At 48.5% G+C, this 71,397-nt stretch overlaps 2 protein-coding genes across 2 annotated transcripts in view; one reads left to right on the top strand and one right to left on the bottom strand.

Annotated features, from left to right (window-relative positions):
* SPMIP8 (sperm microtubule inner protein 8) overlaps window positions 1-4,675 on the bottom strand; it is a gene marked incomplete at both ends in the record, with an annotated part of 6,052 nt that extends 1,377 nt beyond the window's left edge. The window contains 3 exons of the mRNA XM_080937361.1: window positions 177-351; window positions 592-653; window positions 4,453-4,675. Coding sequence (XP_080793487.1) covers window positions 177-351; window positions 592-653; window positions 4,453-4,675 — 460 coding nt within the window. The remainder of the gene's footprint in view (window positions 1-176; window positions 352-591; window positions 654-4,452) is intronic.
* A 7,804-nt stretch (window positions 4,676-12,479) lies between these two features.
* On the top strand, window positions 12,480-70,222 carry CNGB1 (cyclic nucleotide gated channel subunit beta 1; the record flags this gene model as incomplete). Its single annotated transcript, XM_080936655.1, has 32 exons — window positions 12,480-12,734; window positions 16,223-16,280; window positions 16,555-16,621; window positions 17,511-17,631; window positions 17,737-17,779; window positions 18,380-18,425; window positions 19,418-19,493; window positions 20,133-20,172; window positions 20,723-20,864; window positions 22,684-22,759; window positions 24,179-24,215; window positions 30,442-30,604; window positions 32,409-32,699; window positions 37,678-37,765; window positions 38,119-38,266; window positions 45,359-45,521; window positions 46,892-46,999; window positions 49,160-49,317; window positions 50,700-50,855; window positions 51,931-52,139; window positions 53,307-53,357; window positions 53,766-53,852; window positions 54,779-54,843; window positions 55,722-55,844; window positions 59,042-59,183; window positions 59,838-59,997; window positions 60,912-61,009; window positions 61,098-61,181; window positions 63,545-63,663; window positions 64,166-64,312; window positions 69,047-69,266; window positions 69,953-70,222. 32 exons carry the CDS (start codon window positions 12,480-12,482, stop codon window positions 70,220-70,222), a joined length of 4,011 nt encoding a protein of 1,336 aa, XP_080792781.1.
* Window positions 70,223-71,397: the final 1,175 nt, after the last annotated feature.

The following is a 71,397-nucleotide window of genomic DNA, read 5'->3' as shown; positions in this document are numbered from 1 at the left end:
CGCTTCCCCACCCCCACCCCAGCCTCACCCTTACCACTCTCATCACCCCTTCTGGGTCCCAGTGCCTGTGTTCCAGGTCCTTGGGCCTATGGCCCTCATTCCCGCTTTAGATGCGCCACCAAATGGCGGGAAGGTCTCCCCGCTCTTAAGAGCATCCTTTGCGTTGGTAGACTGACCCCTTTTGTTGACACAAGGCAGCTTGAACTCTCCAGACCTGGACACGAATCGAGACCAGTCTTCAATGGCGCGCGTGAAGCAGGGCCAGTCGACTCGGTTGATGCCTGGCGCGATGGGAATCATCTTTCCACCGCGGTACTTGTGACAAAGCTTCTGGCCGGTTGCTGTGAAGTCCTATGGAATGTTGGACCATAATGGCAGATGCAAGGTCCCAGAAGGCTTCCTAGGCCTGACCTGATATTAGTTAAGCCCACTGGTCTCAGGATGCAGGAAACAAGGACTTGGGTTGGGTGGGGGTGAGAGTTCCAGGTAGGCAGCTGGGGATATACTCAGGCCTTGGACTAGAGGTGCTTAGGCCTGGACACAGACTGGTGTTACTAAACCCATCCAGGGCTGGGGACAAAGGACACTCACCAGACATTGCAGGGGTTTGTTGGGGACCCCTAGGAGTGTGAAGTGGGCATTGTTGAAATCATCTGTTGAAAGAAGATTAAAGTGTCCCTTCAGGAGCCCTTAGGACAGATCCACTCTAGAGACTTGGGCCAAACTATGCACCTTAAGAGAAAAAATGTTTTTCCAGACGTGGTGGTACATGCCTTTACGCCCAGCACTCAGGAGGCAAAGACAGAGCTCTGTAATTTCAAGGTCAGCCTGGTCTACCTGTCAAGTTCTAGGCCAACCAGGGCTACGTGGTGAGATTCTGTCTCAAAGGAAAAAATGTTAGTTTTTAAATATTTAAGATAAAACTATATCTCTTACAATAAAGAAACCCTATATAGCATAGTGCCCATGGGGAGTGGCACTATTAGGAGGTGTGGCAGTGAAGTAGGTGTGACTTTATTGCCTCCACCTGGACATGGAAGATATGTGTCACTGTGGGGGTGGGCTTTGTGGTCCTATGCTCATACTTCGCCCAAAGTAGAAGAGAGTCTCCTCCTGGCTACCTGTGGAAGCCAGTCTTCTCATTGCCTTCCGATCAAGATGTAGAACTCTCTCAGATCCTCTAGCACCATGTCTGCCTGCACACTGCCAGGCTTCATGCCCTGATAATAATGGACAGAACCTCTGAAACTGTAAGCCACCCCTGATTAAATGTTTTCCTTTCTAAGAGTTGCCTTGGTTGTGGTGTCTCTTAACAGCAATGAAACCCTAAGACAGACTGTTATGAAAACTTAGAAGTACTATAAGGAAATGTGAACAAATTGCTCTTTAAACCTTGGATAGGACTTTAAATTCCCATGAAAAGCCAAAAACAGAGAGAAAAGACCTTTGAGTAAAAGGTATGTGTGCTGGCCCCATGGTCCACATGATGGAAGGAGAGAACTAACTCCTAAGAGTTGTCCTCTGATCTTCACGAATGAACTGTGGGCTGTCAGCACATGGGTACGTGCATATGTCATACATGCATTTGTGTGTGAATAAATAAAAAGAACATGAAGCACAAAAGAAATCAAAGGGGAAAATACTTCTACTGATTTTACAGCTGAGGCAATTTTCTTAATGTTGGAGGGGCTCCTAGAAAACATGACCAAAAAAGAAAAAAAAAAAAAAAAAAAAAAAGGAAAGAAACATAAATAAAGTAGTTCAAATACTAGAAATGCATTTGGCTTCAATGAGTCTTAAACATATGAAAGATGCCTAGTTTCAGTCACAAGAAAGACGCACATTTAAGCTACATTAAGATATCTCTTATTCGGCCATACCAGGAACAATGTGCCAGTCAGTACAGCTTTAAGAGACAGCCCCCACTCATCATACATCACCAGAGACTGTATAAACCAACTGCAGCAGCCCAGTAAATATTACTTATCATAATTATGAATATATTCTTTGATCCCACAGTCTAGCAGCGTACAAATGATATTAGAAAAAGGTCTGACCTATTTTCGCGTTTGTAACAGCAAAATAATGTGTCAGTCATTAGCCAGATATGCCCAACTACATCTGTACTAGAGAACTGCAGAGAATAACTTGAGAATAGGGTGTGGTCTGCACAGCTGGAATTCCATGCTTGAAGCCAAAGCAAGAGGATTATGAGTTTGAGACCAGCATGGGCTGTATAGTGGGACTTGGTCTCAAAAATCTAAAGGTTGGGATGCATAGCTCAATAGTAGAGAACTTGTGTCACATGTGTACATCTGTGTTCAATCCCCAGAACAACAACAAAAAGTATTCATTGGAGTCCATATTAAGTTTAGAATCTCTAAATCTCAAGACTGTTGGAGACCAAGAAGAGTTTACCCTCAAGTCACCTTTGTAACAAAACTGCCAAAGTTAACAGCATAAACAAGAAAGAATTTTGTGCCCTCTTTACAGCCTTAGGTCACCTGTGAAATACTGACCTTGGATAATCAGGCCTTTAGATCCAGATTTTGTTCAACAAGGTGAAGTATACCATGGAAACCATAGCTGAGACTCACTACCTAGAATAGTCTATAACACTGCTGCTTGGACCCCTTTAAAAAGTCAACAGTACATCCTTCTTCAGGGTCTGGTCGAGTAGACAGATGGAACTAGAAGACATCAGGTTGAGTGAGGTAACCAAGGCCCAGAAAGACAACTGTCACATGTTCTCCCTCATCTCAGGTTTTCAACATGAAGTTTTTGCATGTGAGTATATAACTTGGAGTAACTGCAGAAACCAGGGAAATCAAAAGAGACCACAGGGTTGTGGGGGGCAAGAGAGAAGGAGATGGCGGGACACAAAAGATGCAAAGGAGGAAATGTGAAAAATAGAGAAACATTAGGGAGGGGGAGAAAGATGAATGCAGAAGGGGGAGGGGTTATAACAATAAGGATGCCTAAAATGTCACAAGGAACTATACTATTATTTAACTACATAAAAATACCTATAATACAGGTAAGTCTCTCCATATATATATATGTATATATGTGTTATATACCATCTTAAACAAACAAACAAACAAACGAATAAATAAAACCCAACACTAGGCACAAGAAGCCCTCTTCTGAGTTCTTGGTCAAGTTGTCCAAGAGCCTCCCAAAACATTATAGGCTCTAGTGTTGCCCTTTGTTGCCTCCCAGGGGTGGCTATAAATAAAGATACTATGTACCCTGGACACAGGACCCAGACAGACCCAAGCTGGATCTGACCTGAAAGCCTCTTCCATGAGGAAGAGCTTTCATGATACCTTCTGGTAAAGCTTCCAAAGGAGAAAAACAACCAACATCTCTACCCAGTGATGAAGCCTGTGAACCACAACGATGACCAACAACATGGCATGCTAACCCCTAAGGGTGTATTAGTGGCATGGGTACCTTGGCAGCAACCAGAAGCTCTCTAAGTGAACTTAAGAGCTAGTCAACAAGAGGAAATCATGCCTGGATGGAAACCTAACAAACTATAGCACAACTCTTGCACCAAAGGCTCAGGGGTCATTGTGGAAGGAGGGTTGGGGGCAGAAAGAGTGTAAAAGCCAGAGGAACAGAAAGTTTGCTCTGAGACTGTGTATCCGAGAAATTTCAGAGAAGCTTAACCTATGAAGTCTCACCAACATGGCTGCCTATACATGATCTGAACAAGAATGACACCAATAGACATCCAACATGGAATCAGCCAGGACAAAATAGCAAGTCACTGCCTCAGAGAAATGATGCAGGGGGAATAGCTCAGTTATTAAGGTCCTTGCTGTGTAAACATGAGGATCCGAGGTCTGGTCTCAGCACCCACATAAAAAGCTGGAGTGTGCGTGTGTGCATGTGTGCACTTGGCATCCTAGTGTGGGGAGAAGGCAGGTGGATCCTAGTGTTTGCTGGCCAGTCAGTCAGACTTACTTGGTGAACTCCAGGCTAGTAAGAAACACTGCCTCCAAAACCATGGTGAACAGCAACTAAAGAGCAACACCCAAGGTTATTCTCTGAAGTCTATGTGCACACATACCACTTGAGCCCTCCTCCACAACGTAAGAAGACCATGTAGTACGGGGCTACACATCTAAGACAGGAGGAGCACAGTTTAAGGACAGCCTGGGCTACGTGTTGAGAAACAGTGAGGGGGACTCCTCCAGAAGTGGCAGCTAAAGAAACCCTATTTTGTTAAACCTGGAGGAAATAAAAGAACACTGTCACCCATGACAGCAGTAGCAGGGCCTGTATGATCTGTTGATCGTCACACGGTGCCAGGCACCCTGCCCTTCATATTCCTCACATAGTCCAGGGAGGCAGGCTCTGTGCCTGTTTCCATTTTTCTGCTCAGGAACTAGCTTTCTGGAAGGAAACAGAGACCCTATGCTCTGGCTGGCAACCTGGCCTGACCTTTGGAGTAGTAGGTGGAAGACTGGCAGTGTTCATCCGAGAGGCAGCCCTTGACAGTGTCCATGTCCATGCGCCGAAGGGAAGGCAGGGCCGGGTGGTAGAGCTGATGCTTCACACCCGCGAGTGGGTGACGCACTCGCTCCAGAGGAAGTAAGACGGCTGGGGAAGCATACAGGTGGGCAGAGCATTCGTCCCAGGGCACCAGGTCTACAATGCGGGCCATCGCTGGAGAAGAGAGGGGCGGAGTCAGATGCCCGTCCGTACAGGCACACGTTCTTGTCCTATGTTGATTTAACTATTTATCGAACATTTACTGAGTATCTTCTGTGTGCCTAGTGATTTTTCCGAAGCTTCACACGGGACAGCAGGAACATCCAAACAAGCAGCAAATATATTTGTGCTTGGTGTTATGCACATGCACATGTGTATACAGAGAGAGAGAGAGAGAGAGAGAGAGAGAGAGAGAGAGAGAGAGAGGGAGGGAGGGAGGGAGGGAGGGAGGGAGGGAGGGAAGGGGAGGGAGGGAGGGAGGGAGGGAGGGAGGGAGGGAGGGAGGGAGGGAGGGAGACAAGAGACCCTGTCCCCAGTGGATTTGAGAGGGCTGGAGCTGCGGTACTCCAGGAATGGTCTAAATGAGGTGAAACTTAAATATTGAACAGGAAAAGGCCACAGTAAAGCTATTCAGAATGTTGTTTGGAATGCTGTGTGGCTTATGATGCTAGGTGGCCAACTCTGGATTTGCCTAGGCTATATTTAGCATTTGCCCCAAATGCTATAGACAGGTGAAACTTTTAAAGAAAGGAGAGGAACATGACAGATCTGAATTTTTTTTTTAAAAAAGATGATTATCTTGTGTCTCTGGTTTAAAAAACAGATATTCCCTGGTGCCCTACTTTTACTCATTTAAATCTTAGAATTTGTTGACTCTACTTCCTGACCCCCAACTTAAAGGTAAGAAATCGAGATGGGGTAGGTAGGCAGGAGGAGAGAGGAACTTGACCCTGGAATGTAGCTGGCCTTTGCTATTTTACGAGTTCTTCTTTCTTCTGCTCTTTTCCACCGTTTCCCCACCCTTTCAACCCAGTAGCACTAGATAGGAGAGAAAAAAGGATAGAGTGAAAAAGGAAGGGAAAGAGATCCCCGCATATAATTTTTCTTCTGTTTGTTCTTTGAGCATGACTACTAACAAACCACAACCCTCCCGGGGAGCTAGCATTTATATACCCTCTGAGAAATTCCCAGAGTTCCAAATGTCACACGATCACAGAAACTGTCTGCAGCAGGCAAAATCATGCCCCTGCTAGAGCACGAGGCAAGTCATAGTCAACTGCTGTGGACAGTCTAAAGCAGCCTCATATTTCTACACCTGGTATTAAAATAAAAGTACATTCTTAAAATATTTCTGCATTTTTTTAAAAAAAGAGAAACCAAGATTCCAAAATTCTCACTATAATGAAGGATCAGGAAAGGGCAGGGTGATAAGTGGCAAAGCTGTCTCAGTTGACACTCCACGAGGAAGGACAGTGTGATAGAACAGAGAGAAAGGAAGAGAGAACACCCTGCTGCCATTGACCCACAGCCACTACCTCATCTGCAGGGCACAGGCCAAGTGCACAGGCAGGTAAGAACCGTCTTCTCCTTTGCTGCTCAGTGGACAGAAGAAGGGATGTGGGTGTGCCTTCAGGGCAACTGCAGGATAAGGAGCATCACAGAGACAATGCCCACTGCAACCTGATTGTGAGGACAAAGCTCCTGGTAACCCTGGGCAACACAGGCTGCCAAGATCCCTAGGCACTGGGCATCCATTTCCTGAAGCCTGGGGTCTCCAAGGCCACCACACAAGCCAAGTATCCTGGAAAATGTCTAAACTGGGGCCCTTTGGAGGTAACCTGGCCATACTGGGGTAGGGATAGTGCTGGGCCCACCTCAACCTGTTTCACTGTGTTGGCTAGTTCAACTTGACACAGCTATTGTCATCTGAGAGAAGGGAACCCCAACTGAGAAAGGCCCCCATAAGATCAGCTATAAGCAAGCCTGCAGGGCATTTTCTTATTTAGTGATTGATGGGGAGGGCCCAGCGCATTGTGGATGGTGCCATCCCTGAGCTGGTGGTGGTCCTGGGTTCTATAAAAAAGCAGGCTGAGCAGCCATGGGAAGCGAGCCAGTAAACAGCTCTTCTCCATGGCCTCTGCATCAGCTCCTGCCTCCAGGATCCTGCCCTGCTTGAGTTCCTGTTCTGCTTCCTTCAGTGATGAGCAGTGATATGGAAGTGTGAGCCAAATAAACCCTTCCCTTCCCAACTTGCTTTGGTCATGATGTTTCATCACAGCACATGTAACCCTAACTAGGACAGTGGCCCTGGACTAGTTACTACTGCCTCTATCTGGATCCAAGAGTACTGTTTGTGTTAGGCAAGGACCCTAAGCTCTGCAACAGGGCTGTTTGGGAGCCTGGAGGGGCCCCTGTCTCCATGAATCTCATGGAAGAAGATGCCATGCAGTCTTTGGGGGTGGAGTTTAGCCTGGGGCTCTGGGGTCAGGACAGGGATCAGGCAGAATGGTGGCCTCAGCAGGCTAGGGATTAGTAGTTGATACTCCACCCCGCCCCCTTTCTGCCCTACCTCACTACCTGGGGAGCTGCAGCCTCCCTCCCCACCAGGAAAGCCAGGCTATGTGCATCTTGGCCCAGAATCCTGAAGCCCTGGGAATTGAGTGAGACATCCCAAGATTTGGAATCCTGGGGGCTGTGCCTTTTACATATATTGGCATATGATTTGCCTATACCTGCAGAAATGCTAAACCTGTCGTTCAGAATTTTCTGCTGTAAGATTTGGTGCTGTACCACTATTAACCCAGAAAGCACCCCAAGTTCTTAAGGAAACTTGCCCAGTGCGGACCCTACCCCCAACCTAAGGTCCAACTCTTTTGTTTGTTTTTCAAGACAGAGTTTCTCTGTGTAGCCTTGGCTGTCCTGGTACTCACTTTGTAGACCAGGCTAGCCTTGAACTCAGAGACCCAGCTGCCTCTGCCTAGTGTGTGCTGATATAAAGGCGTGTGTCATTGCTGCCTGACAAGGTCCAACTCCTTTTAAAGTTAGAAAACAGCTGGGTTTAGTGGTGTACACCTTTAAATGCTGTGAGTCCAAGGCCAGCCTGGTCTACATAGTGAGTTTCAGACCAGCAGGGATAGAGGGAATGACCTTGTTACCAAAAATCTTAAAAAAAAACTACAGAAAGTATAATATACGATTTAGTAATTTATAAATTGATTTATATATACCCACTCCCATAAATGCTATTCAGGTCCAGACACAGGTACTAGCTTCGCTAAAGAATGTCCGGGGAAGAGGCAATGTAGCATCTGGGGCTGCCTTTTATACTTCCCACACAACCTCTGCCACTATGAATACACTGCCTTGTGCCACTTTCTGGGATCCTTACAGAAGTTGCCTCTTGAAGCCTTTAACACAGGTGCCAGCAAAATCCACACTGCTCCTGTCTGATCCTTGTTCCTGCTGCCCCGTGTCCGTCCTGTTGACAGCAGGCAGAGGGTGTGCAGGGTACCAGCCCAAACTTGCTAGTCAGCGGGAGCTGAGTCTGAAGTCATCGATACCACTGCAAGGAAAGCTTCCTCACCCACAGCAGCCAGTGGCAGCACAGATTATGAACATCAACATGACCTCCAGTGGCAGCAAGGGCCACAGACATCAGCACAGCCTGTGGTGAAGGCACAGACCACAGATATCAACAGGGCCTCCGGCTGCAGCATGAAGCATACACTTGAATGCAGATATTCAGAGCAATGTGGTTTACAGTCAAAAGGTGAAGACAAGCTTGGTGCTGTGCCTGCCTCTTCTATTGCTTGGATCTTCTATGGCATTGGTGAACATTTCTGTTGCTTTTAAATTACTTGGCTTCAGAAGATGAATGGATACAAAAATTGTGGTACATTTACACAATGGAATACTACTCAGCCACCAGAAACAACGACTTAACCAAATTCTTAAGAAAATGGCTGCATCTAGAGAATATCATCCTGAGTGAGATAACCCAGTCACAAAAGAACAGACATAATATGCAGTCACTGATAGTGGGATGCTAACCCCAGAGGCTTGCACTCCCCCAGAAACAACTCACAGACTGTATGAAGTCCAAGAAATAAAGAAAACAAATATATATATATATATATATATATATATATATATATATATATATATATATTTACAAAACAAGAAGACTTTGACTATTTCCATGTTGCGTTTTGTTTTGCATGTACTTTACGCTCATTGTAACTATTAGGTTTTCAATGCATACTGTCAAGCCCTTGAAAAAATCAAGTACTGACTAAAAAATATATTCACAGAGTTTTATGTAAAAATTATTTTAATATCTGAAAAACATGTATAATTTTAAATTTAAAAAAATGTATAATTTTAAGCAAAGAATGTTTAAAATTTGTTTTGTAAAATAAAGTCATTTAAAAAAAATAAAAAAATAAATTACTTGGCTTAAGGTGTTGTATTACAGTAACACAGATGCAATAGACAATGGGCTTTGGTGGAAACCCTAAACTAGTTTCATTCAACCAGTTTCAATCCAGCCACTATGTGTTGCTGGGAACAAAAGAGTGTCCCAGCCTCGATGCTGGGACTCTGGAAGAACCCCTGAGCCATCTCTCCAGCCCAAGATACTGTTTCTTAATAAACTTGCTTGGCATAAGACATACTTGTCCCCAGGCCATATGGTTCTGTCTCCTTGGAAATGCTGATAAACACAGATTTTGGCTAAAGGCCTTGTCCTGGGCCAATTGTTTTTGTGATAATACTTAAGCTGCTAAAGAATCTGCTCCAGAGATCCCACCGAGTCCCAGCATCGGGCAGAAAAGAAGGACACACTCCTCTCCCTCAGACTGAGCTGATGGGCTCCTGTCACCTTGAAGAGGCTCCCAGAACCACACAGGTATCTCCGCTACTGGTTGTCCTGCAGCCTTTCTCGGCCTTGGTCCCAGTGTGTGGTCCCAGACCCTGGCACTAGGGCAGGTTTCCTAGTAACTCACAGGGCCCTAAACATGTGTCGAAGACCCTGCTGGGCCCTTGGGAGTTGCTGTTGGCTTCCCTGGGCACCAGTCATCTTTCTGCCCTGCCCCCACTTCTGCACACGCTAATCTTTTGTACCCCGCCCATGTAGTGCCAATTAATCCTGGCTGGGTCTGAGAGGCCAGCTGCCGGTGGGGAATTGAGGAGGCAATTCCTGGCTCGCTGCTGCCATCTGAACAGGTAACTCAAAATGGAGTGGGGACTCAGTGGGACTCTTTGGGGGATTCCTGTGCCCTTCTTTTAGCAGGGCATGTAGGTGATGAACTAGAGCAGGCCAGAGAGTCATGGGGCTCGCTTCCCACACTTTATCCTGTGGCTTAGACTTTGGTGTCTGAGAAATGTAAACTCAACACCCCCAGGGGGTTTGGGGGAACCTAGGAATCTGTACTTTTTCTAGCTCCCCCCCCCAGAAGGTTCTCAGAATACTGGTGATCTAACACCACAAATCCTGAGTAGCTACCTCCAGGTTCTCTTCCTTTGGAGTGGGAGGGCAGCAAGATAAAGATGCTGGTCAAGGAAAACCTGGGCTTGGAGGCTGCTTCCCTAGAAAATCTCCAGACAGTTCAGAAATTCAAGCTAGGACTGTTGCTTGCCCGCTACAGCAGAAGTCAAGAGAAGGCAGTCAGGGCCCAAGGGCAGATCTCAGAGTATACTCATCTTGGCCAGAGTCCCCTTAGGCAAGTCTGTTGGTCTGGGGATGGATATCACAGGAAGTAGGGGACAGGCAAGATTGTCAGGTGCATGGGTGTTATCAGGGGAATGTGGAAGACAAGTGTGAAGGGGGATATTCTTCAGGTCTGGTTCTCAGGACTGCTGGGAGCCGGCTGGGGTCTGTGTGTTCTCCTATCCCAAACGCGTGACTCCAGGAAGTCACTGTGTCCACATCCTGCAGCCAGCAGAGAACTAGAAGAACCCATTGCTGTGTCTGGTCCCAGTTACTTTTCTGTAGGTTGATCTGCCTCCCAGGCTTAAGCTGTCCCCATAGAGGCTGTTCTGGGAGAAGCTGAGCTAGAGCTGGGACAGAGGTCAAGGGTTAGGGTCAGTCAAGTGGCCTGGCAACGGGCTCTGAGAAGCTGGCTATGGACTTACTTTTTTCCTCTTTCAAAGATTTATTTGTTTGTTTGTTTATTTATTTGTTTATTTATTTATTTATTTATATGAGTACACTGCAGCTGTCTTCAGACACACCAGAAGAGGGCATCAGACCCCATAACAGATGATTTTGAGCCACCATGTGGTTGCTGGGATTTGAACTCGGGACCTCTAGAAGAGCAGTCAATGCTCTTAACCACTGACCCGTCTCTCCAGCCCAAGGGGTTCCTTTTTTCCTAAGGGTCCTTGAAGAAATAAACAGGGAGGCGTAACGTTGGTAGGCCTTTTCCCTGGGTGGCCTTTCACGGGCCTCTGCTCCTGTCAGCTTTGATAACACCACTGAGCCAGGCCATCCTGCAAGAATTGAGTCTCACAGAGCTTGGCTACCTATGTACTACATAGTATCAATAAGGTAGAAGCTGCTCATCATCAGCCATGACCAAAGTCTACCGGGTATTCTCAAAGCTAAAAGATGATACATTGTTATTTATTTTTTAATTTATTTGTGAGAGAAGTCTCACTGTGTAGCTCTGCCTGGTCTGGACCTCACTATGTAAACTAAGGTGTCTTTAAATGTACAGACGTCCACCTGTCTCTGCCTCCTGTCAGCTGGCAGTAAAGCACCTGGCTGATGTTATCTTAGACAATTTGGACACAAGTCACCGGTCCTGTCTCTGTAGTCACAGCCAGCCCTGATGAAGCCCTCAGTATGAGCCAGTCACTAGCCCCCACGTAATATCTGAACAGGTAACTCAAAATATAGTGAGGGCCAGTCTAAGAATGTTGCCTTTATCAGCTTTTGTTTGATTGGTTTTGTTTTCTTTGAGATAGTGTTTCACTATATAGCCGGCTGGCCCAGGACTTATAGAGATCTGCCTGTCTCTGCCTCCCAAATGCCGGGATCTATTAACGACTTTTATCCTCACACTCTGCCCACTCTCAATGTCTCTTGTTTTTTTTTAGTTCAGGCTGGCCTAGGTTCTTCTGTCTCCACCACTCAAGTGCTGGAGTCTAAGTGTGCACCACCATGCCTGGCCTCAGGGCTCCTACTTCACAGACAGGCAAACAGACACAGGGAGTCTGACTGATTCACTCGTGACAGTGTTAGAGCATGGGTGTCTCCTGTTCCAACAAATGCGCTTCTTCTTTCCAGAATTTCCACATACTGAGTTCTGGGCTGCATTACAATTTATTTAATGCAGATATACATATACATATATATACATATATATTCATATATATTCAGTTCCATCAGCTTGGAAATGGATAAGCAAAGTATGCAAAATTCATGCCTTCAATTCTACTCCATAATAGAAATAGATGAAATCCTGACACTTACAAAGGAACCTCAGATGTACATGCTCAAGAAAAGAAGCCATGCTCAAAGGTCACAGATGATATAGGACGTGTCCTACTCTAGAATTCAGACAGCAGGGGCAAGAAGCAGATGTGCACATCTGGGAGTGTGTGTGGAAAAGGGGCTGCATGCAATCACAAAAACTTTTAAAACTATTTATTTGTAATGTGTATGTGTGTGTATTCCAAGCATGTGTGGGTGCTCATAGGGGCCAGCAGAAAGTATTAGATCTCCTGTAACTGGAGTAACGGGCACTCATGAGCTGCTTGACATGGGTGCTGTAAAACATGTATGAAAAAGCAAATCTAGAAGAACAGCAAGTGCTCTTAACATTGGCACCATCTCTCCAAAAGTAGCCCTACAGAAGGACTAATTTTTAAAGAAAGGGTGTGCACAACTCACAAGGAAACCATGAGTGAGGAGAGTGCGCAGTGCCTGCCCTCATTCAGGTGCAGTAAAGACTCTGCCGCTCACAGGTGTCAGAATGTTGGGCTGGGTCCAAAGGGTGCTGCCTCAGCCTCCGGGGACCCCTCAGAAGACCCAGGAGGGAGCAGAGTCACAGCCAGAAGCAGAGTCGAAAGCAGAGGCAAAACCACAACCTGAGCCGGAGCCTCAGCCGGAACCAGAGCCAGAACCAGAGCCAGAGTCTCAGCCGGAACCAGAGCCGGAGCCTCAGCCGGAACCAGAGCCAGAACCTGAATCAGCACCCGAAGAGGCTGTGCCAGAGGTCCAGACCCTGGTAAGGGGAAAGGCTGAGGGGGGCAGGCTGGTCTTGCTGCTCAGGGACTCATCAGCTTGGGCCACCTGATGAAAGTGGGGGGTGGTGGGAAACATGGTCACTGGCTTAGTGCACATCTGAATGAGGCCACTTAGGCCCAGGGAGTGAACAGGCTTGCTCAAGGCTGTTTCTGTGAGAGGTGAGACAGGCTTTGTGGGCCAGGCCATCTCTCTTAGTTGCTCAGCCCTGCTCGCTATAACATGAGCACAGCTGTGCAGAATGTATAACAAATGAGCATGCCTGTGTGCTGCTGGCAAAACTCGTTTATGAGGCTGAGGCAGTGGCAGTGCAGAGGCTAGAAGCATTTACTATGCAAGCACAAAAACCCGAGTTCAAATCCCCAGAACCTATGTAAAATCTAGATGCAGTCACTCAAGCATCTTTAATCCCAGAGCTTCTCCAGGGAGTTAGAAGCAAAGAGGAGAATCCCTGGAAACTCATTGGCCAGCTACCCTGGCTAACCCATTTAAAAAGCACAAAGAGACCAGGGCTGACACCTTAGGTTGTCCTCTAAACACGTGCATGGTACATGTGACCAACCTCCTCAAGAACACACACACATCAAATACAAACTTGCATTGTGAACATACACACTATTTGCAAAACCAGGCAGGCAATAGGCTATATTTCGTCTGTGACCATGTTTACCAGCCTCTGGAGTCTAGAGCAGAGACACTCTAGACTCTGGTCTATGATTCATTTATCACCAGTCCATGTACCAGGAGATTCAGAAATAGCTCCAGAATAGGAAGAAGTACTTCCCTCAGTTGGTACTTGTTTCGTAGGAGGACTTTCTCAATACAGGAAGCAGAAAATTAATTGTAGGCTTTTAAAAACAATTTATTTGTGTTTGTGTTTGAGGGGTGGGGAAGCAGTGTTCACATGGGTGCAGTGCCCACAGGGCCAGAAGAGGGCATCAGATTCCTGGAGCAGAGTTGTGAACTCCCTGATGGGTGCTCCGAACGTGAGTCCTTCACAAGCGCTGTTCATAGTTACTGAGCTGTCTCTCCAGCCCTTTAAACAGTATCTCAGCTTCCGAGTGTCTTTGAACCACCAGTGTTCCAAGGAGAACACAATAGACATGCTAAAGTGAGCAGGGTTGGTAAGGAGTGCCCGGTATATATATATTTAAAACAACAATCAGTGACTAGAGAGGCCAGGGATTTTAAGAAGAGCAAAGAAGGAGTTATGGAAGGATTTGGAGGAATGAAAGGGAAGAAATGTGTTAATTATATTATATTAAGAAAAATAAAAGCCTGGCAGTGGGGGCACACTCGGGAGGAAGAGGCAAGTGAATCTCTGAGTTCAAGGCCAGCCTGTCTACAGAGTAAGTTCCCAGACAGCCAGGGATACAACATAGAGAAATTCTGTCTCCAGAAACCAATAAACAGGGGCTGGAGAGATGGCTCAATGGTTAAGAGCACTGACTGAGTTCAATTCCCAGGAACCACATGGTGGCTCACAACTATCTGTAAAAGGATCCAATGCCCCTTTCTGGTGGTATACTCATATAAATAAAATAAGCAAGTCTTAAAAAAAGAAAAGAAAAGAAGCCAATAAACAAACAAACAATTAATTAAATAATGAAAAAAGATTAGTGTTCCATTGAATACATTTACTTTGGTACATGAGATAGAATTGAATTTTTTTCATTACATTTATTTATCATGTGTGCGTGCACAGAGCTCAGAGAATAACTCATGTGGGAGTGTCCTCAGGTCAGACAGCAAGCACCTTTACCCACAGGGCCATCTCACCAGCCCTTAGTTTTTGATCCCCTGATCACCATAGACCAGTTAGCAGTTTGCAAGCTGGCACTGGTCCATGTGCCACATTTTGAGGAATAATTTTTTCTAGAATGTTCCTTCGAGCATGGCAAAACTTGCCAGTCTGACATCTCATCCCTTCAGGGGCCCGATGACAACTCATTTAGCAGCTCAATTAAGCAGATTTCATTTAGCTTCTAATTGATGCTAGATTCTGTGCACAGAGCAAAAGGCATCAAGAGGACTCAACCAGGCACTGCCCCTGGAGGTTGGCAGGCAAGTGCCCATCAGCTCCTTATACCAGGAGGCAGGGCTGGGAAGGGAATGAACTCCAGTGCTGCCCTCACAAGCAAGGGTCATTTAACTTCCAAGGCTGGAAGCTGCTGGGGTGTGCTTCCCAGATGTGGAGGAGTTGTAGCGAGGAGCTGCAGAGACAAGGTATTTCTGGAAGAAAAAAGGTCGTGCCTGGGCTACTATAGAGCCATTTAGGAAATGGGTTTAGAGTTTGTGTATATGTTTATGTGCATATGGTATATTCATGACAGTATGCTGTGAGCACATATGAGCATGCATACCCATGTGGGTATATTTGTAAAAGGTGCATGTACATGCTTATTGTGTGCACATGATTCCATGTGCATATTTCTGAGTGTGAGCTTATGTGTTTGTGATATACTTGTCTGTTCATACATCTGCACACCTTTGTATGCATACATATTTTATATGCCACATGTATACTTGTGTACATTTCAGACATGTGTATATTTGTATATTATATTCTATATATATATATACAGACACTTATGTAATTATGCAAATGCCTGCTTATGGGACTGAGCATACACACGTATGTATATATATGCAAATTTATGTCTTTATACATATGCAAATGTATCTGTATGCAATATATTTATGTGTGTGAACAGTAACAATCTGTGCACATGTGCGTGCATGCATTCATGTGAGTGTATGAATATAGTTGTACTGCTGACATGTGTATATGCAAGTAGATACAAGTGTCTGTATATGAATGTACTTGTTTTGTATATGTGTGCATACATGTGTATATTACTGTTGTATGCACAATAGTGTGATATGCATATTCATGTCTATGTGTGCATAGATATACATATGACCTCTTGGGAAGTCAGATATCAAGTGTAGGGCTTTTTCCCAGAGGCTCAGAAATCTGTCTCTTCTCTACCCACTGTCTTCCAGGCCCAGGTATGGTATACACCTGTGGGTGTCTACATAGATGCCCATGTGTGGTTGTCTAGAACTGCACAGTGTGCAGGAGTAGAGGAAGCATCAGGGACAGAGAGAAGCAAATAGCAGAACCAGAGAGGAAAGTTTAGGCGTGGGGGGGGGGGAGAAGCCAGACGGATGGGCACCTCTGGCCCTTGTTCTCCAGTCTGCCCTATGGTTCCTCCCTCTTCTCTGGCCATTGAAATGGAACAGTTCCTTGGAAGATCTGAGGCTGGGAGGTGAGGCTCCAGCCTGGGTGCAGGGCCCATGTGGGTCAAGGAGGGAAGAGCCCTGGTGGAGGATGAGGCCAGCAGGGCTTTGGAGATGATCTGAAATGAGTCAGTCAACTTTGGAGCTAAAGATCCCTAGCTAGAACCAGAGAGGCTGTCCTTTCTGTACCATGTCATCAAGACTTACAGGTCCCATTTGAACCCACAGCCACCAGAGGAACCACTGGAAGGAGGGGGCATGGCTGAGGCTGGCCCTAGCCCTCAAGGTGAGTGCCAGGATCCAGGTTGGCTGGGCAGGGGCATGGGGTCTCCTCTCAGAGCCTGGCAACAGCTCCTCACTTCACGAATGATGAAGTGGAGGCTCAGAGATGCTTGGAGAAGCTTCTGGGAGCTTTTTGGCTGAGCTGAGCTGAAAAGTTCCCCTTTTAACCCCTTGGTACCCTCCATCAGTCCTGCCTCTGACTTGATATCTGTAGCAATGGAGAAATGGACCTCTCTGGGGTCCACATCTGATATCTAGAATTTTTTGTTTTTTGCCAGAGACCCAGGAAGCTGACCTTCCTCAGCCTACCTCCCAGGTCCAGGTTGCCATTGCCAAGGTGAACAGGTACCATATTACCCTCTCCACCCCTCAACTACCCCTGCAGGGGGTCACTAGCACCCAGAGAACAGCTGTGAGTCGGGTCTATGGCCATTCAGAGAGACCCAGATCGTGAAGCAGTTGGGGGAGCTTTTATAGAGGCTGAGAGTGTTCTGAGCACAATGGGGAGGAATGGTTACCAAGAGAAGGCAGGCCATCAGTGTTGGGGTGCACTAATTAGTGTTGGGGTGGCTTTAGACTGGAGCTGCTGGAGCTGCTGACTTCCCAGTGAAGCCAGTGGTCCTGATATTAGCCATTTTAGTCCACAGAGTTTATCCAGAAAAGTAGATCTTGGGCTGGGGCCAACAAAAGACAGGGGCATAGGGATCCTCACATAAACTGATGAGCTTCTGCCTCCAGAGCTAGTCTAAGGCTCTAAGGCTTTAAGGTTCTCAACCTTGCTAATCTTGCAACCCTTGTTGCAGTGACCCCCCCAACCATAAGATTATTCTTGTTGCTACTTATGAGTCCCAATGTAAAAATCCGCATTTTCCAATGGTCTTAGGCAACTCCTGGGAAAGGGTCTGTTGACTCCCATGGGGTTGAGACCCACAGATTGAGAACCACTACTCTGGGGGCATCCTTTTGGAGTGCCAGTCATGCCAATGCTGGTAGGGGCAGGTTAATTGGGGTATACAGAGAGGTTAGCTGTGCTGTATGGAGCAACTGGAGGGCAGGTTCCAAAGGTCTCTCTGGCACCCTTGGGTTTGGACTGAAGGGTACCTTGGATCTTTCTGGAGAGGGAGTGAGGATTTAGAGTCTCATCATGGGGGAGAGACAAATCCTTCAGGACTATGGAATGCCACTCTTACAGGGTGAGGACTGAGAGTGGACTCATGTCTCTATCCCTTGGCAGGCACAGCTCCTGGATGTTGAGCTGGCTCTGGAAGGGCATGGAGAAGGTCATGCCACAGCCTGTCTACAGCAGTGGGGGCCAGAACCTGGCTGCCGGAGAGGGAGAGGGAGGCCCAGACCAGGTACAAGGGCAGGGTGACCTGAGGGTAAGGGAAGAGTCAGCAGGGGACTGTGGGCCTGGAGAGGTGGCTTCTGGGACTCCCTGTAATACCTGTCTGTCTCAGCAGGGAGGAGCACAGATCCTGGAGCCCTGTGGCATTGGGGACCTAGGTAAGCAGGACTGCTTTCCAGACATGGGAGCTTCTAAGGAGCTACTGGGATGGGCCCAGCAGTGGGGAGAATTTTCGTGGTCTATGGGAGTGGCTCATCCACTGGCCTTGTGGAGACCATATTTGAGTGGTCTCTGTGTTGCTCAAGGCTGACCCGGGAGTTCCAGGCATGTGCTTGCTCCCTCTCTTTCCTGCCCTCTTCCTCCCTTCGCTTGTTTTCTCCCCTTTCCCTTCCTCTCTGCTCCATTTTTCTTTTTTCTTCCTTCCCTCCTCTTTCTCCACTGACTTCATGGATATTTTTCAAGCTGTTAATTAATTTTTAAACGGATACATAAAGCATAACATGTTTTAATGGCTACCGGGGGTGTTTCATGCTTTTGTAATCAGGCTAAACCTGCTCCCATTTCTCCCTGGTGAAAACATCCCTCCTTTTCTTTAGATCTTGAGATATACAGTGTTCATATCTCTTGAGATATACAGTCCCCTCCGTATCCACCCTGGGTGCAGCCAGAACTTCTGACAGTTTCTAAGCACAGTTTTGTACCCAGTGAGCAAAGTGTCCTCATCCTGCCTCCTGATCTTTTCTTTCCTGGCTCTGTAGGATCTGCAGATGGCTCAGATAAAGCTTCCAGGACTCGAGACGCTGAGTAAGTCCTTGTCATCAAGGGCCACTGTTGTCTGTAGTAAGCCAAGTAGTACACACAGAACTGAGAGCAGGTCTACCACCACCTCCCAAGTGACCTGAAGCATGTCTCTTCCTTCTTTTTTACCTCACTTTTCTTATATGTAGCATGGGGTGGTGTTCTATATACTTTCTTTCCGATACTTCCTAGAGATCCTGCAGGGCCACCTCTGAGAAGGAAAGCAAGCAGGATAAGCTCTGTGCAGACAGACTTCAGGGAGTGTGGGGGTTTATGTGGCATCTGGAAGCAGGGCTTGGGCCACCATGAGGTATATGTGAACTTGGTGTGTCTCAGCTACACAGCCTATGGCCTCTCAAAGGAAGCAACCTTCTCAGTGAGGGTGTCAGGCCACATAGGGACAATGACATTGAGGAGTCTATTCAGGGAGAGGCCCTGCCCAGGCTCAGCCACCTCTGCGTGGTGTAACTGCAGAGTCTCCGTGTATTAATAAAAGCCACAAACCAATCTGGACACAAGTGCACATACCTGTAACCCTATAAAGCCAGAACTGGGGAGGCTGAGGTAGGGGAGTCAGAAATTTGAATTGAGACTACATAGCTAGACTCTGTCTCAAAGGCAAAACAAAAAAAATATATATATATATATATATATATATATATATATATATATATATATATATATATATATATTTAAAAGACCATGGGCTAAAACCCTAGGATTTTACATGAAGTGCTATTCCCAATCATTATGTTTTCAGGTTACCATGTCCCCATTGTCAACCTAAAGAACCATTTTGTGATTTCTGCAAGAAACCCAGATCCATGCCTTCCACCTAACCACATCCCTCCACTCACCCCCCTCACTCACTCATTTAAAACTTAGACTCTTGACTCCTTCTCCAGTTATTGAAGGCTGGCCAGGCCTAGACTTTAGTGGGCAGTCAAGGTAGGCTTGATTTCAGGCCATCCACTTACTGATCACTGACTCTTCCACAGGCCCAGCCTGTGGCTACTCAGGTGGCTTGAGCAGAATCTGGAGAAAGTCCTGCCTCAGCCCCCTGTGCCTTCCCAGGTAAGTGATGAGTTAGAGGAGGGTTGGGGCCCAGGGAGCTGCCCACTCCAGCAGGCTATGGCCAGTTCCCAACATCCACTGGAAGGTAGATCTTCTCATTGGAGTGTTCTTCATGGGAGGAGTGGCTGACTAGGACCTGGGGACATTTGGGAGCAAGATGGAGTCACCATATTGATTACTTAATGACGAGACAAGATTCCTGACAAAGATGTTTAAAGAATTTATATGAGCTCATGGTTTAAAGTGGGTACCATCCATCATGGCAGGGAACCATGGCAACAGGTCACATTGCATCTGCAGACAGAAGTGAATGATGGTAGGTTCGTCTGTCTGTCTCTTAAACCTTTTTGTTGAGTCTGGGATTTCAACATATGGGATGGTGACAACACATTCAGAGTGGGACTTCTTTTTTTCAGTTAAACCTCTTTGGAAACTCCCTAAAAGACCTGCCCAGAGGGTCTGTCTCTCCTAGGTGATTCTGAATAGCATTAACAAAGAGATTAATCATCATAGACCCACCATCAGCACCATGCATATGTGTATGCACACATGTGATAACACATGGGGTCAGGGCACAGCTGACCGAGGTGGGGTATATACAGGCTGGCTTTGACCATGACCCATCTCTCTGTTATCCAGGCCTGGAAAGTTGAACCTGAGGCTGCTGTCTTGGATCCAGGTACAGAGAAGGAGCTGGGAGGGGCTTCCTAAGTGGTCACAGGAGAGGGCAGGCTCTCTCTGAGGAACCTGAGCCTGAGTGTGCACGACTGCCCCTTAGGTTTCACCCAGGCAAGGGGAGATTTCAGGCCTTTCTAAGACATCAGAAACACCTTCTTGGGCTGGAGAGATGGCTCAGTGGTTAAGAGCACTGCCTGCTCTTCCAGAGGACCTGAGTTCAAATCCCAGCAACCACATGGTGGCTCACAACCATCTGTGATGAGATCTGATGCCCTCTTCTGGTGTGTCTGAGGACAGCTACCATGTACTTACATATAATATATAAATAAATCTTTGGAAAAAAAAGAAAAAAAAGAAACCCCTTCTTAGTGAAATCTGGGACTCCAGTGGCTTGAGTCAGCTGGACTTCACAAGCTTGGGTCTGTTCCCTCCCAGGCTGTTTGCTGTTAGAGTGGTCTCTAAGGGCTCTTCACCTAGCCATGTCATTTCTCCAAATCTGGTCCTTTATACCCTCAAGTGTGTTGGCTGAAGCCAGCTCTCCTACCACTCAGGTCCCCAAGAAACCCCTACGGAGCTCACAGAGAGTCCCTCCCAGCCTAATCCTGGACCCCTGGAGCATGAGGAGGAGCCAGCTGCAGAGCCCCAGCCTGCCTTTCAAGCCTCTTCCCTGCCACCACCTGGGGACCCTGTAAGGTGAGCCCCCTGAAGGCAGCAAGTCCTACAAAGATCAGGCTCAGTGCTTCACTCTAACCTGGTACTAATTTGCTAAATTAGAAAGTTAAAAACATTCACTGTGGGTGAAGACTCAAACTCTCCAGGCAAACTTAATCAGCATCTTTCTTCATCAACCAGGACGGGAGTGGGTGTCTCCTTTAAACATATACCAAGTACAAACCTGTAATCTCAGGAAGCCGAGGCAGCAGAGCATCACAAGTTCAAGCCCAGCTTGGACTCTATAGCCAGATCATGTCTTAAAACAAGTCACACACACACACACACACACACACACACACACACCTCTATCAAAACCAAGTTGCATGTATTCTTTTACATCCTCTTTAAGTGAAACTTAAGAAAAAAAGTCCCTCAGGGTCTGGAGAGGTGGCTCAGTGGTTGAGTGCTTGCTATGCAAGCTCACTCTATGAGCATAAGGAAAAGAAGTTGGATCCCAGCACCTCTGTAAAACCAGGCATGGTCCTGTGCAGGCCTATAAGCCCAGCACTGAGGCAGGGAGCAGAGACAGGGGGATTGCTTGCTGCTGCTCTTTGCTGAAAAATACTTGAGCTCTAGGTTTAGGTAGAAAACCTGTCTCAGGTTTGTGGAGTGACCCTGCCTTAGGCTTAGAGGGAGACTTTGCTTCTGGTTTAGGGAGAGACTATGTTTCAGAATTAGGGAAAGCCTCTGCCTCAAAGGAACAAGGCAGAGAATGATAGAGGGGGGTGTAGGTTGAGGTCAAGGCGATACATGATTGGACAGTAGAGAGTGGGGCGGAGACAAAGTTGTCTTAAGGCAGAAGAGGAGGAAAAGCAGGAGATTCAGGATGGAGAGGAGGATGGTTCAGATCAAGATGGACTAGATCGGTTTTATCTTGTCTAGGTGGGCGGTTTATATCTTTATTAATTGGCAGTAAATTTATTATTTGGCTGTATTGTAGATTGAGAATTTAACATATAAATCTGTTTGATAAGTTATTGACTATTGAGTCATGTTTTACGGGGCTGTGGAGGACAGTGTGTGAAAGCAATGGCTGAGAGGCAGCTGGCCAGCAGTTCCAGCTGTGTTACCCATGCAAGGTGAAAGCCCGTGGAATGAGATGTGTGGGTGCCAGGCTTGGCAACTAACCACCTAGGGGATTGCGCTGGAGCCGCTCCCTGGAGTGAGAGCTCCTGGGGACCATAGCAACAGAACGCATTTTACTGCAACGGGGGGGGGGGGGGGGGGGGGGGAGGTGCCTGCCTCCCTTCTCTGTTCTCTGTATGACTACATGAATAAATACACCTATTCATGTGCATAAAACACATACATGCACCTGCGCACATGCAACACACCATCCCTCAGAGTTGGCTCTATATACCAACTCTACTTTATTCCCTCAATCACTGCAAAGAGCTTCACAGGGCTTCATTTACTTAACCACACAGGGACACTTAGAAGCGTTTCACACTTTTCCTGCAATCAGAAACCTTGTGCATGCCCTATCTGTTGACCAGGAGTAAATGTGTAGGGTTGTTGGACCAAAGCCCATGTCCATTTTAAAATCTGGCTGGGTGCTACCCAATGCTCACACCCCGAGGCGGTTGAGAGACTAGAAATACATATTGAGGTAGATGGAGCAGAGCTGAGCTACCTGCTAGGGCTGCCTGGGAAGGATGGGGAGGGCAGAAAGGGGCCTTCAGAGTTAGAGCTCTGGAGTTGACTTCTGACATGACCTGCCTCTTGGCACGCTTGTTATCTGCGCTGATTCTCCACCCCAATTCTTCTCACCTGGGTTCAGCTCATCTCCCCACTATAGGCTGATCCAGTGGCTCCTACACAGGCTGGAGACGTCCTTGCCTCAGCCCGTGCTCCATGGGAAGGCTGCAGAGCAGGTGAGTGGGCAGCCAGCCAGAAGAGATCCTGGTAAGGGGAAGGCCTTGGAAGCTCAGATAAGGGTTGGATGGTTGGCCTAAGTTCCTGGAGATGGGGACACAATACAGCAGAAAGGGCACCACTGTGGCAACTCGGCCTTGAAGCCTGTACACATTTGCTCAGGCACTTGTAGCCACCAGCACTGACCTACCAGTGAGGAGCTTATAGTCTAGGGACTTCTACAGGGGTAGAGGAGCTCAGAGACAGAGCCTCCCAGAGCATCAAGGAAGACTTGCTAGTGGAAGTGACCTAGAAGAATGCACAAGGATTCAGAGCCCAGGAGTGTTCCAGGAAGAAGAGGGGTTCCCAGGAAGCCCTTGGCTCTATGAGTGCTCCTGGCAGCTTAGGGCCCAAACATGGGTGAGAGGAAAGCAGGGTCACGATCACCTCTGCCTTTTCTTTATCAAGATCCTAGGGGCCTGATTCTCCTTTCTGGGGGATTATTTATATCTCCACAGAAGTATCTAGATCTGGGAAGTGGGAAGCCAACTCTCAGGCACGGCTGCGTGATATTGGCCCTGGTCCTCAGGGAACCTTACTTTGTCCCCCCAGAGAAGCAGATGAACAAATCTGCTACCACCCAGCCTTGGGATAAAACACAGGAGAGTGGTCTGAAAGTAAGATGTCTTGTCCAGAGAGAGGTGGGTCTGGACTGGTCCCAGTTCTCTGGGCCCCAGCACCCCTGAGCAGGAACCTTGCTGCAGCTCTTTCAGCATCCCGCCTTGTCTCATAGAGTCAAGGACCCTTCTCTTCCCTCACTGGCTCTTTAAGTAGGATCCAAGAGGTCTTCCCTCATTGGCTGTAGGCCCAGCAGAAGCTCTGGTCTTTGTTTCATGGGAATGGAGCCAGGAGCCGGACATCCTGGGTCCACTCCCAGTGTTCCGCACCCCTCCTCCTGGTTGGCTCGGTGCTGAGACAGACAGAGCAGAAGGTACTGGAAGCCAGGCTTCTTCATACCCTTCGTCATGCTGTCTCTGAAGGTGCAGAGAGTGCTGACTTCAGAGTTTCAAATATAAAAGGGGCTAGAGGGGAGGAATCGTTAACTGCTGGAGGTGCCTTGATGACAGAGAACCCTGGGGACCACAGCAGCAGGGGAAGCAGGCATAGTAGAGAGAAGACTTCCGGGTGCTGGAAGGAGAGGACGGCCATTTCACAGAGCAAGCAAAGGAGAGGTGGTTCAGCCTGAGCAAACTCTGAGGGCAGGCTGTAGTCGTGGAGGGAGAAGGGAGAGCAGCCAGCAGCCTCCAGAGAGAAGGCAGGAGTAGGGAGCTGAGGCAGTAGGTCTTCTGCAGGTTCTGGTGGGAAAAGGACGTATGTGTACTAAGGATAGAAGGGAGATGAGGCAGCCATGGCAGGTCCCCTCTTTTCTCCCCATGTAGGAGCCTGGCTGCGCTGGGACGTGTGATGTACAGACCAGTAAGTACCGTGCTCACTTGATCTATTTAGGTCTGAGTTTGAGGTATAGCTAGGGTCTCCTAACCTGGAGTGGAGGGAGCCCGCTCTTGCTCAGCGTCTCTGGATAGCAGTCACGGAGCTGGTAGCTAGAGTGTGTCCTCTGTCAGGAAAACAACCCGAGAAGCTAAGACCACACCTCTTCCTGTTGGCAATTACCCAGAGCTGGAGACTGGACTCTGAAAGTTGGGTGTGTGGGTTTGGTTGGGAAAGAGGTGTTTCTTGGGAAACAGATTCTAAGGACTCCAGAGCCTTTGAGGATTCCCACAGGATTCCCTCCCCCGTGATGAGTTGGAATGTATTTGGTAGCGCCATTGGAAGCTAGAAGGCTTCTGAAGCCAGGCAGCATATAGGCAGAGACAGTACCACTGGAAGTAGATAATATACTCATCCATCCTCCAATAGTGATGGGTGGCTTAATGCCACCTGCTTCAGCCTGCTTTGGGCACCTGTGGTGGGCTTCAGGCAAGCAAAGCAGCATTCAGACCTGTGCACAGTGTATCCCTTGTACCATCCTAGACAAATACCCTCTGACCCTGACTAAGGGCCCCTTTGAGTGGGAAGAAAAACTGTCCAATCCCAGCCCTCTGGACCATGCTATCTATGAGCATTCTGAAATTGAGTGACCACTGTGGTCAGGGACACAGACAGGCAGCCCAGGCCATGGAGGTAAGAGTCGACAGTAACTAGAAAATACCCAGAGGGAGGGAGAAAGCTGGCCAGCTTCAAGGTTCCCCTGGGACTCCTGGCATCCCTAGAGTATGCAGGGACCCAATGGCAGTTAGAGCAGAGAGAGGGCAAACCTTGGAGAACAGGAAGTACCTCCTCAGTTATATGCAGCAAAAACGAGGCCCCACTTGGCCAGGCCGGTAATTACTCAGTCTGAAGTTCAAGGGCCAACATGTTCCAGGACAGGGACTATTTATACACTGTGGAGGGCTCAGATGGGTGATGGGTCCTCCTGTCTTTCTCTTGGCTCCCTGGAAAGATGCAGGATTCTCAGCTGGTTGCAATCAGGTTACCTCAAAGCTCCTGGAACAGGCAGGTCTCTGGTGAGCACTGGGCATGAGTGGGCACAGGGTTGGCACAAAGACCAGGAGCATAGGTAAGCTTGTCTCCTGTGGCTGCCATGTCACCTCTGTGTTCATCCCCAATTGAGGTGCTGGCGGGGTCTTTTCCTTTTGAGACTCTAGAAGAAAGCAGAATGTGTATGGGGGGCATGTCTTTGCAGCTCTCCTGACCACTTCAAGCCTCTTGGCTTCTAGCTGCCCTTCTATTGTTCCTTGTGTCCTCTGCTCATCCTCCCTTTGAAAGGGTGACTGTCGCTAGGAGGAAGGCCTGCCCAAAATTCAGAAGTCTCCTGCTTTAAGATCCTGGGGCCAATAATATTCTCAAAGACCCTATTTTCAAATAAAGTCACATTTATATAGGATAGGATAGGGCCTAGGCATGCCTTTTGAGGGAAACTTTTTAACCCACTACATGGGGTGACTGAAGGTCTGAGGATACATGTTCATTTCCTTCCTCTACTCTGTCCCTTAGTCTCCCCATCCAACTATCCTCTGCTTAGACATGCAGAACCCCATTCTTCTATCTATCCATTCATCCTCTGCTTGGACACTCAGATGTCCATCCATCCATCCATCCATCCATCCATCCATCCATCCATCTATCCATCTATCCATCCATCCATCTATCCATCCATCCATCTATCCATCCATCCATCTATCCATCCATCCATCCATCCATCCATCCATCCATCCATCCATCCATCCACCCACCCATCCATCCATCCATCCATCTATCCATCCATCCATCTATCCATCTATCCATCCATCCATCTATCCATCCATCCATCTATCCATCCATCCATCTATCCATCCATCCATCCATCCATCCATCCATCCATCCATCCATCCACCCATCCATCCATCCATTCACCCACCCACCCACCCACCCACCCATCCATCCATCCATCCATCCATCCACCCATCCATCCATCCACCCACCCACCCATTGTCTGCTTAGCCACTCAGATGTTGATTCATCCTTCATTCATCTATTCATCCATCCTCTGTCTACTCAGGTACCCACATTTTTGTCACCTCCTTTGTTTCAGGGGCGGCAGCAGCTGGAGGCCTCTGAAACAAGGGAGAGGGGACCTGGGGAGCTCATGGACAAACAGATGGATGGATGGATGGATGAAGGATTGAAGGATGCTTCAACAGAAGACCTTTTAGGGGGCAGTGGCCACTAATCTCCACCCTCTTTGAATAGTGAACCCCCAGCCCTCTGCATCCCCAGCCAGGACAGAGGAAACCAGAGTCATTAAGTGCAGCTCCAAAGCTTCCTCTCAGGGCTCTTGGCCACAGGGGCAACACCCAGATCAGAGCAAGGGCAAAGAAGACTTCCTTGTGTGAGATTGTGGAGAGCATGCTCAGACAGGGGCAACTGGCACCATCCACACTACACAGGACTGTTTCCTTACAAGTGGTTCTTCCAAGGCCTGCCCTAGTTCTCTCTTCCAAGAGCGAGGGACCACACTAACTGTGACATTGTAATTGACATTAAAGAGTGTGATTTTGCACCTCAAACCTGTGACTGTGTGATATTCTTAAGCCAAATCTGAAAGAAGTCCTTAAGTTTTGTTTATTTAGACAGGCTCTTGCTATACATTCCCAGCTGTCTCCCAACTCTCCATCCTCCTGCCTCAGCCTAGTGTTTGAGTTGTGAGTATACCCCCATAACCCTGTAGCACTTAGGTACTAGGGAGAGGTGTACTGAACAGGCATTGCTTGTGGTACTCAGGTTGTGGGATGGAGGAACTAGCCAGGGACTCGAAGGTCCCAACTGCCCCTAGATATCTTTTTGTTTTTTAAAATGTATTTATTTTATGTGTGTGAGAATACTATTTCTCTCTTTAGACATACCAGAAGAGGGTGTGAGATTCTATCACAGATGGTTGTGAGCCACCATGTGGTTGCTAGGAATTGAACTCAGGACCTCTGGAAGAGTAGTCAGTGCTCTTAACCGCTGAGCCATCTCTCCAGCCCTAGATGTCTTTATTTAGATTGATTTCGAAGCAAAATTGTCAACCTTTAAAAAAAAATCAGCTTTCAAACTGGGTGTGGTGGTGCACCTCTTTAGTCCCAGCACTCAGGAAGTAAATTCAGGCAAATCTCTAAGTTCAAGACCAGCACAGTCTACAAATCAAGTTCTAGGACAGCCAAGGCTACACAGCGAAATCATGTCTCAAAAAACAGACAAACAAAATAACCAGCTTTCCACAGAAGGGCCTGACTTCTGTCAGAAACCAGATTGCTCTGTGCTTCGAGAAGGGTCTAAACAGCAGCTGTAATCTGCAGGCAGTAAGAAAGGGCAATCTTGTCCAGAGAGTAAAGTGGGAAATGCCTGGAGGTGAGGACATGGGGCTGAAAAACTCTGGGCACATCAGCTAACTCGGATCCTAAGTCCTTGATGATGAAGTCAAAGCTAGAAGTTTAACCCTGAAGGACAAGGCTCTAGGCAATGGGGAGCCCCTGAAGGTGGTTGACCAGAGACTGACAAAGACTACTCTGGATTTGAGCAAGTCCTGCAGGTATAGGATGTACTCAAAGCAGGATCACATATCTCATAGCCAGGCTCAACTATGAAGAAGGTCCTACTTCCAGACCTCACGACTGGGGTATGGGTGTCCTGGCAATCTGCCAGTCCCAGGGACACCAGCTTCCCTGTGTGATCTTGGTGATGGGAGTGCTTGGAACCATACCTTCAGAGAGCCCATGTTTGGGAACAGAGTAGGTGGGAAGAGATGTAGCCTGGACCAGAGGGAAGGAGGTGACATAAACCATGCCTGCTAGAGAGGATAGATTGAAGTCAACCCTGGCTTTTAGGAGATCTGAGGCCAGAGTATTTGCCCTGGCGAGAACCTATGTACACAGACTCTGACTGCTGGCCCTGAAAGCAGGAGCCCCTATCTTAGTGGCATGGTTGGCTGGGGTCAGAATCTCATGCAGTGACCTTGGGACAGACAGGTTGCTGACTGGAAGATAGCATGTTCATGAAAGACTCCAGGAGTAAAATTTAAACATGGGCTGCACCAGTCCAGAGCTCCTGAGTGGGTTGTGGAGAACAAGAAGTTGACTATTATAGAGAGGGGCTCGAATACTGCAGGCGGCTGATTCTCCCAGGGGTCTGCCATCCCCTCCAACCCCCGAACTGTGGAGTATGTTGGCTACACCCTATCCTTGCCTTTCTTGGTTGGTGACCAGGCCCAGAGCTGTGGCATATTTATCTGTAAACAGGAACATTCTAAGGCACCTTATAGGCTGGCTGCAGAGACGAAGGGAGGAAATGCTTGTGAAGGGTCAACAATTCAGGACTCATGCTCCGAGCATCTAAAAAGAGTTCATAAGAAAGAAACTGATGATACCACCACGGGAACCGTGCCTGGCGGGGACCCAGGACTGGGGAGATACTCACAGGCACATTTATTGCCTGCGATGCAGTGGCAAGAGAAACAAGAGCCAGAAGACCTGGCTCTGTTGCCATATTTCTGTGTGGCTTTGGACATGAGGCTCGGCCTCTGTGCATGCTCTTTCATCTGTAAAATATTCTTCTCTGAGGCTAGGAATGTCCTCTCCCTTACATCGCCCCCTACTAGATCTGGGTAGGACTTAGTAGCTGACAGCAGAATGAAATTCAGCTCTTGCTCTGGGGGCCACCATTAGAGGGGCTGCTGAGTCAAACCCCAGGGCTGTTTATAGGGCAGGAGAATCCAGGATCAGGTACAGAAAAGCTGAGTTCAAGGTGGGTGGGGGCACTTCCCCCAGCATCCTGGGTTCCCCTGAGATGTCCACAGGTAGAGTAACTGTAGAAACCGGAGCCAAGCCAAATAAGGAAACTGCTGCGCTATCCCATCTGTAGGATGGGAATTAAACATAAAGTCAGAATAAAATGGGGGAAACAGTTCTTCCGTCTTTAAAAGCCTGATGTGAGGATAGACAGGTGAGCCTTCGAAGTCCCAGCGTGTGGAGCCTGAAGCCTAGCACGTGCTCAGGAAAGGGATTATGCTATCTATATATTGATGGTCACAGGATAAGTACCCACACGTCACAAATATCTGTCAGGCGTCGCAGCACATTTCCATAATCCCAGCACTTCAGATGTGGAGGCAGGAGGATCAAAAGTTTGAAGTCAGCCTGGGCTGCATAGCAAGACCCTGTGTCCCCAAACCAAAAATAAACTGTCACCATTAATCATTCATGCTTGAATTGAGGGCCACCAAGACCCTTGGAACTTTTGAGAACCCCCCACATATGAAGGGAGTCTCCCCTCCTTGACACCTGCCTAGGGTGAGCTGGGTTTCCTATGAGATGTTCTGAGCCCACTTCTTTGTTTTTTGAAATGGTCTTCCCGAGTTGCCCAGGATGGCCTAGAATTTGCCACATCTCAATCCTCCCTACCTTGCTTCTGCCTCTCAAGTGTGGGGATTACAAGTGTGAGCCACCACACCCAGCTGTCTGAACCTACTGCTGCTAAGAGCACAGACTCGTACCATTTCTGGCCAGAAATGTTAGAAGTCATGGACATCTGTAATTATTTTCCATGTCCCCCTGGAAAAGTCACACTGTCTTGGAGAGTGAAGATTCTAAGCCTAGATGGAGGGACACCGGGTCTCCAGAAGCAGCTGCTGAGCTCACAGTACAGACACGCTGTCTCCAAGAGATGGCACTCAGGAAATAGACAAGGAGCAGGCATTCTCTGTACCCCTTAGGGCAATCTAGGGCACCCTCTCCCTGGGGGGTGGTGAAGTGTCTAGTCTGGGTTCTTTGACATCAGCTGTGGCACTGCATAGAATATTCTCTCTGCTCTAAGTGAAACCTTTAAGCAGGTAAGCCATGCTAGCAAGCAGCCTTGGTCAGCTGTAACCAGAGCTTGATCCCAAGATGGGGGTGGGGGGGGTGGGGGGGCAGAGAGTCAGGGAGGAGGCTGAATAAGTAGTTTCATTGTTTGAGGCTGTCCCTGAGGCAATGAGCCAGCTGTTTACGATCTTGTTGGTAACACAGCCCCAACTAGGAGCCAAGACACTGGGGTAGGACCTCCAGGATGGACCCCCGGGACTTAAGGGCACAAGCTACCCTCCCCTCCTCACACCACACCACAAACGGCTCCCCTTTATTCCCTGCAGTCAGCATCCTTCCTATGGAACAGGTGGGACATGATCTTGTCCTCGAGGAGGTGGAGTCTTGCTGGGAGGACAACACCAAGCAGGAAGATGGTGCCAGCCTGCAGGAGACAGAGGTGCCTCCAGTTTATGAGGAAGAGAGTACGGCCATGGAGGAGATGCGCAGGTGGGAAAACCGAGAGGCCCTGGAAAAGAAATCGGTGCTTGAGGATGCAGGCACACAATGTGGAATCCTAAAGGCACAAAAGAGCCCAGTGCAGGACCATACCTGCCTTTCCATTCTCAGCACTTACCCTCAGTCCCTGGGCACAAGGCCACCAGGCCCCATTTCTGAGATAGTCTAGGGACAGATACACATGGGACCCCTGTTCTAGTTTGATCCTGCTGCTGTGATGAAACACTCCGATCAAAAGCAACATAGGGGAGAAAGGGTTTATTTCTGCTTCTACTTCCAGGTCATAGTCCACCACTGAGGGAAGTCAGGCAGGAACCTGAAGCTGAAGCCATGAAGGAATGCTGTTTGCTGGCTTGCTCTCCAGGCTTATGCTTAGCTAGCATTTGTGTAGTCCAGGACCACTTGCCCAGGGAGTGGTACTGCCCACAGTGGACTGAGCCTACCTATGCAAATTAATAACCAAGACAGTCTATAGAGATATACCCAAAGACCAGTCTGATCTAGGCAATTCTTCAGTTGAGACTTCTCCTCTCAGATAACTCTGGGCTATGTCAAGTTGACAACTAAGGCTAACCAGGACACTCCCTCCCCTCTATTCGTTTGTTCAAAACATAGCCTATAACATGCACTCAGCTGCCCTTTGTTATATTTGATTACCTTGAAGCTTTCCATAATTCACTAGGTGGAAGTCATCCTCATTATTTTCATAGTTGTATAGTGTCCTATGACTATAGCATCATTTTTGTTTGTTTTTAAACAAGGTGTCCCTATGTAGTCTTGGCTGGCCTGGAACTCACTATGTAAAACAGGTTGTCCTTGAACTCACAGAGATCTGTCTGCCACTGCCTCCCAAGTGCTAGGATTAAAAGTGTCTCTGAGCCCGGTTTTAACATGTCTTCCGCTGCTCACCACTCTAGTTGGCAGCATAAATCTGAGAAAGTGGGGTCTAAACATGAGGTGGACTAAAGCCTTATGCACTAGCAAACTTTATTCAGAGCATCAGACAATTTATCCACCTGAATAAAGTATACAATCACAAGGACAAGCAGCACGAGGCAAAGACTTGTTTTTATCCATACAGGCATATAAACAAACAATAGCCAGGTGGATAATCCAAAGTGAACTCACTTCCTATCCACTACTCCTGGGAGGGGCATGAAAGTCCACTCCAAGAACAATTCTGTGTTTTGGAGAAACAGCTCACAAGACTCTCATCTTGTTTTCTTGAAGTTTTCTCACAAGTGCTCAGGATTCCCCTGGCATGACTCTATTCTTGGACCATGTTTCTACTGGTGACATTTAGTTTGTTTGTTAGTTTCTGCTGTAATTAGATACTCAAGGTCACCAGGTTATATGTGTGTGTGTGTGTGTGTGTGTGTGTGTGTGTGTGTGTAAAGAAGTTTGTTTAAACTTATAGCTTTGGAAGTTCAGTCAATGGGTAGCAGCCCCATGGCTTTTGGCCCATTTTGTTGAGGAATGGTGGGAAAGAGCAAAACGATGGACTTCATGTCAAGGAAGCATGTAGAAAGGAAGGGATTGTTAGGATGAGCAAGTCACACTCCTGACCGGCATTACCAAGAAACACATAAGGGGAAACTGAGGCTCACTAAAGCTTAGCCCTGTACTTGAGTCACTACCAGGACAATATAGGAAGATCATGGCTAGAGAGAGCCCGTGGTTACCGGTACAGAGCTCTCAGGTGGAGCTTTGCTGGGAAGTCCCAGGACAGATGTCAAAGATGGGGGTGAAGAGGGCTGGAGCAGCTGTGGGGGCTTACCTCTCTCCTCTGACTCAGGGAGCTGCCGCAGATTCAAGAGGAAAGAGAAGATAAGGAGCAGGAAGAGGATGGTGAAGAGAAGGAGAAGGAGGAGGAAGAAGAGGAGGAGAAGAAAGAAAAGGAAGAGGAGGAGGAAGAAGAGGAGGAAAAGGAAGAGAAGGAAGAGGAGGAGAAGGAAGAGAAGGAAGAAGAAGAAAAGGAAGAGGATGAGGAGATGGAAGAGGAGGAGGAGATGGAAGAGAAAGAAGAGGAGGAGGAGAAGGAGGAGAAGGAAGAGGATGAAGAAGAGGAGGAGGAAGAGGAGCCTACGTGAGTCACTTGTCCTGGGCAGTGGGATTAGGGACTCCTGGGGTGAGGTGCTTTCTGCCTTTGTTCTGTGCTGAACACTGTCAAGCATTCATTGATCAGAGGACTGAGGAAGCTGGGGTCCCCACTGTGCCCAAAGGCATATTTCAGAAAATCTCCCCCCCAACTCACAGGTACACCCCATTAAAATGCTGTTTTCACACTCTGAGTAGAAAACAATGCCTAATATTCAGTAGGCATTAAATAAATATATAGTTAATGACGTATAAGATACATGGGTGAACACTTGTGCTGAGCTCAGAGTACTTCTCTCTTGACAGCAAAGCCAAGGTTGGCTCCCCTATGTATGCATTAACATATACACATGTACACTCACACGTGCACATGCACACATGTACAAGCACACATACATACATGTACACACATGTACACATACCAGTGACCCTATGTGGCCTCGAATAGTGACTCTAGCTGCTCTGGATTCTGCTCTGTTAACCAGTAATGCTTGATTCCCACATCCATACAGCAGTAGCATTAAAGTCTACACGGTGCATTTTGAATAAAGATTTAAACATTGGAAGGCAGATCCCTGACCTAGTTAGGAGCTGGAGACCTGGGGTAAGATTTGACAGAGTGGGGAGCTGTGGGCTGGGAAGAAGCAGGAATGAAAGAGGAGAGAGCACAGGCCAAGGGTGTGAGCAGAGATGGGCAATGAAGAGGGTCTGAAGGACTCCACCAGTGAGAAGAGTGCACGGCTGTCTCTGAAGCGGGTTGCGGCAGCCTTAAACCTGGTTTCCCAAAAGCCACTGGGAACCTGTAAGATTCGTGAGCAGGAAAGTGGTAGAGCCGGCAAGTGTGCTGGAGAGGGGTGTGGGCTGGGAGAACAGGGACCAACTGCTGAGGACAGGGGAAACACGTCTGTCCCCTACTGTAACCCCTTGCCTGTGTTTGCCATGTCACTGACTTCCACAACACTAGATCCAGTCCTGCAATCCCTGGGTGGTCTCTCTGGCCAGAGCTTGAGGTGGGGCAACACCATAAATCTTCAGAGCACAGTTCTGCTCCAGAAATGGCAGCATGTCTGTGAGCAGGGCTACCAGGCAAGTGGCTTCCCTCTCTGGTGCCCACCTCCACAGCTGTAGGGGCTGACAGCAGCCCTTGCAGAGGGGTCACAGAGGCGGGTGCCATAAGGCCTGTCAGTCTGCAGTAAGGACAAACTCTTTTCACTCTAGACTACTTCATCCTCGGTCAAAAAACAGTTACCCTCGAAGCCAGCATAAGAGCTGAGGTAAAATCCTGGGGGTGACAACAGTTCTCAGAGCAGTCTTGATCACTTTACATGCTGTCCTCCCAACCATGACAGAAAACCACAATTTCTCCTTGCCTACCCCAAATTTCTCTAATGCTTAGCCCATCTCCTCTCAAGACCTGTCTTTCTAGGGGCTGGGGAGACAACTCAGATTTCCAGGATCCACACATATGCCAGCTGACATGTGGCCTGCCATAAGTTAACCTTTGAAAGAAACGAGAGTCCCAGAGCAAGCTGGCCGACTAGACTAGTCAGTTGGATTAGCTCTGGGTTCAACTAAGAGAGTCTCAGTGAATACAGTGGAAAGCGATGAAGGGAGACTGCAGGCCTTCACATATGACAACCCCATGTGTGCATACATACAAACATGCTTATTTATACATGTGCCCCTATACCACACATATATACATACAAATAATTTTTTAAATGGGCCTTCTATCCTGTCCCTGGTATTATGAAAGCCTCTCTTTTGGGGAAAACTAAGCACATAACCCCCCAATTCTGACCTCTGGGTCTTCCCTGAAAATTCGGGTGTATTCCCTGGTCTTTGGAGATACCTCCAAAGACCAGTGGCCCTATAGGGCCCACACAAATATTCCCATGGCTGTACAGGTATCCTCAGACATAGCAACATGGGCATGCATGTGTGTGTATATGGCACACACTAGCTACATACATGTATCATCACAGTCTCACATGTGTGCATAAAGGGACCCATGTGCATGCTGCCATGTGTTCACACAGCCCAGACACCTCAGGTACACATTTATCTATACACATGGTCACTTGTAGTTTTAAATTCAGAGCGCCTTTAGCCCCCAGTCCAAGGAAGAACAACACTCTGATAACTGTCAGTGGTCCCAGGCACACACACAAAAGATGTGAAGCTGGGGATAGGCTGGCCTGGGCTGTTACTGTCTAGGGAAGGATGCCCTGGGCCAGCTTTGCAGAGACACAGGTTACTGATGACGTGAAGGCCCTAGTAACACAGATGGTCGCCTAGCAACCCTGTCTCTGCAGGCAATAGCTCTGCTTTTCCTAGCAACCTTGGCCCATGGTCCCCACTTGACCTCCCTGGAGCGTTCCTGCAGTTCCCTGCGCAGCCCCTTGGTGTGGCTAGAACCAGGAAGGACACCAGCTCCATGCTGAGCCACAGCATCTTAGAAGCTGCTGTCCTGGCTGACCCAGAGCTTCTCCCAGTTCCACTCATATGCTCCAGTCCCAGGCTTGGCGTCATTGTCACAGCCCCAAGCTGACCTACTGCGACATGGACCTTCCTACCAGCAGAGCCCGAAAGACCCAAGTAGGTGACCGCTCCTGACTCTGAGCTCTTGTCTTCTCTTCCTCCAGAGCTAGGATTTCAGAGGAGGAACTTACTGAAGGTGACCTGCAGATTTGAACTTGGGGGGGGGGGGAGCATGGTCTGTGGTGGGTGGGGTTGGAGAAGGCTGCTCAGTGTAGAAGCCGGCATGGCCACATCTTAATCCTTCACCTAGAAGTCAGGGGCCTGCTGGAAGCCTGCCTCAGCCCTTCTCAGATCTGCTCGGAGATCTCTGGGACTTGGGAACTTTCTAGAAATTAAGGGAACCACTACTAAACAAGAGGGAGCTGTGGCAAATACCAGGCAGACTGTTGAGTAGCAGCAGCAGGACTCGGATACACAGACCCCCTCAGCAGTCCTTGGTAATGTACACAGGGCCGCTGTAAATTGCTTTGCCAGCTGACACTGTTTGTCCAAACCTGTCTGTGGTGCCCTCACCTGCCGCTGAGGCTGCTGCAGGGCTCAGCTGGAAGACTGGCATGAGCAGTAATGAGATCTGCCAGACACTGTGGAGACTGCAGGAGGGGCAGGTCCCCCTCCGAGCCCACTTCAGACGGGCACATTAAGGTTCAGAGCGGTGGTTTCGGCTGCCCTGGTAGCCCATGCGAGGCCCTGTTATTTTTGGGGAGTTTGTTGTTGTTTTGGTTTGGGTTGTTTGTTTTGTTTTGTTTCTTGACTTAGGAATAAACAGGCAGCCCAGAGTTCCTAGTGCCTTGCCCAAGGCCAGAGACCTGACTCTGGCCAGTGCTGCGAACGGAGTCCTAGGCCCATCTGTGTGAGGCCAACTTCTGCTGTGGCAGGACGCACTGCAGCAGAGCCCATTAGGGCCCCATTAGAACATCACTTTGACTGAACCCAGGACTTCACACATGGTCGGCAAACTTGCCAACCTACGAAACTTTTAATTTCTCTTAAAAGACAAACCAAAAGAATCTTTAGATGTAAGAAATCATTCAGAGCTATAAATGAACATTTTCTTCATAAAGTGCCATTGTGATGCAATTTAAACATATTTTTAAGGGTGAAAAGACCCATAAATGCTAATGTGCCAGGACATGGTCAAAATCTGGCACGTGGCCGTGTGGATGCTGCTCGTAGCTGGAGGGCAGCAGAACAAGCACATGCGCCTGGACTCACTCACCTTGGGAGAGCTGAGGCATGGCCCATAGAATCTTAGCAGTGCTTGCTGGGATCTCAACAGCAGAGAAGCTGAGGCAGGAGGATCACAAGTCCTAGGTCAGTCTTCAAATACATGGCAAGTCCTAGCTGGACAACCTGAGCCCTATTCAAACACACACACACACTACCTTATCCCTAGTTCTGAGTTATAATTCTAACACGGAGGTCACACCCAGACATCTAAGGGCCCAATTCTACCTACAGGCTGAATGGTGTGTGTGTGTGTGTGTGTGTGTGTGTGTGTGTGTATGTTTGAGATAGGTTCTTATGTAGCTCAACCTCAAACTAGTTGTATAACCAAGGCTGGTCTTGAACTTCTGGTCCTCCTGCCTCAACCTCCTGAGTGCCGAGATTGGCCAGCTCCTCTGGATAAACTCATGCTAACATAAGCATTCAAATATCAGGACAGTCTACCTGAAAACCTGCTTCAGATTTCTCTGGAAAATGAGGAGATATGATATCTCTGGTCCCTCATTCCAAACAAAGTAGGGCCCCATTCACAAGGATGAGAGTTATCCTGTTTGCCACAGTTTCCTCCTTGCCCCTTCCAGGACCTCCCCACCCCTGACCCTGTCACTCATCCTGACCCTGTCACTCATGTATACAGTGACGTTAGAAGCCATCAACACTGCACTGTTGGTGCTGAGTTCATGAGGAAGAAACAGGGTCTAGGGTTAAGGTTTGTGATTTGGGTCAGGCCATTTCACATCCTTGCCCCCATCCCACCCCCATACTGGGGATGGAAACCAGAACCTTTCACGTGCTGGGTAAGAGTTCTTTCTACACTGAGCCACACCCCAGCCCTCGGTTTTCTTACAATCATTTTCCTTGCCTGCAACCACCAAGGTTTCAGACTTGAGGATACCTAGGGTATTCATTCTGAATGGGCTCCATCCCAGAGATGCTCCTTTGGTGTCCTCTTTTTGGACTGCTCCTCCCCCCATATTTGAAGTCATCCTCAAGGCCCAGCATATAAGCCACTTCCTGAGGAAGCCCTCTTTCCTGTTATAAGTGTGAACTTTACTGCAGTCAGTCCCTTGTCTCAGTGTGGATGTGACATACCCTGTGACATCTCCATGTCTGCTGTTCCTGGTAAGAGCTGGCCTTCAGCAGCACTTGGAAATATCAGCCTCTGCTAACACTGCCTCTTTCCTCTGTCCCTTGTGTCACAGTGTCCTGCTGGATAGCTTTTTGGTGGTGCAGACTGATGTGGACCAGTGCCAGCTAGAAAGGACACAGCCAGAGATAACACCGATCCAGGTAGAGAGTGCCAAGTTGGTGAAAGGGTAGGAATGGGGTTTTCTGGCGAACTGTCCATAGGGCAGAGAAGGTTGAGATTTTTTTGGGGGGACCCCAAAAGGCTGACATACTAAGGGAGATGTGAACTTGGAGTAAAGATTCTGGGGGTGCCTGCTTGGGTAGCTTTGACCTAATGGCGGTCCTCTCAATATGTAAGATAATCCTGGGTTTAGAGCCTTGGCCTTCTAGACATACTTCTCTCTACTAGGCCACCTCCTTAGATGGCCCAGAAGATGCCTTGGTTGATAATGGGTAGGGTAGGAATTTGGCAGAATTCAATGGGCACCCAGTGTCCTCTCTATGTTTCTCTGCAGGAGCTGCCAGAAGAGGAGGAGGAAGAGGAGGAGAAGAAGGAAAAGGAGGAGGAGAAGGAAGAGGAGAAGGAGGAAGAAGAGGAGGAGAAGAAGGAGAAGGAGGAAGAAGAGGGGGAAGAGGAGAAGGAAGAGGCCACAAACTCAACAGGTAGGAGTGAAGTTGTACAGGATGCTTTAGGTACTTTAAGGCAGGTGGCAGCTTGGGGTAGGGCAGTCCTTTTCCATACCCTTCATCTCCTTCCTGCTTGGGGACCCACCATTCTGTTCTGGTGTCATCCTCTGTGTCTTGGAGCCACATTATTCCAACTAGATGATGTCTGTCAAAGATACTGGGGAAATGACTCCCAGACAATCGGGAGACTCTTGCTCTGCCAGTCCCCCATGCCACCTCCTCTCAGGGAAAACACAGCATAACCTGTGCAGAGATCCTGAGGTGGAGGGGCAGTGCCTGTAAATGACTTGACCATACCCATCTCTGTGGCCACACCCCCATCTTTTTGGTAATGTCCTGAGCAGGGAGCTCCAGTTATACCCAGCTTTGTACTGTGGCCCTCTCTAGCACCTCAACCCCAGGCCTGGTGTCTTAGTCAGTGTTCTATTGCTATGAAGAGACAGCATCACCACGGCAACTCTTACAAAGGAAAGCATTTAATGGCGGCTGACTTACAGGCTCAGAAGTTCAGTCCATTGTCTTCATGGTGAGAATAATGGCAGACAGGGTGCTGGAGAGGGAGCTGAGAGTTCTACATCTGAACTTGCAGATAGCAGGAAGAGAGAGACATTGGGCCTGGCCTCAGCATTCGAAACCTCACAACTCACCCCCAGCGACACAATTGTTCCAACAAGGCCATACTCCTAGTAGTGCCACTCCCTATAAACGGGTGGGGGACTATTTTCATTCTGTTCTTCAATCTGTTGGTTCTTGAGTTACCTGGTGAGGCTGATAGATTCTTTTACAAATAGCAAAATGAGGCATGTGGGTGACCCAGCGTAGGCACAGACTACTTTGGCTTCTGGCTCCTCCTTTCTGTGAGACCCAGAGCTAGCCAGAGCTAGCCCTATCAGAGTTAAGCAGAGCTAGGGCCTCCCACACAGGCTCCACGGCAGCACAGCCTGTATGTCATTCAAAAGTTTTCTCTATTGAAACCAACATTTGTCTGGTCACTGAATATCCACAGAGATGTAAACTTAGAACCAAACAAAACAGGTCACGCTGGCTCTGTCCTGTCCTCTGTCCCACGTAGTCTGGGACAGTACTGCTCATCACTACTCAAAAGACGACATTTTCAATCTCTTCTGGAAACTGGTTAGAGATGCAGAATTCAGGTGCTGCCAAGCCCCGTGGAGCCAGTATCTGCCCGCTCTCTGGTGATTTGTCTCCATGTAAGCATTTGACACAATAGCCTTGAGTCCTACTTCTTAGATACCTGGAGCAAGGCTGAGCTTCAGGACCTTAAGCATCCTTAAGTGATTTAAGTAAGCAACCCATTGACTGCAACGTCCTAACACAGTGACTGTCTCTGGTTGGAAGGATGATGAATTGGATGCAGGGGTTCTTTGAACAGGAAGATTATACTGAGCTCGGCACATTAGTTCTGAAGTTCTGAGTCTGGAATCTTTTGAATCTGGTGCAGTGAATATTACTGCGACTGATCAGCAGACCTAGGACTCTGGAAAGTGTTTTGAAGTTACTGGGTGCATCATCTATGTGACTCTGTGATGCCTTTAATGTTGAGTGTTGGGGACAGGAGTGGGTGTTTCAGACCTGAGCAGGGCCGCTGCAGCACAGGCAGGTCCTAGACTGGTCTATGTCCCTGACAGGGAGGAGCCCTCCCTCAATTCAGCTCCTGATTACAGTCTCCAGGGTCACGCCTCTGCCTGCCACCTTCGGGACCCAGTACCATGGCTAAACCAAGCCTGAACATGGAGCTGAATCGCCTGGTCCAGGACCAGCCACCTGGCCAGGAGGGCCCCAGACCTGGCCCCCCAAACCCAGCCGAGCACCTCCCCAATGTGCCCAGCTATCGTCCCGCAATCACCCGCATCCCTGTTCTCGTTTCCCGGAGGACAGCCTTGTCCAACTCCAACTTCACCAAGGAGACCAGGAGCTCCATCCGTCGCCTGGGTAGTGTGATCTTACCCCAGCATGTTTGGGATGTGGCCTAGTAGAGCTTCTGCATGGCTTGGGCTGTCTTCCCACCTTTGTGCCATGCTGTGGGAACATGCTTTGTGCTCATGGAAGCCTCTACAGACCTCCCTCCTTCGTAGTGGCCTAGTAGGGTTTAGTCATTTTCTTTCCATATGCCTACACCTTCACAGTTGGCAGCTTAGTTCTTCGACTGAATGCACTCTCTGCAGGCCAGCCTCTGACACCGGCAGCCGTTCCCACTCTAGTTAAAAAAATATCAGCTCTCCAGACCGTGAACTCTGGAATAAGGGGCAGTGGTCACTGCCCTAACTAAAGAGCTATGGACAATTGGTAGCTTCTGGGGGTTGGTGGAGTCGGTTTTCTGTAAGGATGTGGTTTCTGGTAGGCACACCATGCCCCATGGATGGCCTTTTACCCAGGAGTTTATACTGGCAGTACAGATTGGAGTTCGTGTGTTATTATTAAAAAAATAAAAAGGACATGTAGTTGGAAAATTAGGGAGGTGGGTGAATCTGGGAGCAGCTGGGAGTAAATATGATCAAAATACATTGTATGAAATCCTTGAGACTTAATGAAGATATTTTCTAAAGAAGAGACAGAGGCCATGGTAGGAGGAAAACCGGATGGCAGAGTGATGTGAGGCCCATGGTAGATAGATTTACCTGACTGGAGAGTCTGCTGGACTTTCTGAGGGCCATTCATATCTACTGTTTCAGGGAAAGTAGAAACATACAGGTGCCAGGCAGGTACCAAGCAAGTACAGGCAGAAAAAGCAGGCAGGTGCAGGCAGCAGAAACAGGCAGGTACAGGTAGATGTAGCCAGGGGAAGCAGACAGGTATACGCAGAAGCCAGCAGATGCCAGCAGAAAAAGTAGGCCGGTGCAGGCAGAAGTGGGCAGGTGCAGGCAGAAGTGGGCAGGTGCAGGCAGAAGTGGGCAGGTGCAGGCAGAAGTAGGCAGGTGCAGGCGGAAGTGGGCAGGTGCAGGTGGAAGTGGGCAGGTGCAGGCGGAAGTGGGCAGGTGCAGGCAGAAGTGGGCAGGTGCAGGCGGAAGTGGGCAGGTGCAGGCAGAAGTGGGCAGGTGCAGGCAGAAGTGGGCAGGTGCAGGCAGAAGTGGGCAGGTGCAGGCAGAAGTGGGCAGGTGCAGGCAGAAGTGGGCAGGTGCAGGCAGAAGTGGGCAGATGCAGGCGGAAGTGGGCAGGTGCAGGCGGAAGTGGGCAGGTGCAGGCAGAAGTGGGCAGGTGCAGGCAGAAGTGGGCAGGTGCAGGCAGGTCAAGAGAAGGGTTCTCAGGGCTCAGCAGAGATTGAGGGCCTGTCTAAACTAGTCCCTGGGTCACTACTGCTCACTGGCTAGTACAGCTGTGTCAGTCCCTTTCTACCTTGATTTAAGTCAGTCTTTCTTTTGATGTGACTGGCTTTTGTGCTGACAGTGGGCCAGGCTGCCTCTGAGATCAGAGCAAGTAGAAGGAACAGGACATTCTATAAGAAAGGGCTGTGGTTGTCCTTGTCTCCTCTTCCTGGCTCACAATGGGCACTAGATGGGGTGACTTCATGCCTGCAGCAAGGGGTGACACCTGAGCTCTGTCTGCTGGTAGCTGGGCCAGCTCTACTGCTCCACAGGACTCCTGACCTTAACCATCATTACTTACTCGGCCTCTCTTGATGGATTTTCTTATTTTAATTTAATTTTACTTAAACAGGAAAACTTTTAATGGCCAGTCAAATGGAAAACCAGCATGGTTTGCCATAGACAGAAAGTGTCAACAGTTTTCTCCAATGATGCAATGATAACATGCTGAACAAAAGCAACTTGTGGAGGAAAGAGTTTATTTCAGATTATACTTCGGGGTCATAGTCCATCACTGGACAAAGTAAGGGAACCTGGTGGAGCAACCGTGGAGGAGCTGTGCTTACTGCCTCACTCCTACTGACTTGCTTGGCTAGATCTTTCACATACCAACTAGCAATTAGGTGAATGCTTCTGGGGGTTGGAGAGATGGCTCAGTGGTTAAAAAGCACTGGCTGCTCTTCCAGAGGTCCTGAGTTCAATTCCCAGCAACCACATGGTGGCTCACGACCATCTACAAAGGGATCTGATGCCCTCTTCTGGCATGCAGCTGTACACGCAGCAGAGCACTCATACATTAAATACACGCATACATACATACATACATACATACATACATACATACATACATACTCTTCCATTTAAGAAGGAAGAAAGAAAGATGCTTCTTAAACATGCCCACAGGCTAATCAGATGGTAACAGTTCCTAATGGAAATCTCCCAAACAAGTCTGGGCTATGTCCAGCTGACAGGTGAAGCTAACTGCCTGTCTTCCTAGCACTCTGGCAAGACTGAAGCAGAAGGGTCTTGAGCCCAGTGTCTGCCTGGGCTACAGATCAAGGCCGCCTCAAAACAAAGGCCAGAACAGAAACAGAAACAGCATCAGTAGGAATAACCACAAACGCAGGGGGAGATGGAGCTATGATTTCCATGTGGTTCTCACGTGTTACACATGAGATACAGAACCCACTGAAGGCTTGGAGCCCAGCGTCACTGCCAAGGCCACAGAAGCACTGACTTAACTGGTCCCCTCTGTAATCAAGATGGAGGGAAAGTGGCAGCGGTGTCATGGTCTCGTTCTCTGTCTCCCCTTTTCTGGCCTGTAGGTCTGGAATGATTTATGTCCTCACTGGGGAATTGGGGGCCCCAGCTGGGAACTACTCCCAGGAGCACCACGTGCACATGGCTAGTACAACAATTCCAGGACACAAAGATTTTAGATGGAAACTAAGAGGTTCGGCAAGAATGTTGTTCTGGTCCTGATGTGATGGTGCATGTCTGTAATTCCAGCCCATGGGAGGCAGATGAAGGATGATCTTGAGTTTGAGGCTAGCCTGGGTCACAAAGCCAGACACTGCCTCAAAACAAAAGGAAAACCACAAAACTCCCAATTGGTTCATCAGCCATGCCTTAGTACTTCTGATCTGGGTCTGACTTCGAAGCAAGTTTCTGAATTTTCCTACGCTGCAATTCCCTTAAGGGTAAAACGGAAACAGTAACAACTGTCCCACAGAGCTGCTACAGTCGCAGACTCTCAGGAAGCTGGGGCAAGAGGCCAGAATACACAGCCAGTTCAAGCCAACACAGCAAGACCCATTTCATGGGGGCGGTGGGGGAAAAGAATATATCTGAGTACTTAACATTTTAAAACAAATACCAATAGCCAGGTATTGGTGACACATGCCTTTAATCCCAGGATTCTGGAGGCTGATCTCTGAGTTCTAGGGCAGCCAAGTCAACAGAGGGGATTCCAGGACACACCTATAAACCAGTGCTTAGACACTAAGGCAAGAATACTGGGAATTCAAGGCCATCCTGGGCTACATAGTGACATCTGGGAAGGAAGGAAGGAAGGAAGGAAGGAAGGAAGGAAGGAAAGAAAGAAAGAAAGGATAGAGGTGGAGGGATGGATGGAGGGATGGATGGATGGATGGATGGATGGATGGATGGATGGATGGAAGAAAAGCAGGCTGGCTAGCAAGAGGGGTCAGGGGGGTCAAGGTGCTTATACCAAACCTGGAGACCTGAGATTGATCCCCAGAATCCACATGATGGGAAGGAACCAACTCCCACAAGTTGTCCTGTCACACACACACACACACACACACACACACTGGCATGTGCTTCCACTCCACCCATAATAAATAAATGTAATGTTTTTTCCAAGGCAGGGTTTTTTTGTTTAGTCCAGTCTGTTCTGGAACTGACTCTGTAGACTAGGCTGGCCTCAAACTCAGAGATCTGCTTGCCGATGCCTCCCAAGTGCTGGGATTAAAGGCATGAGCCTCCTCCTCCACCACCCAGCTAATGTAGTTTTTTTTAAAACTTCAAAAGAAGACAGAAAAGGGAGGGAGCAAGTGTTGACCTATAAGCACACTGAAACGCTTAACAGTAAACACTTTCTCAACGTTTTAACGTTTCTAGTATTGTTAGTCTAGAAATCAATATAACATAAACTATCTCATCTGGGCTGCCCTCTGCAGCCTGATTGTTTCTCCTCTCCCCTGGGTGGGGGCGGGGGTGGCAGTGATGGGTGGAGTTCAGCACAGAGCAGGCAGGGTTGGAGGGGTGACCCCTGCCTGGATTCCTGAATCAGACTTCCTGAGGATGTAGCATACTGGCTATCCTGGGCTTAGAGCTGAGGCCATACTGGGGGCAGTATTGGAACCTTGAGGGCTAACCATTAGAGCCCTTCCCCTTCTGGTCCCATGGAGACTAGTGGGCAGTAGGTGAGGTCTCATTTTTCCCCTGAACCTGGAGGACCTCTGTCAGTATAGTGAATGATCCGCCTCAGTTTTTTTTTTTTTCTTCTCTTTTAAGCCTTTCCCATTCTTGGTGGTCCTCCACGGGGGAGGAGGTTGGTTATGACTTAGTAAAATACACGCCCAGTTCTAAAACCCTCTTTCCTTCCCATTGTATAGCTATAAACTGTGCACCAGATTTCTCATGGTGCCCATAAAAAGAAGCATCCCAGGCACAGTTACTTCAGAGCACTCCCCAAGCCAGTGGTCTGCTGCCCTGAAAGCTCCCTGTTCAGTATAGCCAGCCCTCTAGTCTGAGTCTCCTAGGAAGTACCATGCTCCCCGCCACAGGAAGTACATGATTCTGAGGAAGAAGGCCCAGGTTTTTCAGAGGTCCAAATAGTCAGCAGGTAACTTCTGGGTGCTCCTGCTATAGATGTAAACAACCCCAAAACAAGTTCCCAGGTAAACACATGGCCAAGACAACAAATATGTCCGAATTAGAGTTTCTACAAGAATCCAAGGCCTTGGCTTCTGCCTTTCTCTACAGACTTGGGATACGTGATCTCTCCTGCCTTGAGAGGGAAACTGTGGAAAATAGTCCCAGTCTCCCCATTTAGACTAAATTTCTAGTTCTAGTTTGGGGTTGCGGTGGTGGTGAGATTCAGAGGGCTTCACACTGCATGGAGCTTGGCTGGGCCCAAGGGTGAGGAAAAGCCACCAGAAACCCCCCAAAAACAGCTCTAGGACCTAGCCTCTCTCTCTCTCTCTCTGACTCTCCCCAGTACCAGCTACAAAAGAGCACCCGGAGCTCCAGGTAGAAGACACGGATGCTGGTGGTGGCCCCCTCATCCCAGAGGAGACGCTCCCTCCGCCTGAGAGACCACCACCGTCTCCTGCCAAGTCTGACACCCTCACAGTTCCTGGCACCGCTGCAGCAGCCCACAGGTTACCCATGATGACTTGCTCGTGCTTCTGTCTGAGCTGTGCCGATAGCCCATTTGACAGACAGGCAGACATTAGAGACGGAAAGCAGCAGACCTCCTCTGTTAGAGGTGCTGAGAGGCACCTCCGGCTGCATGACAGAGGGATGCTATGCAGCAAATGCTAATGTTTACATTCCACATGCACTAAATGTGACAACTAACCTCTCTTCCCCTTTTAGTCTTGCTTTATCTTGCATTCTGGCAGCATAATGCTTGCTAAAGTGTGCACACGCTTTATAAATTGCCAGTCTTACATATTTTTTTCTCAATTTTTCTTTTAGTTCAGGACTTCATGTCCTACTCAAGAGCTCGCACTCCCAGAATATCTTAAAAATATGTTTTTATGGCATCTATTCATTTATCTAGTGTGCACATGTGCCATGGAGTGCATCTGGGGGTCAGAAGACATCTCTGTGCTGCCGATTCTCTCCATCTACCTTTACGAGGTTCTCAAGATCCAACCTCCAGTTTTGTACCACAAGCACCTTTACTGAAGCATCTTATCTGACAGTACTCAGGGTCTTGCTTTTAAACCAAACAGCTTCACTGTGTTGTCACAGTGTCATGGTTAAGGACCACAGACAATCTATGTGCCTCTAACTGATCAAAGAGGAACTGAGTAGCCGCACTGTCTTCCTTTCCTTCCCTTCCCTTTCCTTTCCTCTCCTTCCCCCTTTCACTTACTTTCTTCTTTCCTCCCTTCACCCTTCCCTCCCTGCTTCCCTCTCTTTATCTCTTTCTCTCTGTCTCTCTCTATATCTTTCTGTCTATCTACCCAGGCTCTGGCCTGTGGACCTTCAGACTTAATCTCTAAGACATTAGTGGCTCCAAATGCAAACGTCTGTGGCTTTCTGGATGACAGGGGCTTCCCCAGACAATTTCATTTTCATTCTCAGGGAGCCTAGAGTTAAGAAGGAAGAATTTGTCCAAAATCACGCTGGGAGCTGGCAGTTGGACTCCTTAGCTTTGTCTTGCAGCTGGAGGGAGGCCTGATAAGGGGGCAGGGGACTTCGGATCAGAATAAGAGGGAGAAGGACACTTCGGCAGAGACTTGACTGAGGGATAAATCCCTCATCTCATTGGGAAGATTCAGTGCCATTTATAGAGGAGGCAGTGGAAGCAGCTTCGAGTTTAAGTATTGTGCTGAGGCAGACTCCAAGGTTGTCTGATGCAAGCCTATGCTGTTCACTTTGGACCAGGCCACTGAGAGCTGTGCAGACTGAGGTCCCAAGATCAGGCCCTGTCACCACCCAGGAACCAGCTTAAAGACAGCCATTTATTTCCCTTAGCCTGCCTTCTCTGAAGGATCCTTACTTGTCTGGGTCTCTACAGGAAGAAGCTACCTTCTCAGGATGATGAAGCCGAAGAGCTCAAGGCCCTGTCACCAGCTGAGTCCCCGTTGGTTGCCTGGTCAGACCCCACCACCCCACAGGAGGCTGAGTAAGTAGAGCCACCCCGAGTCTCCAGAGACTGGTTTGGGATGAGCGGACAAGGGGTGGAGCAGGAACTGGGGTGCTTTCAGAACCTCACACGAGGTGAACTTCATGCTTTGGAGCAGCAAGTCAGGGCCAGTTCTCATGTACAGGACTTTCCTGGTTGGCCCAGGGGTTCTACAGACTTAGCAGGACAAACTTGGACTTTAGGGCAGATGTGTTCCTTCTGACAGGGATCAGAGAGGAAGGAAAGCCTAGGTAGAAGTGTCTCCTTTCTCCCTCACTGAGGGCACTGAACCCCAAATAAGTCGGCAGGCAGAGGAAGACCATAGGATCTGCTGTAGGTCCCTCCCTTGAAGCTTGTTTATCAGATTCCCAGGTTCCACAGAGTCCTGAACATGCATTTCCATAGCATTCTGGTGACTATGGCAGTTGGGGTGCAGGGTGGGACTGGAGGCCACAGTAGCAGCACAGGAAGCAAAGTCCCCGGCATCTAAGTGTCCCGAGGACTGTGTCAGGATAAAGTACTTTCCTGGAGTTTTTTTGGTAACCCTGGTTGATGTTAAGTACCCAGCCTTGGCCACTGGCCAAAGGTGTCCTACCAGGCTCTCTAGTCATGGGCCCTGTGTTAAGAAGCAAGCCTGCATTCTCCCGTCTGGCTTTTTCCTCTATCCATAATTGTATTTCTTTGTTTTAAAACGTTATCTGCTGTGACTCTATGTGTGTATATGTGTTGGGAAGCATGGATGTACACAGAGAAGTCAGAGAATAGCTTAGTGGTGTCGGTTCTCTCTGACTGGACCATCAGGTTCAGGATGAAGGTCCTCGGGCTGGTACAGCAGACACTTCTCTGCAGAGCCATTGTGCTGGTCTCTCCATGATTGTATTCACTTTGTCCTTACCAGAATTGTAGACATTTTAGAAAAGAATAGGCTCAGGAAACCCCCAAATCTCATACAGTCCAGCTGCCATTTTGACATAATGAAATTGTGTTGTGTGTAATTTTAAAAAGGGCGCTTCCCCCTGCCTGGTCTCTTTGTCCAGTGCCTGAGCCCCTCAGACTTGGCTCCGAGATCACGCTGCCCATGGCTCTACTTCCATCCTGCCTTTTCCTCCCGAGAACGCCTGGAGCTACCACCCCCATGGCTGGTCTGCAGACCGTCAACAATCGATCGATTGATCCATCGATCGATCGATCGATCGCCCTGGTCTCACTCAGCTCCCCAGAACTCTTCTGGTCTCTGCTTGCAGTTTGCCCAGTGCTGCAATGGCTGCCCTGTGAAAGGAAAACATGGGAGACTTTTATATTTTAAAACCGACCAGATAACTCAAAGGCTAGGTGAAGGATGTCCTGCCCCATCATCCTTGGCTTCTGCAGGCACAACTACTGAGGCCACAAACTATCAGACCCCCAAGAAATCTACACATCTGTAGTTCCTATCAGCTCCCCATCTTGTTTGGTCTCACTCGCAGACCTCTCCTCCTTTGCTTCCTGTCCTGCCCAGAAATCCCGCCTTCTCTTTCACAGCACTATTAGCTTCTGCCATCTTTATTAGCCAATCAACAATTAGGGAAACAATTAGGAAACTCTCCCTACAAAATTGTATTTTATGTAGCAGAGCAGGGACAAGGTTCTGGTTTGATGTAAGAAAAATATGGTAGGGATCAGAAACAATAATAAAAATTACCCTTGGGATCATGTAAGGAGGTCAATATGGAGACTCATGTATTAGTTTAAGTAGGCTAAGATGCTGTGACAAAAAGACCCTGATAGTTCAGTGGCTAAAAAAAAAAAAAAAAAAACAAGATGTCTCCTATGCTGTAATCACAGCACTAACCACTTGTGTATTTTCAGGTCAGTGGAAGGTTCTGTTTCATGCACTCATTCAGGGACCCAAGTGACAGTGGCTTTGCTATCTCCATGTAGCCTATAAGATGCTCTGGTCAAGACTAGAAAGAGAACATTTTAACCATGCATGGCGGCATAGGTCTGTCGTCTCAGCTACTCCAGAATGGAAGAGACTGCAGCGGGTCCAACATTGACAGGACTGCTGGATTGACCGTCCTTGGGCTCTGCTGGAAGAGGAGGCATAGGCATTACCCAGCCCAGGCCCGGGGTCCTGGAACCCTTCCTGTCTCCTGCTCATCCTCTGCTATGTCCCCACAGTGGCCAAGACCGTGCAGCCTCCACGGCCAGCCAGAACAGTGCCATCATCAACGACCGGCTCCAGGAGCTGGTGAAGATGTTCAAGGAGAGGACGGAGAAGGTGAAGGAGAAGCTCATCGACCCTGACGTCACCTCTGACGAGGAGAGCCCCAAGCCCTGTGAGTGGAGAAAGAGATGGCTGCGGGCCAAGGTGGATGGGGTGCCCACGGAACCCCATGAACTACGACTGGGGAGGGTGGCATAAACAACTGGTTGGGGTGTATGAGAAAAGCTCAGATTCTGAACTTGGAGCTTAGATATGTACTCAGGAGAGGAAGAAGGTCAAAGGTGAACTTGGCCTTCCCACAGCCAGTGGCTTAGATTCTTCTGTCTTTTCTCATGGGGCATGGTGACTAATATGTCTGTTTCAGTTTTGAAGAGCTGCTCTGAACGCAGATGGTCTTAATGTTCTGAGGCATCCACGCCTTGCTGGGGCCACCTGAATTAGGTCACGCTATAGCCCAGGCTGGTCTGGAACTCAGGAGCCCCAGCTTGGCCTGGAACTCATGGCAATCCCCCTGACAGGCTAGAAATACAGGTCTGAGCCAGCATGCTGGCCAAAGGTCTCCTTTCTTTAAGGAGTTATCTGGTGAGGTTATAAATGCCTGGAACCCTAGCACTTGGAAGTCTGAGGCTGGAGAATCACAAGTTTGGGGCCAGTCTGGAGTATGTAGTAAGAAGCAGAGACAGAAAAGGGATGTGTTTTCTTTTCTTTTAAAAACAGGGTCTCACTGTGTAGCCCTGGCTGGCCTGTGACTCACTTTATAGACTGAGATTCACCTGCCTCTGCTTCCTGTACCACTGCATCTAGCCCAATGAACAAGCTTTTAGTCAGGGATAATTTCTAGGTTTTTTCTGACAAGGGTTTGTATATTGAGACTCAAGTGCCCAAGACATGTTAGCAGAACCTGACTTCACATTCCTAACACTAGAAGCTGTGCAGGACCCCTAGGAGGAAAAGTATCTGTTATTAAGCACCCACGAGAGGCTGAGTCTCAGCCAGAGAGTGGCACGAGTCCTTTCCTGAAAAGTCTGAATCCACATGTCCCCAAGTTGAGTCCTTTAGTGTTCTGAATAAGGAAGAAGGGAGCATAGGCTCAAAATGCTCCACCCATCCAAGAAGCAAAGGGTCTGCCGACACCCAGAGACACAGACAGATACATGCATGCATGCATACATACATACATACATACATACATTTGTACGTATGTACACAGATATAGACAGACAGACAGAAAGACAGACAGACAGACAGACAGACAGACACACACACACACACACACACACACCATTTCCAGCTAGGGTCTAGGAAGAACTGCTGGGGACTCCAGACTGCTGTGGGAGAAAGGGCCACGGAATTCGCTCCAGAGGAGCATACTGGCTTGTGTCTAAGCACATTGTATGTTAGGAAGTGGGGAGGCCCTGAAGTCCCAGCTCTGTAGATAGGACCCTTTTCCTAGCCTCAGGGATGAGTCAGATGGTCACTAAAGTCATCCCACAGCCCCAGCCAAGAAGGCCCCAGAACCAGACCCAGCCCAGAAGCCCGTGGAGGCAGAGGCGGCAGAGGAAGAACACTACTGTGACATGCTGTGCTGCAAGTTCAAGCGCAGGCCCTGGAAGATGTACCGGTTCCCCCAGAGCATCGACCCACTGACCAGTGAGTTCCCTTGGAGGACGTCCCTCCCATGCAATGGGGGTGGGGTGGGTGGGGTCCAGTGCCATGAACATCCTGGGTTCATAACCCCTTCCTTATACTTTCCAAAATGATTCCACATGCCCTTGCCTGATTCTTTAGCACAAGTCCCTGGACTAAAACCTGGGCCATTTTGCAGACAAAGGAAGCACAGAGCTTCTTTAAGATGCAGCCAGTTAGACTCCTCACCTTGACCTTGGCCAAGTCTTCTAGTCTAGACATGTGGGCTCCTTCCCACAGGTGGGGCAAGACAAAGTTCATCAGAGTCTGAAGGGAATTCCCATGAGCCTCTGTAAGCCCATTCCATAGTCCTCTGGCCCAGCACCCTCCATGTGTGCATCACACTTCACAGTCTACACTGGAGTTCCTTGCCTCCTCAGCTGGCGACTTCCTGTGACTTCAAACAGACCATCACAGGTGCCAGAAAGGAAATTCCTCAATGTTAAGCAGGGGATCACTTAGGGGTAGGACTCCAACTCTTAGTGTCCACTGGGTTTCTAAGATACCAAGTGATCTCTAGTGATCTGTAGTGATACTAAGTGATCCACCCACCTGTCTACCCATTCCCCATGTGCCATTTGTGGCTGCTCTGGATTTCCTAAGAATTAAAATATACTGCCAAAACACATTCGTGGGCTGACAAGATAGCCTAGTGGGTAAATATGCCAGCTAAGCCCAAGTTCAATCCCCAGGACCCACATGGTGACCTTTGACCTCCAAAAAGGTCTATGGTGCCCATACACCCACCCCACCCCATAAATAAATGAATGTAACAAAAAAAAATTTTTTTTTTTGAATTTCAGAAAGAAAGACAGCTACTTAGCTGGCATTATCTAATGCCACCATGCCCCCTCATCTGAAAATTCTGGTTTTTCTAGGGTCCACTAGGGACCTCTATGCCCACCTAGCCATTCATGCACTGATCTACCTGTCTGTCCATCTGTTTGTCTGTTTTCCGAGTAATGAAATCCATACACGGTTGCCCAGGTGAAGCACCCTCTCTTGCTGTCCTTCGAGCCCACCCCTGTCCTCTCCCCAGACCTCATGTACATCTTGTGGCTGTTCTTCGTGGTGCTGGCCTGGAACTGGAACTGCTGGCTGATCCCTGTGCGCTGGGCCTTCCCGTACCAGCGGGCAGACAACATCCACTTCTGGCTGTTCATGGATTACTTATGCGACCTCATCTACCTCCTGGACATCACCGTGTTCCAGATTCGCCTGCAGTTTGTCAAAGGCGGGGACATCATTGTGAGTCACGGGCAGGCAGGTGGAGGGGGGTCACCAGGGCAGACCCTATAGCCAGGGCCTTCAGACACTGACATTTGACTTAAGAGGGACCGGTTGGGGATTTAGCTCAGCGGTAGAGCACTAAGCACAAGGTCCTGGTCCTCAGCTTGGGGTGGGAGGAGGTTGGGGGGGGGGGCGACTTAAGACTTAAAAGGGAGCCAGGCATGGTGGCCACACCTTTAATCCCAACACTCAGAGGCAGAGGCAAGGAGGATCTTTGTAAATTTGAGGCCAGCCTAGTCTACATAGAGAGCCTCTGTCTCAGAACAAAACAACAAAACAAAAGTCAAGGGGCTCTGGAGAGATGGCTCAGCAGTTATGAACACTTCCTGCTCTTCTAGAGGACACAAGTTCAGTTCCCAGCACCCACATCGGGTAGCTACAGGGGATCCAACACCGTCTCTGGCTTCTGTGGGCACCTGGGACACACAGGCACATACCTGAAGAAAAAATACACATATACATGAAGAAAAATCAATCTTTTAATAAAAAGAATTAATCAGTAAAGAAAAAAAAAGAAACTAATTCTTAAGCTGTGTGAAATAGAATTAATCCACAGTGGAGATTTTTGACTGCCATGCAAAGGGGTCAGTAAATGGTTGGTAAAATAAAGTTTAACATTATAGAAGTTAAGCTTTTGGACATTGTATCATGTGTGTTGGACCCCGGAGCAATTAATGCTATGCCAACAGCTGCTTCGCAGCCTGCAAATGTTATTGTAACAACAGGTACCATGGATTAAAGTGAATCTTAAATGCTTAAAGAGCCTGAGATAACCCCAGACAGCATATGGCAGAAATAGAAGCCTTGTCCCAAACGAGGAGTCTTCAGCCTGCCTCCTCCGGGCCCCGTCAGAGCAGTTGCCAGCTCCTCACAAATAAAGTATCTGGCAGACCTGGGAAGAGCTGAACCCCGAGAGAATAAGGTCCTAGCCCATACGGTCCTCCATCCAGATCGACATCTGGCTGGAGAGCCCAGCAAAGCTCATTCTCAAGGTTACGAAACCCCACCCCCACCCCACCGGAAACCGACAAGTTCTTCCCTGCAGGGCGGCTGCATGTGCCTGTGAGGTCGTCCTACCTCTCTGGTCAGAGCTGGAACTAACACCGTTGTGCTTCCTTCTTTCAGACAGACAAGAAGGAGATGCGCAGTAACTACCTGAAGTCTCGCCGATTTAAGGTGAATACTTTGGGGGCGAGCAGTTTGCACTGGGTATTTGGGGACCTGTGTTATGTAGTCACATAAAGGGAGGCTGGTTCTATCTCCGGCAGGAGTGCCCACTAGGTCCCAAGTCTTCTGAGACAGCCCAGAATGGGTGGCTCTCACAGACCGCCTTTCCATGTCTATGCCTCCGCTTCCAATTAGCTGGCCGAGTCCCTTATGTTGGTTGGGAACAGCTGCGCTGGAGGTGGGCCACTCGCACTATGAAGCCACACACAGCGGGTTGGTGGGACACCTGGTGCCCTCTCTTCTGAGGCTGCCCTGAATATTCTGAGCGATCTCTCTGGCAGATAGAGACATGCCCCCTTAGCCCTCCCACTCCTGAGGTTCTGTGTCTTATCCCTGTGATGCCCATTGGGATTTTAGATGGACCTGCTCTGCCTCTTGCCCTTGGACTTTCTCTACCTGAAACTTGGAGTGAACCCCCTCCTTCGCCTGCCCCGCTGCTTGAAGGTAAGATTGGCCGGTCCCCAAGGACTTTGGTTCCTCCGTGCTTGAACTGGACACTGCCACCTGGGGAAGGGATGGTGTCCCCAAGAGGAGACCCTGGGGAGGTGAATGTCCTCTGAGCATGTCTTACTAAGAAGTTGGTTATAATTACTAGTAATTTGGGGACATTTCTCATTAGTCTCTGATCTAGACTTAACTGCTGTTAGTTCTTCAATTACATGGCATGAATGATGTTCTTACCATCTTAAAAATGAGGAAAGAGGCACAGAGAGGCTAAGGAATTTGCCCAGTGTCACACAGCTAGGCAGGAGTGGAGTCTAGATTTGAATGTAGGTATCTATCTCCAACTCACCCTTCAGCACTTCTCAGGGAAGGGGCTTCTGATTTATAATAAACTCCACTCAAAAGATGGGGAGGTTGGCCCTTGGTGTGGCTGGGTAACACCCCCAAGGTAACAGGAATAAGGGTGTGCCGAGGTCAGATTTGGATGCATGGCACCCATTTTATCAGCGTTTCTAGGTTTGTGTTTTGTTTTTTTGTTTTGTTTTGTTTTGTTTTGTTTTGTTTCGCTGCCACTCACTGGCTGGACCCAGGGTCCTAAGAGGATCTGCTTGATTCAGGGCAGAGATCCAACAAGTGCCCTTGACTGTGATCAGGATAGATGGCCACTCAGAACATTCTAGGTCTCCTAAATAGACTTCTAGCCAACTAGTTAAACTTACTATTCCCCTTACATGATGTTGGTGCTCTTTTCCAAAGACAGTAGATGGGGGAAATTACCAACAGGGGTAACCGTGATCACACTGGTTACCTGGAGAAAATGGGCGAAGAAGTCTGGTAGAGTAGAAGACAAGGTCTGTGCAGCCATGTCCTCACTAGGCACAGAGCTGGCCTACAGGGCTGTCCTAATGTCTTCTTCTCCCTCTTAGTACATGGCCTTCTTTGAGTTTAATAACCGCCTGGAAGCCATCCTCAGCAAAGCCTACGTTTACAGGTGAGACTTCCCTAAGCATACGTGTGCACATATGCACACCAATATGTGTGTGTGCGCGCACACACAAACACACACACACACACACACACACACACACACACACCATACCCCCAGCCTCTTCTTTTCAGGTACTCTCCTCCTCCAGGTCCCATGGTCTTCAGAAACCAGGCCACTTCCTGGCCCAGCTTCTTCTTTGAAAGGATATTTAGTTGGTTGGTTTGTTTTATACACAACCTGGAATGTCTTATTTCTCCTTCCATTGTGACAAGCACACTCACAGGTTGACTCAGTGACAAGCCACCATTTCCTTGTCAGTACAAGGAACTGAAACTCCCACACTAGCTCTAACAAAAGTGGCCATTATGAGAACATATTGGTACAAAACAGATGTTCAAGGTGGAGTCCAGGACTAACTAGGCTATACTTGGTGAGCAAGGTTCCTTGTTCCTAAAGGAGCATACAACTAATTGTCATTTCTACACACACACACACACACACACACACACACACACACACACACACACACACACGAGCGCGAGAATCCTCTTTGGCCCCTCATCTGTATAGACTTCTCTGACAGGGCTGGGATGATTCCAGCCCTGCATTTTGACAAGGCTCCAATCAAGTGCCCTGGGTTCAATTCTAAACACCTACTCCCATCCCACTGATTGGGTGGCTAGGACTGGATATCCACTGATGATTGGGTGGCTGAGACTGGTTATCTATTGACTGGGTGGTTGGGCCGGGATTATATGACTCCAACAGAGGGGAACCTATGAAGTAGGCTTTGGGAAAGCTGAGATCTAGTTCATTCCCAGCGTCCTTCTCTGGGGCAAGGTTTCACTTCCATGGCTGTGACATACTCTCTCCCTCTGCAGGGTCATCAGGACCACTGCCTACCTGCTGTACAGCTTGCATCTCAACTCCTGCCTTTACTACTGGGCATCAGCCTTCCAGGGCATTGGATCCACTCACTGGGTTTATGACGGTGTGGGGAACAGGTGAGCAAGGCTGTCCCCAGGGTACCACAAGGACAGTATGCTTGTCCTTTACAGCTACAACAGAAAGGCTCCTAGACAACCTTGCTCCTGAGTCATCCATGTCCAAAATTCTAAAGCCAAGTTTTCATTTTCCATCATCTTCCTAGGCTAAGGTCTCCTGGGAATTGCTAGTGTCAGGAGAGGGTCTGGGCATGAGACCTGTCAGAACAGTGAGTGATTCTCAACCTTCCTAATGCTGCGGCCCCTTAACACAGTGACCCTCTGCCATAAAATTGCTTTGCTGCTACTTTATAGCTATAATTTTGTGACTGTTATGAATCATAATATAAATATCTGATATGCAGAATCTCTGATATGTGACCAACCCCATTCCCCCCAAAGGAGTCACAACCCACAGATTAAAAACTGCTATGCTAGAAAGATCTTTCCCACATAGCCAAGTCTGGAAGGGTTGGCAGATTCACCACAGAGCCTTTAGTGCTCAGGGCAGGGTACAAGGACTTGTGGCTAAAGATGTTCCCCATGATGTCATTCATCATATAGAAAAAATGGAACTGTCCCACAGGACCAGTGAAAGAAGCTTGCTTATGGAAGCGACATTGTTTCAGAGCTTCTATTAGATAATGTGGTTCTCTTACCTCCCTGTGGGCAACCTACTTTTCCAGATTCTAGCATTTCTAAATTTGAGGTATAATTCATGTGTATGTTTAACAGGATATTTATTTTTGTACAAAAAGCTGAATTGTGTTGAGGATATAGCTCAGCGGGAGGAGAGCTCTTGCTTAGCATGAACACAGATGGTCCTGGGTGCAGTCTCCAGCATAAGGGTGTGCATGCACACAAAAGCTGAACTGACTCACTGGTGTGCTATGCAATTACTGTGTCTTAGAGCTGACAAAATATATCAGGAGAGCTTGTTTCTGCTTTTTCTCTTCAAGTCAGCAAAGACTTGCATGTGCATTGTGCAAATGTATATATCCAACATGATGGACAGCAAACAGAAACTGGGTCCCCACTGCCTAAAACACAGCTACACAATTGCAATGTGATGTGAATCATGCGTGCAACTCAGAATGCTTTAATAGCCATATTATAAACACAGAAGGAGGTGAAATTAATTTTATTTGGTTAAGCCCAGTGACAAAGTTATTAAAAATGATCACTTCTATGTGTAATTGCTGTGTTAAGCATGAGTTGACTAGATAGTGGTGAACTTCCTCTTACAACTTTCAAATCTTGTATTACACACACACATACAGAGAGAGAGAGAGAGAGAGAGAGAGAGAGAGAGAGAGAGAGAGAGAGAGAGAGCACATCATCATGCATGAATCTCAGGCCTCTGGCTTCATTGCTTCTTTATGATCTATACATATTTTAAGTTCTGGGGACAAACCCAGGGCCTTCTGTGTGGTTAAAGCATTTTTAATACAGTCTTTCTAAGTTGCCCAGGCTGGCCCTGAACTCACTCTGTAGCTCAAGTTGCCTTTGAACTTTCTATCCTGATTAGCTTCTTGAGCGCTAGGAAGCTACTAAAGATTCTTGTGAAGAAGAACGGTAGCAAAGCAGTGACAGTGAGGGCCTGGCCAGCGCCTGCCCCTGCTGTGAAAGCCCGCATGCCAGGAAGAAGTTCAGAACCTGGCTTCTGGAAACACTAACAGTCCAGCCTAGAAGCATAAGCTAAATTCTGAGAATGTCAGCTGCTCTAGGCTGTTTTCTGGTTTTCCTTCACGTCTCAAAGCACTCTGTGCCCGTAACCTAAGAACCCCCTTCTCAGTGTCTGGCCAAGCGGGCAAAGCTGAAAGGAAAGGTCAGCAGAGCTCTGGAACCTTCTTCCAAGAACGACACAGGGGTCTAGGTGTGCTTACTGACACACTTTCTTTACCAAGGGACTTTTTTTAGGCACCCCAGATATGTGAACAATATACAGTGACAGAAAGTTCTTCAAAAAGTTCAATAGTACAAACAATAACCTTGTATTATTATAACCATAAGATATCAATACTATATAATATATATATAAGTGTAACTATAAAATAGTATGTTCTCATAAATTAGTTATAAGTTATAAATAACCATAAACTGTAAATAACCTAAAAATTAGCCACCACCCTCTTGGCAGATCTGCTGTGTGCCTTGGAAAACCAGTTCCTGCCTATTGAAGTCCACTGTGTTCTGTTCCAGCTTGCAGCAGTGAGGGGGTGGGGGCGGCGCCCCACTCCAGCAGGTCCCAATACGTGCCATGTCCGGGGAAGATTACTCCAACTAGAAACATTTAGGGGAACGCCAGGACTTTGAGGGCAGCACCTTCTTACCCCCTTCTATGTGGTTCACTGGCCAGCTGCAGGAACACTCAGCCCCCTCCACAGTTTGATTGGCTGAAGGGGAGGTAGGAGGGGCAGCTTAGTTCTACCTAAATTGGTCCATGCGCCCCCTGGTGAGCAGTATTTGTATAGTGGGAAATGCCAGGGCAGGGTGGTTTTGTTGTCTTTGGATGTCCGGACAACTGGTGACAAGGAGCCTTGTCTAAGATGTTCCAGCTTGTCTGGAAGCATGCCACCGCCACCACTACCACCATCACCATTACTCTAGCAGTCTCTGCTCCTTCCCAGTATGAAATGCACTTTGTATACTTGTCCCACTACCTAGGAAGCATCTGGTAGATACGGGGCAGTTAGTTCTGTTCCCCATGACGAGTGCTGGCGTGTGCAGTCCCTGTGTGGGTCTTGATGGCTGATATAAAGGTCTGATCATTCTTCTAGCTCACTTCATCCTCACAGTTGCTTGGGAAGAATGTTTTCCTGCTGTGTCCATTTTATGGAGGAGGAGGAGGCCGACCGACCTAGAGAGAGTAAAACTTGGTCTATGATAAAAAAATGTCTCTAGGACCAGTGCTTTTGCTGGTGCCCTGCATCGGTGGGAAGGCCCAGGGAAGTCTAGCAGGTTGCTTGACTCTGCTGGCCTCTCTTTGCTGATGTCCAGGAGGACTCAACCTGGAACTGTGGCCAGGTGTCTCCTGGGACTTTCAGTTCCATATCTGTGTCCCAGGATGACATGTTTTTACCCCAGTAACACTTGAGAGTGCTGTACCACTGGAGGAGGGGGCATTTTCTTGCATCTGTGTCTGTATTGAATCCCTATGGGTGTCCAAGCCAGGATCACAGGTAATGACCAAGGTCCCCTTTCCCACCTCTTACTAGTTACATCCGATGCTACTACTGGGCTGTGAAAACTCTCATCACCATCGGAGGACTGCCCGACCCCCAAACTCTCTTTGAAATTGTCTTCCAGCTGCTGAACTATTTTACAGGTGTCTTTGCTTTCTCTGTGATGATTGGACAGGTAGGTGACTGCGGCCACATCACACATCCACCCACCTGTAGTTCCCCCACCCCCAGCTGGAGATGTCTCTGTGCTCTGTGGCTTTGGGGCACTGAGATCAGCGAAGACTCAGGCTGACATGGTACTAGACGGATGTCTGTGTCCCAGGACTGCCCCAGGCCTTCTTGATTGAATGTTAGTCCCTTTGGGGAGCACAGGAAGCCAGGTGGTTACATGGCTTTTTCAAAGACCGAAAACCTGGGCTGTTCCCTGTAAGAAAACCCTTGGGAGTCTCTGATGTGATGTGTAACTTGTGTTCTAGTCAAGGCATTAGGCAATAGACAGACTTCTCAAAGCAAACTCGAAGGGGTCCCATTCGGAAGAAACAGTATTCGGGGTGCCCAGAGTTCCACTCTTGGGGGAGGGTGGCTATACACAAGAGTCAGCTTATCACAGTGAGACATCCTACCCCAACATCATGCCGGGAACTGAGATGGCCAGAGAGGTCTACAGCCTTGCACCCTGCTTCTAGTGTCCTTGCTTTGTGTATGGCCATCTGTGTTTCCCTCTCTGGCTTACCCACAAGCTTAGGTCCCCGACTACTACATATCCAACTGGTGTCCTGCCCGGCTTGGGCCCACCTCTTCTCTGACCTTCCCTTACATCTTGCTCCAGATGAGAGATGTGGTGGGGGCCGCCACAGCAGGGCAGACCTACTACCGCAGCTGCATGGACAGCACAGTGAAGTACATGAACTTCTACAAGATCCCCAGGTCTGTGCAGAATCGTGTCAAGACCTGGTATGAGTATACCTGGCATTCACAAGGCATGCTGGGTAAGACTGGCCAAGCCCCTCCCCCGCCCACATCCCCCAGCCAACCTTCTCCCAATTCCCAGATCAACCAGCTCTTCCCTTTTCTCTGTGTCCTGGGCATTCTCTGGCAGCCGCACCCCTAGCCATTAATATTAGAGAAGCCCCTCAAGACCTGTGAAGACTCTGGAAAACCCAAGGGGCTTGAGATGCAGCTCCATCTTTCAACCAAGTAAACAGCCAGGCATGGCAGCTCATGCCAAGGAGCCCAGCACTTAGGAGGGCTGCTTTAAGTTTGTCCTTTTAGAGATTTATTTATTTTATGTATGAGTACACTGTTGCTGTCTTCAGAGACACCATGTGGTTGCTGGGATTTGAACTCAGAACCTCTGGAAGAGCAGTCAGTGCTCTTAACCACTGAGCCATCTCCCCAGTTTTAGCTAAGGCCGGACTACATAGCTAGACCATGTCTCCAAATGAATAAAGTGGTGGGTGGGCCAGTGAGATGGCCCGGCCAGTGGAGGGACTTGCTGCCAAGCCTGATGACTCAAGCTCAGTCCCTAAGATCTAAATGGTAGGCTAGAACTGACCTCCACAAGTTGTCCTCTAACCTCTATATGTGTACCATGGTGCAGTGCGTGTGCTCACACACACACTGTTAAATAAAAGTCAGGGGTCACAGTGTTACAAGTAGACAAAAGCTGGGTAGGGACATCGAGGTCAGGCTTCCTGGAGGAAGCAGCTTTAGTCCTTAGTTTTGAAGGTTGGAGAGGAGGGGGTGGTGTTCATGACGAGGGGACTCCCAGATTCTGGAGTAGCTCCTTATGACAGGGGAAGCTGAGCTGGCTGAACCAGTGCAAGGCCTCACATGGTTGTGTGTGGGTGTGTGAGGGGCAGGCCAGGTCTGAACTCTGACCCCTGCTGGGTCTCCTTCCCAGACGAGTCAGAGCTGATGGTACAGCTTCCGGACAAGATGCGCCTGGACCTGGCCATCGATGTGAACTACAGCATTGTCAGCAAAGTGGCACTCTTTCAGGTACCCCCCACAGGTGCCCTCCCATTGGGGGATCTGGGACAAAGGCCCTGCCTTCCTCTGACAGATTCCTTCCTCTCCGTCTGAGCAGGGCTGTGACCGACAGATGATCTTCGACATGCTCAAGCGTCTGCGCTCAGTCGTCTACCTACCCAATGACTACGTGTGCAAGAAGGTAAGCCCTGTGAGCAGCATGCCTGCAGGGCCTGGGAGGGGTCTGCTCACCCAGCACAGCGCCATGCTACAGAGGGGTCCTGGGCACTGCCGAGTGTTTCCAAAGCTCCCTTCACACAGAGGAGCCCGCCTTACAGGAAAGGGGTGGTGGGGCTCTAAGCTGTTTCTAGGGTCTCTGTCTTGCCATCGGGAACGTAGGTGAAGGGGCAAGCCAAGTTAACAGCTGTAAGTGGGGACCCATGGGAAGGTTACAGCCCTGAGGTGCTTTGTGAATTTCTTTAAGGGGAATCAATCCCTAATGTTTAAAAGTTGGAGGATTTCACATCAAAATCCTAATGTCTGGATAAAACAGAACATTGACTAGCTCTGGGGCCCCACTTTCTACAATAGCAAGAGTCAGAGTAGGGTTGTCCTTAAAGGGATAACTATTGCCTTCCCTGTCGGATACCACAGATCCTACCTCTCTGTATCACCCCACACCAGGTTCCCTCCATTGCTTTGAGCCACATGGAAAACATGTATGTATGTTAGAATCTGACTCTTGACAGTGTTGAAAGCCCTTTGTGCTCCTTGTTAAGGGGTCTAAGGTGATAGCAAGGTCACCAGGGGCAGGGGCAGGCAAATTTTAAGTCTTTTGTACCGAGATATTAATAAGTCTGGGTGAGTGTATGGGGTAAAAACACTGTAAAACTCTAGACCCTGTCAGGTGGATTCAGCCTTGTTAACAAATTATTATTACTTATTATTTTTGAGACAGGGTCTCTCTATATAGCCATGGCAGTCCTGGAACTCCCTATGTAAACCAGGCTGGTCTTGAACTCACAGAAATCTACCTGCCTTTATCTCCCGAGTGTGTGCCACCATGATGCCTGGCTTTAAAATTATATACATACATACATGCATACATACATACATGCATACATACATATATACATACATACATGCATGCATACATACATGCATGCATGCATACATACATATATACATACATACATACATATATACATACATATATATATACATATATATATACACACACACATGCTTATTTGTGTGGCCCTCTGGAAGAGCATTAAGTGCTCTTAACTCTTGAGCTTTCTCTCCAGCCTCTTATTTGTTTGTTTGGTTTTTAAAGATTTAGTTATTTATTTTATGTGAGTACACTGTAGCTGTCTTCAGACACACCAGAAGAGGGCATCGGATTCCATTACAGATGGCTGTCAGCCACCATGTGGTTGCTGGGAATTGAACTAGGAAGAGACCTGTTCTTGTGGATAAAGTGTCTGTAGTGATGGCATGGAGTTTGCATCAGGTGACTCGGGTGTTGGTGAGCGCGTGTGAGCAGCGCCCTCTGCTGTGGATTCCTCTGTGACTCTCTGAGACACTGGGACTTTGGCACACTTTGATTTGAGATGTCAGAACGGAGAAGGGAACACCAGGTCAAGCACGTGCGATGTGCTGGGGCATTATGGAGTAAGTCAAGGTGTAGCTGGGTTCTGTCACCCTATTTAATCATGACAGGTATGACTGACAGGTGGCTATCAGGGTATGGTGAGGATTGGAAGGTGTATGGCAGGTTCTCCATTCCAGATCGAACCAAACATTCATGCGTTCCCACAGTCACTCATTCATTTGTCCCCTTGTTCATTCATTCATTCATTCATTCATTCATTCATTCATTCATTTGTTCCTTTGGTTTTAGCTTGGGATTCGAGCTACTGTATGTTAGGGCCGGCAGGCCAACTGGCCCATTTCTTCAAGTAGCAAGATGAGCATCTATCTTCTCTTTGGCTCTCTTCCACCCATAGCTGTTTTTTTGTAAGAGTGCAAATTGGATAGGATTAGGGCCAGCCTACTCAAGTAGGTCATCTTAATCGAATTACATCTGCAACGACCTTATTGCCAAAAAAGGGCATATGGGGAGGTCCTAAGGATTAGGGTTTCTCCAGACAGAGCCTAGGTTTGGGGGACAGAGACTAACCATGGTAACCATGCACCCTGGAGTCAGGCTGTCTGGACTCAAATCCCAGTTCTGGTGGACTTTGCATCCTGGTCTTGGTAGAACATCATCTTACCACAGCAGGTTCACTTGTGTGAAGCGCGCCCACCCGCATCAGCCTAGAAAATGTCCCGGGTCCTCCTGACTATTGTTATTCTCACCTCAGCAAACAGTAGCCAAGCTCCTGAGGCATAGATTCCCACTCGGTTGTGGTCCATGGCTTAGTACAAGTGAGAACTGTAGAATAGCATTGTACCCAACACTCAGGAGAGAAGATAGAGGCCAAGCGACCCAATCACACCACACGATCTGGTGGTGCAGAGCTGGGGCCGTGGGGTGTGGGACTCAGTCCTCTTCTCTTCCAGGGGGAGATTGGCCGAGAGATGTACATTATCCAGGCGGGGCAGGTGCAGGTGCTGGGTGGCCCAGATGGGAAGGCTGTGCTGGTGACACTCAAAGCCGGATCGGTGTTTGGAGAGATCAGGTCAGTGGTGGTGGTGGGGTCAAATGCACCCCGAGCAAAGGCTGGGGCTGGGCTCATGGGAGATAACAGCGAGTAAAGCTCTGGCTCCTGCCAGCATGTGTGGGGACGGTGCCACCACACAGTGCACCATGAAGGTGGTGGGAGATGCATAGTCGAAAGAATGTGAACAGAAGCCAAGCCACTGGGTGGCACACACCATAGTTCTAGTTACTAGGGAGGCTCATAGGGAAGCAGCCTGAAAGAAACAGAAATATTCTATTGCAAAACCTAAACAATCCCAGGAATGATGGTGCACACCTGTAATGCCAGCCCTAAGGAGGCAGAGGCAGGCAGATCTCTGAGAGTTCGAGTCCAGCCTGGTCTACAAAGTGAATTTCAGGACAGCTACGGCTCCATAGCGAGATCCTGTCTCAAAACAAAACAACAGGAGCAAAACCCAAAAACATTCTCTCTAAAACCGTAGCCTCCTAAGGGCCTTGTGTTTCTACTTTTTCTCCTCCAGCTTACTGGCTGTCGGGGGCGGCAATCGGCGCACAGCCAACGTGGTAGCCCACGGTTTCACCAATCTCTTCATTCTGGACAAGAAGGACTTGAATGAAATTTTGGTGCATTATCCCGAATCTCAGAAGTTACTTCGGAAGAAGGCCAGGTACAGAGTCCCTTTATTTTTTGCTCAGATTTTGAGCAATGCTTAGGAAAAGGAGGTTCTCTCCTATCGCTGTAATACCATCGTGAGCAAAGGGCGTTTGCTACGGAACCCATGCTTTTCTCTCGTCTCTTACCTATGTTCAGATTACCATGTCTGGTATCTTTCTTTCCCTTTCTGGATCAAGTCAAAGCCTCTGTCCTGAAATCATGTGCCCAGTGTCCTGTCTCCTCTGACCCGGGACAGTTCCTTACTAAGGTGGCTCTCTCTAATGGCTTTGATCTCTTTACAGCCAACAGGCCAGCTACGCTTCAGAATACTCCTTGGATTAGGTGTGTCTGGTGTTTTCTGACTTTCTGATTCTGCACTTGGTGCAGAAGTGACCTGTGGGGAATGTGCCCCTCATAGCAGCATATGGGGCGCAATGTCTGGGTTTTTCATAGCTAATGAGTTCTCCTCAGTCGCAGGGACAGTTTCCGTACTTCGAAGCTACTGTTTCCTTGTACTTGAATATTTCACATATGTGAGCGCATACATGTCAACATTGATTTTTCTGTGGATAGTGATGAATTGGTAGCTTTATAAGACAATTTTAGAGCAACCCTGGAGTTTGTTCTAATTGTCTCTCTTTCTGCACTTTTTAAAAAAAATAATTTATTGAACTTTATTTTATGTGCATTGGTGTGAGATAGTCAAGTCCCTTTGGCATTGGAATTACAGACAGTTGTAACCTGCTATGTGGGTGCTAGGAATGGAACCTGAGTCCTTTGGAAAAGATCTCTCCAGCCCCTCTACACTTCTAAACTCCTTTTCTGACACTAAGATACTTGGCTGTCTTTTGTATTATTTACTTATTTGTTCAGTCCTGTGATAACAATGTTTCAGAATTTTTAACCCATCCACCGTGAGAATCAAGCCTTCCAAGTAGCTATTTTGCCTTTGGCTCAAATATCTATGATAAAATGTTGTTTGAAGTTATGTGGGTCAAGGGCTGGAGAATGGCTCAGCAACAAAGACTTGCCTTGTACTGTCCCTGAGACTCTGGACTGATCCCAGCATGAAATCGGATAGGTGTGTAGGCACAATGTCATTGTCCCTATGTCCTCTCCCTCCCTCCCACTTCACTGGCTGGAAGTGAGTCCTGCTTTATTCTCTCCCCTGCTCAATCATTGGCTGATCAGTTCTATATTGACCAATCAGGGAGAAATTGGGGATTCAAACAGGAGAAGAAAGTCCAGGAGACATCATAAGAAAACGTACATGTTTGACTAGCTCTTGTGCAGTGTACCAGGTTTATTCACTGGGCCTTTACCTTCTGTTTTAAGGCTTTGTCCATCTGACTGTAGTTGATGTCGATGCTTTGTGACAGAGTCTCACTTGTGTAGCCCTCCCTGGAACTCAGATTCACCTGCCTCTCCAGTGCTGGGGTTAGAAGCATGTGCCGTGCCTAGCTTGGCGAAATTCCAGTCTCAGCTTCCTGAGGCCGATCTCAGGAGTGTGCTGCTGTGACCGGCAGGATTGGGGGTGTTGTTGTTGTTGTTGTTGTGTGTTTTGAGAATATAAAATGTTAACAGTACTCCTGAAGCACAAAACTCAGGAAAGTGTCACAAGTCCTCCTTACCCTGTCACCTGCCCCTGGATTAGGTCTGTTTCGGGGATCTTTTTGTTTTCTTTCTTTAGTACCCAGCACTTTGCACACACCAGGTGGATGCTCTACCCCTGAGCCTAGCCTCCAGCCTTTAAGTCTGTCATATTTGATTTGCATTTGGGGCGGGATCCTGCTCCATTGGCCAGGCTGTCATTCCTGTTGTTTGGTCGTCCAGGTGAGCACTGCTTTCTCCACCTGCCTGCCTCAACCTCCTCAGGAGCAGGGCTCACAAGCCTGTGCCACCTACTCCCAAGTTTTCCATCTTGTGTTTTCCTCTTTTCAAAAGCAGGCGGGCGGTGGCTGTTTCCTTACTTCCTGTTTTGTCAGTGATAGCTTATTGTGGAGTCAGCTGCAGTCAGAATGCCTCCCCTCCCCCACAGTGAGCACTTGGCACAGTGCCAATTCTTTGCAACTATGAATAGTAATGCCGGTGGATGTGTGGGCGTGTTTGTGTTTTGTATTTGGCGGTAAATTAATTTATTTTTAGAAGAGCCGATTTCTGCTTTCTAGTCCTCCAGATGAGATTTCAAACCAAGTGGCATGCTGTTATAGAATCCCAGGGGAGGTATGGGTGGCTGGCTGGTGACACCCAAATCCCTTCCTTATGAGGTACTGGCTGGGTGAATTTGCAAAACGTACTTAACTTTTACTTACTTAACTGACTAGGGCTAGCATCTGCATCTACAAAATAAAAGTAACCATCCCTTACTTTGTCTGCTGTGAAGATTAAGTAAAATAGTCTGAGCCAGGCATGGTGGTGCACACCCTTTATTTAATCCTAGCACTGGGAAGGCAGAAGTGTGTCTCTGTGAGTTCAAGGCTACCCTGATCTATCTAACAAGGTTCAGGACAGCCAGGGCTACATAGTGAAACCTGTCTCAAGAAAAGAAGACAAAGTACAGTAAAACAATGCAGTGTGGCTAAGCTGGGTCAGCCCAGCCATGTTAAAAATGTAATAGTCCATGGTGTGTGTGTGTGTGTGTGTGTGTCTGATCTCATAGCCCAGGCTATCTTCTAATTTACTCCTCATATAGCAGCGACCTGCCTTGAAGACCTGCTCATCCCACGTCTTCCTCCTGAGGCCCTCCCACCTCACTGAGCCTAGGCTCTGTATTTGCAGGTTTCCTCTTGCTAATACTTTGAGCTCAGTGCTCACTGGTAGATCAGTTCCAGACTGGGATCACTGAGGCAGATTATCGTTTGGAGGAAGATTTATTAGAAGACTTATTAATACTATGGACGGACAGAGGGGACGTGGGAGGGGCTCTGAGGAGCCTTTCAAGCCCTGCGCGTTTAGGGAAATGAGGAAGGAATGGGGATTCTCCTGGGATCCGGGCATCGGGAAGTCAGTTAGGGGGTTAAAGATTCACAAACGGGGTTCTTGGTAAAGGGTTCGCTGTTTCCTTTCCAAAAGAAAGGGGGCTGCTGCTGGTGGCTATGGTCTGAGCATCAGTCTGGCTCATTGTCTAACAGCTGACTCTTGTGATCACCACAGACTCACACAGGGTGGCCATAGACTGGGTCCTAGTGAGGGCTGTAGCTGGTGTTGAACAAGGCGACACCTTGCCCCTGAGAAAATCAGCACAAAAGGAGGGAAAGTTTGTTTTGGCTCTTGGTTTCAAAGGTGTCATTCCATGGTTGCCTGACCTGGTTGGCTGCTTTGGACCTATGGTGAGGAAGGACCTTGTAATGGGGACACGTGATCAAATATATATGTATATTACATCATACATATACATATATGCATTCATATATACATGTATATATACAAATGTATAAATATATGTACAATATATTTAGAGAGGAGAGAGGCAGTCGCATAGATTGAAATCCCAGATCCTCTTCAGTAACACACCCAGTGACACCTCTTTGTGAATGGATTTTTTCCGTATGTATATTCTAGTCCTCACTCTCCTGCCTCATGCACTTTCCAGAGCAGAGGCTTGGATCATGGAGAATTCCATTCATGCAGACAGGTCTGCTTGCGACGACTCAAAGCCGAGCAGCCAGCAGCTGTCCCCTCCATTGCTCTTTGTCACTTCAGCACCACACTGAGAGAGCCTTCCTGCTGCCTGTCATGCGTGAATTATGGGCTCACATAACTTAGGTGAGGCGCTTGGGTTGCTGGTGAGGCAGCTTCCAAGCCTTCTGATGGATGATCATGCTTGTGTCTCCTGGGGAAACCCAGGGAGAAATGCAAATCTCGGGCGATTAATATCGCCGCACACAATTTAAGCCCATTGGCTCTGAGTTGATAAGCAGCCGGCAGCATCCTCATAAAAAAAAAAAAAGCAACCACATTTGAGCTGGCACCCTGATGAATGAATTTGCCAATTAGCAGCCTCTCCTACTAGACTGCAGGCAAAACCCAATTGTTCTTGAGCCAAGCTGTTCATCACACGTTGATAGATAGCATGAAAAATTCTCAGTACAAGGCGCAGGCTATTATAATGGAAAATTCTATCCTTATTCAAAGAAACAGGCTCACACCTGATCCCCGCTTACTCTTCTGCCTCTGCCACTTCCAGGCCACCTGGAGCATGTCTCTCTCTCTCTCTCTCTCTCTCTCTCTGCTCCCTGATCTGAGCCTCAGTTTCCCCAACTTTAGGGGCACGATAATCTCAGCCTTTTTTCAGATAAAGCAGAGAGGGGGCCAGGATGACTTCCAAACAATCCCTTTTGTGAGAACTAGATCATCCCTTCAGGACCCCAAAGACTTCCCAACAGGTCCTGCTTCTCGAAGGTTCCATGCTACCTCCCTCCCAGTTTCACCATGAGCCTATGAACTGTTGGAGATACCCTCCGACCACATCCAAACTATAGCTGTATCCTTCCGTCCGTCCAGTGTGACCTCAGGCAAGTTAATCAATCTCTCCTAGCCTCAGGGTTCTTATCCCTATGGCACAGACAGTAAGCTCCACGTCATTATGGCGGTGCTAAGCATCCATCACCCTGAAAGCACCAACCAAAAACAGCCCCAACACTACCACCGCAACATAGTTACAACCGCAGAGGGTTCTACGCAGGTGCAGATAGGGCTTCCTTCTTACTGCACAAGTGGGCTGGACATGGATGTGTCTCTCTTTCAGGCGCATGCTAAGAAACAACAACAAACCCAAGGAGGAGAAGAGTGTGCTCATCCTGCCCCCACGTGCGGGCACCCCGAAGCTCTTCAATGCTGCCCTGGCTGCTGCAGGAAAGATGGGCCCCAGGGGAGCCAAGGGTGGCAAGCTCGCCCACCTGAGAGCCAGGCTCAAGGAGCTGGCTGCACTGGAGGCAGCCGCGCGACAGCAGCAGCTGCTGGAACAGGTAACATGGCTGGGACCTGCGTCTTGCCCCTTAGCAGGTTTGCTTCAAGGAGAAGGCCTGGACCTCTAAGAGCCGGCCGCATATTCAGCGTAGGGACTTTCTGTCTCCTTTACAGCAGCAGGCCTTGTTTGGTTGGAACTGACAGAGACAGGTTCAAACCAGATAGAAAAACCTGGTTGGCGTCTCCCATAGGAGAAGCTGAGACAGGATCACTATGGATTCTAGGTCAGCCTGGGCTACGTGGTGGGTTTCAGGGCAGTCTGAGCTACGTAATGAGGCCCTTTCTCAAACAACCTTGAAATAAGAAATTGTGTTGAGAGAGTAGGAAGATGATCCCTAAACTATCCCTAATAGTGGGCATCGCAACCCACACCTGCAATCTCAGTACAGGAGAGGCTGAGACAGGAGGATCCTGAGTTTGAGGCCAACTTGTGCTCCACACCAAATTTATGGAGACATAAAACAAATCCCCAGACTTCTGGCCTCTCAACCTCAAACCACGATTTGCTGGTACTGAAGTGTTTTTCCTCACAACCACAGTGCTGCTCTGCCAGGCCACTTGCTTTCACCTTCTGTGCACCACTGTCCTCTGGAAGCCCCAGAAAGTGGGGCCAAGTTGGCTTGCACCGTCTTTCTGTGCTCTCTTGGAGGATCCTGCCTTACGTGTCATGCTCTCTGGGTTTCAGGCCAAGAGCTCGCAAGAAGCTGGGGGAGAGGAGGGCTCTGGAGACACAGACCAACCGGCACCCCAGAAGCCTCCAGAGCCCAAGGAGCTCCCTGAGCCCCCAGCCCGGAGCTCTCCACCGCCAGCCTCAGCAAAGCCCAAGGGAAGCACGGAGGAGGCAGCTGGGTCCCCGGAGCCCTCGGTGCGGATTCGTGTGAGTCCGGGCCCAGATCCCGGGGAGCAGACACTATCAGTGGAGATGCTGGAGGAGAAGAAGGAGGAGGCCGAGTGAGGTGCATGCATCTGGTGCCCTGATCCCACCTCCAGGTGGGGACCTGGCCTTTGAACCACCTGCCTCACCAAGCATCCCAGCCTAAGGGCGCCTTCTCACAGGCTTGTTGTTTGTAGAAACTCCAATTTCATCAGGCGGTGGTGGTACCCTGGAGCTCCTACCGTGACCGGAGCACCCTGTTCCCCACCCACGGTTGCTATTTTCAAGACGAAAACCCGCCTTGCCCTTTTTAAAATTTTGAGGAGAGAATTGAAGAGGGCTCCAACATCAACCACGGGTTGATGATATGGCAGGGTCCCCACTAGAACCCACCCTTGTTTAAATGGTGGAGAAGAGCTGGAATTCCTCTAAGCACATGCAAACCCAGGACCGGGGAAGCGGAAGCAGGATACGCCGTGGTTCAGGGTCAGCCAGGACTACGTAGACTCTGCCTCAAGACAAACCAATAACAAGACCTCTTGAGGTGTTCCCAAGCACGTTCTAAGGTTGTGACACCCTTGAGGTCCAAAGACCCTTTCACGGGGGTCACCTAAGACTATAGGAAATATCAGATATTTACATTATGATTTATAACAGTAGTGAAATGATAGTTATAAAGTAACAATGAAAATATGGTCAGGGGAATTACACAACGCACTGTGTTAAAGGGTCACAGCATCAGAAAGGTTGGGAACCGCTGCTCTAAGCCTGTCCTAGCAGTAAACACCGTAGTCTACCTGACGGCAGGGAAGGTGACCTTGGTATTCCTTGTCACAGGTAGTGATGGCTGCATTATCATCTTACCCCTTTAAAGTGTTGCTTGTCTTAGTAGGTAAAGAGGTCAAAAGCTCCCCATGCTACTCTGGTAAGCACTCCTAGCATTTAGAGAGTATGCTTGTAGCTGGGCATCATGGAGGCAGGAGGATCACAAGTTTGGAGTCAGCCCAGGCTAGATAGCAATATCCTATCTCAAAAAGGGAAGTGGGGGAGATGTATTGCTTCATTGGTGATGACAGCATAGTCCCTTGTCCAAATGCATGGTGACATCTCAGCCACTGCTCATCAGTAAGGATTTGGGTTGTTTCTAGTCTCACACTACCAAGAATAACATCACAGGGCCATTGAGAGAGCTCAGTGGACAAAGGCCCTTGCCACTAAGTTAAATCTCTGAAACCCACGTGAAGCTGGAAAGAATC

This window comes from Micromys minutus, assembly GCF_963924665.1.
Source record: "Micromys minutus genome assembly, chromosome: 24".
NCBI classification, from domain to species: domain Eukaryota; kingdom Metazoa; phylum Chordata; class Mammalia; order Rodentia; family Muridae; genus Micromys; species Micromys minutus.
The sequence above is the reverse complement of the archived record's forward strand: the minus strand, read 5'-3'. Positions and strand labels throughout refer to the sequence as shown.